The sequence below is a fragment of the Lampetra fluviatilis genome, chromosome 76, assembly GCF_964198595.1.
Source record: "Lampetra fluviatilis chromosome 76, kcLamFluv1.1, whole genome shotgun sequence".
Lineage (NCBI taxonomy): Eukaryota > Metazoa > Chordata > Hyperoartia > Petromyzontiformes > Petromyzontidae > Lampetra > Lampetra fluviatilis.
The window spans coordinates 2,623,529-2,695,617 of record NC_136350.1 but is presented as its reverse complement, the minus strand read 5'-3'; the positions used below and the strand labels follow the sequence as shown (position 1 = coordinate 2,695,617).

The following is a 72,089-nucleotide window of genomic DNA, read 5'->3' as shown; positions in this document are numbered from 1 at the left end:
GTGGAGACGCTGTGTGTGGAGACGCTGTGTGTGAGACGCTGTGTGTGGAGTCGCTGTGTGTGGAGACGCTGTGTGGAGACGCTGTGTGCGGAGACGCTGTGTGCGGAGACACTGTGTGTGGAGACTCTGTGTGCGGAGACGCTGTGTGTGAGATGCTGTGTGTGGAGACGCTGTGTGTGGAGACGCTGTGTGTGAGACGCTGTGTGTGGAGTCGCTGTGTGTGGAGACGCTGTGCGGAGACGCTGTGTGCGGAGACGCTGTGTGTGGAGACGCTGTGTGTGGAGACTCTGTGTGCGGAGACGCTGTGTGCAAGACACTGTGCGTGGAGTCGCTGTGTGTGGAGACACTGTGCGGAGACGCTGTGTGTGTGACGCTGTGTGTGTGACGCTATGTGCGGAGACGCTGTGTGTGAGACGCTGTCTGTGTAGACGCTAAGAGACGCTGTGTGTGGAGACGCTGTGTGTGAGACGCTGTGTGTGTGACGCTATGTGCGGAGACGCTGTGTGTGAGACGCTGTGTGGGTAGACGCTAAGAGACGCTGTGTGTGGAGACGCTGTGTGTGAGACGCTGTGTGCGGTGACGCTGTGTGTGAGACGCTGTGTGTGTAGACGCTAAGAGACGCTGTGTGTGAGACGCTGTGTGTGTGACGCTATGTGCTTAGACGCTGTGAGTGAGACGCTGTGTGTGTAGACGCTAAGAGACACTGTGTGTGGAGACGCTGTGTGTGAGACGCTGTGTGCGGTGACGCTGTGTGTGGAGACGCTGTGTGCGGTGACGCTGTGTGTGGAGCCGCTGTGTGTGGAGTCGCTGTGTGTGGAGACGCTGTGTGGAGACGCTGTGTGCGGAGACGCTGTGTGCGGAGACACTGTGTGTGAGACGCTGTGTGTGAAGACGCTGTGTGTGAGACGCTGTGTGTGGAGACGCTGTGTGTGGAGACGCTGTGTGTGAGACGCTGTGTGTGGAGTCGCTGTGTGTGGAGACGCTGTGTGGAGACGCTGTGTGCGGAGACGCTGTGTGCGGAGACACTGTGTGTGGAGACTCTGTGTGCGGAGACGCTGTGTGTGAGATGCTGTGTGTGGAGACGCTGTGTGTGGAGACGCTGTGTGTGAGACGCTGTGTGTGGAGTCGCTGTGTGTGGAGACGCTGTGCGGAGACGCTGTGTGCGGAGACGCTGTGTGTGGAGACGCTGTGTGTGGAGACTCTGTGTGCGGAGACGCTGTGTGCAAGACACTGTGCGTGGAGTCGCTGTGTGTGGAGACACTGTGCGGAGACGCTGTGTGTGTGACGCTGTGTGTGTGACGCTATGTGCGGAGACGCTGTGTGTGAGACGCTGTCTGTGTAGACGCTAAGAGACGCTGTGTGTGGAGACGCTGTGTGTGAGACGCTGTGTGTGTGACGCTATGTGCGGAGACGCTGTGTGTGAGACGCTGTGTGGGTAGACGCTAAGAGACGCTGTGTGTGGAGACGCTGTGTGTGAGACGCTGTGTGCGGTGACGCTGTGTGTGAGACGCTGTGTGTGTAGACGCTAAGAGACGCTGTGTGTGAGACGCTGTGTGTGTGACGCTATGTGCTTAGACGCTGTGAGTGAGACGCTGTGTGTGTAGACGCTAAGAGACACTGTGTGTGGAGACGCTGTGTGTGAGACGCTGTGTGCGGTGACGCTGTGTGTGGAGACGCTGTGTGCGGTGACGCTGTGTGTGGAGCCGCTGTGTGTGGAGTCACTGTGTGTGGAGACGCTGTGTGTGGAGACGCTGTGTGTGGAGTCGCTGTGTGTGGAGTCGCTGTGTGTGGAGTCACTGTGTGTGGAGACGCTGTGTGTGGAGATGCTGTGTGTGAGACGCTGTGTGCAGAGACGCTGTGTGTGGAGACGCTGTGTGTGAGATGCTGTGTGTGAGACCCTGTGTGTGAGATGCTGTGTGTGAGATGCTGTGTGTGGAGACGCTGTGTGTGGAGACGCTGTGTGTGAGACGCTGTGTGCGGAGACGCTGTGTGTGGAGACGCTGTGTGTGGAGACGCTGTGTGGAGATGATGTGTGTGGAGACGCTGTGTGTGAGACGCTGTGTGTGGAGACGCTGTTTGTGGAGACGCTGTGTGGAGATCCTGTGTGTGGAGACGCTGTGTGGAGATGCTGTGTGTGGAGACGCTGTGTGTGGAGACGCTGTGTGGAGATGCTGTGTGTGGAGACGCTGTGTGTGGAGACGCTGTGTGTGAGATGCTGTGTGTGAGACGCTGTGTGCGGAGACGCTGTGTGCGGAGTCGCTGTGTGCGGAGATGCTGTGTGTGAGACGCTGTGTGTGAGACGCTGTGTGTGGAGACGCTGTGTGTGAGACGCTGTGTGTGAGACGCTGTGTGTGGAGACGCTGTGTGGAGACGCTGTGTGTGGAGACGCTGTGTGTGAGACGCTGTGTGTGAGACGCTGTGTGGAGATGCTGTGTGTGGAGACGCTGTGTGTGAGATGCTGTGTGCGGAGACGCTGTGTGTGAGACGCTGTGTGCGGAGACGCTGTGTGCGGAGTCGCTGTATGTGGGGACGCTGTGTGTGAGACGCTGTGTGTGGAGACGCTGTGTGCGAGACGCTGTGCGTGGAGTCGCTGTGCGTGAGACGCTGTGTGTGAGACGCTGTGTGGAGACGCTGTGTGTGAGACGCTGTGTGTGGAGACGCTGTGTGCGGAGACGCTGTGTGCGGAGACGCTGTGTGTGGAGACGCTGTGTGTGGAGACTCTGTGTGCGGAGACGCTGTGTGCGAGACGCTGTGCGTGGAGTCGCTATGCGTGGAGACACTGTGTGCGGAGACGCTGTGTGTGTGACGCTGTGTGTGTGACGCTATGTGCGGAGACGCTGTGTGTGAGACGCTGTGTGTGTAGACGCTAAGAGACGCTGTGTGTGGAGAAGCTGTGTGTGAGACGCTGTGTGTGTGATGCTATGTGTTTAGACGCTGTGTGTGAGACGCTGTGTGTGTAGACGCTAAGAGACACTGTGTGTGGAGACGCTGTGTGTGAGACGCTGTGTGCGGTGACGCTGTGTGTGGAGACGCTGTGTGCGGTGACGCTGTGTGTGGAGTCGCTGTGTGTGGAGTCACTGTGTGTGGAGACGCTGTGTGTGGAGACTCTGTGTGTGGAGTCGCTGTGTGTGGAGTCGCTGTGTGTGGAGTCACTGTGTGTGGAGACGCTGTGTGTGGAGATGCTGTGTGTGAGACGCTGTGTGCGGAGACGCTGTGTGTGGAGACGCTGTGTGTGAGACGCTGTGTGTGAGACGCTGTGTGTGAGATGCTGTGTGTGAGATGCTGTGTGTGGAGACGCTGTGTGTGGAGACGCTGTGTGTGAGACGCTGTGTGTGGAGTCGCTGTGTGTGAAGACGCTGTGTGGAGACGCTGTGTGCAAAGACGCTGTGTGCGGAGACACTGTGTGTGAGACGCTGTGTGTGAAGACGCTGTGTGTGAGACGCTGTGTGTGGAGACGCTGTGTGTGGAGACGCTGTGTGTGAGACGCTGTGTGTGGAGTCGCTGTGTGTGGAGACGCTGTGTGGAGAGGCTGTGTGCGGAGACGCTGTGTGCGGAGACACTGTGTGTGGAGACTCTGTGTGCGGAGACGCTGTGTGTGAGACGCTGTGTGTGGAGACGCTGTGTGTGGAGACGCTGTGTGTGAGACGCTGTGTGTGGAGTCGCTGTGTGTGGAGACGCTGTGCGGAGACGCTGTGTGCGGAGACGCTGTGTGTGGAGACGCTGTGTGTGGAGACTCTGTGTGCGGAGACGCTGTGTGCAAGACACTGTGCGTGGAGTCGCTGTGTGTGGAGACACTGTGCGGAGACGCTGTGTGTGTGACGCTGTGTGTGTGACGCTATGTGCGGAGACGCTGTGTGTGAGACGCTGTCTGTGTAGACGCTAAGAGACGCTGTGTGTGGAGACGCTGTGTGTGAGACGCTGTGTGTGTGACGCTATGTGCGGAGACGCTGTGTGTGAGACGCTGTGTGGGTAGACGCTAAGAGACGCTGTGTGTGGAGACGCTGTGTGTGAGACGCTGTGTGCGGTGACGCTGTGTGTGAGACGCTGTGTGTGTAGACGCTAAGAGACGCTGTGTGTGAGACGCTGTGTGTGTGACGCTATGTGCTTAGACGCTGTGAGTGAGACGCTGTGTGTGTAGACGCTAAGAGACACTGTGTGTGGAGACGCTGTGTGTGAGACGCTGTGTGCGGTGACGCTGTGTGTGGAGACGCTGTGTGCGGTGACGCTGTGTGTGGAGCCGCTGTGTGTGGAGTCACTGTGTGTGGAGACGCTGTGTGTGGAGACGCTGTGTGTGGAGTCGCTGTGTGTGGAGTCGCTGTGTGTGGAGTCACTGTGTGTGGAGACGCTGTGTGTGGAGATGCTGTGTGTGAGACGCTGTGTGCAGAGACGCTGTGTGTGGAGACGCTGTGTGTGAGACGCTGTGTGTGAGACGCTGTGTGTGAGATGCTGTGTGTGAGATGCTGTGTGTGGAGACGCTGTGTGTGGAGACGCTGTGTGTGAGACGCTGTGTGCGGAGACGCTGTGTGTGGAGACGCTGTGTGTGGAGACGCTGTGTGGAGATGATGTGTGTGGAGACGCTGTGTGTGAGACGCTGTGTGTGGAGACGCTGTTTGTGGAGACGCTGTGTGGAGATGCTGTGTGTGGAGACGCTGTGTGGAGATGCTGTGTGTGGAGACGCTGTGTGTGGAGACGCTGTGTGGAGATGCTGTGTGTGGAGACGCTGTGTGTGGAGACGCTGTGTGTGAGATGCTGTGTGTGAGACGCTGTGTGCGGAGACGCTGTGTGCGGAGTCGCTGTGTGCGGAGATGCTGTGTGTGAGACGCTGTGTGTGAGACGCTGTGTGTGGAGACGCTGTGTGTGAGACGCTGTGTGTGAGACGCTGTGTGTGGAGACGCTGTGTGGAGACGCTGTGTGTGGAGACGCTGTGTGTGAGACGCTGTGTGTGAGACGCTGTGTGGAGACGCTGTGTGTGGAGACGCTGTGTGTGAGATGCTGTGTGCGGAGACGCTGTGTGTGAGATGCTGTGTGCGGAGACGCTGTGTGCGGAGTCGCTGTATGTGGGGACGCTGTGTGTGAGACGCTGTGTGTGGAGACGCTGTGTGCGAGACGCTGTGCGTGGAGTCGCTGTGCGTGAGACGCTGTGTGTGAGACGCTGTGTGGAGACGCTGTGTGTGAGACGCTGTGTGTGGAGACGCTGTGTGCGGAGACGCTGTGTGCGGAGACGCTGTGTGTGGAGACGCTGTGTGTGGAGACTCTGTGTGCGGAGACGCTGTGTGCGAGACGCTGTGCGTGGAGTCGCTATGCGTGGAGACACTGTGTGCGGAGACGCTGTGTGTGTGACGCTGTGTGTGTGACGCTATGTGTGGAGACGCTGTGTGTGAGACGCTGTGTGTGTAGACGCTAAGAGACGCTGTGTGTGGAGTAGCTGTGTGTGAGACACTGTGTGTGTGACGCTATGTGCGGAGACGCTGTGTGTGAGACGCTGTGTGTGTAGACGCTAAGAGACGCTGTGTGTGGAGACGCTGTGCGTGAGACACTGTGTGCGGTGACGCTGTGTGTGAGACGCTGTGTGTGTAGACGCTAAGAGACGCTGTGTGTGAGACGCTGTGTGTGTGACGCTATGTGCTTAGACGCTGTGTGTGAGACGCTCTGTGTGTAGACGCTAAGAGACACTGTGTGTGGAGACGCTGTGTGCGGAGACGCTGTGTGCGGAGACGCTGTGTGTGGAGACGCTGTGTGTGGAGACTCTGTGTGCGGAGACGCTGTGTGCGAGACACTGTGCGTGGAGTCGCTGTGCGTGGAGACACTGTGTGCGGAGACGCTGTGTGTGTGACGCTGTGTGTGTGACGCTATGTGCGGAGACGCTGTGTGTGAGACGCTGTGTGTGTAGACGCTATGAGACGCTGTGTGTGGAGACGCTGTGTGTGAGACGCTGTGTGTGTGACGCTATGTGCGGAGACGCTGTGTGTGAGACGCTGTGTGGGTAGACGCTAAGAGACGCTGTGTGTGGAGACGCTGTGTGTGAGACGCTGTGTGCGATGACGCTGTGTGTGAGACGCTGTGTGTGTAGAAGCTAAGAGACGCTGTGTGTGAGACGCTGTGTGTGTGACGCTATGTGCTTAGACGCTGTGTGTGAGACGCTGTGTGTGTAGACGCTAAGAGACACTGTGTGTGGAGACGCTGTGTGTGAGACGCTGTGTGCGGTGACGCTGTGTGTGGAGACGCTGTGTGCGGTGACGCTGTGTGTGGAGTCGCTGTGTGTGGAGTCACTGTGTGTGGAGACGCTGTGTGTGGAGACTCTGTGTGTGGAGTCGCTGTGTGTGGAGTCGCTGTGTGTGGAGTCACTGTGTGTGGAGACGCTGTGTGTGGAGATGCTGTGTGTGAGACGCTGTGTGCGGAGACGCTGTGTGTGGAGACGCTGTGTGTGAGACGCTGTGTGTGAGACGCTGTGTGTGAGATGCTGTGTGTGAGATGCTGTGTGTGGAGACGCTGTGTGTGGAGACGCTGTGTGTGAGACGCTGTGTGTGGAGTCGCTGTGTGTGGAGACGCTGTGTGGAGACGCTGTGTGCGGAGACGCTGTGTGCGGAGACACTGTGTGTGAGACGCTGTGTGTGAAGACGCTGTGTGTGAGACGCTGTGTGTGGAGACGCTGTGTGTGGAGACGCTGTGTGTGAGACGCTGTGTGTGGAGTCGCTGTGTGCGGAGACGCTGTGTGGAGACGCTGTGTGCGGAGACGCTGTGTGCGGAGACACTGTGTGTGGAGACGCTGTGTGTGGAGTCGCTGTGTGTGGAGATGCTGTGTGCAGAGACGCTGTGTGTGGAGATGCTGTGTACGGAGACGCTGTGTGCGAGACACTGTGCATGGAGTCGCTGTGCGTGGAGACACTGTGTGTGGAGTCGCTGTGTGTGGAGATGCTGTGTGTGGAGATGCTGTGCGTGGAGACGCTGTGTGTGGAGACGCTGTGTGTGGAGTCGCTGTGTGTGGAGACGCTGTGTGTGGAGATGCTGTGTGTGAAGTCGCTGTGTGTGGAGATGCTGTGTGTGGAGACGCTTTGTGTTGAATGGCTGTGTGCGGAGACGCTGTGTGCGGAGTCGCTGTGTGTGGATTCGCTGTGTGTGAGACGCTGTGTGTGAGACGCTGTGTGTGAGACGCTGTGTGTGTAGACGCTAAGAGACGCTGTGTGTGAGACGCTGTGTGTGTGACGCTATGTGCTTAGACGCTGTGTGTGAGACGCTGTGTGTGTAGACGCTAAGAGACACTGTGTGTGGAGACGCTGTGTGTGGAGATGCTGTGTGTGAGACGCTGTGTGTGTGACGCTATATGCGGAGACGCTGTGTGTGAGACGCTGTGTGGGTAGACGCTAAGAGACGCTGTGTGTGGAGACGCTGTGTGTGAGACGCTGTGTGTGGTGACGCTGTGTGTGAGACTCTGTGTGTGTAGACGTTAAGAGACGCTGTGTGTGAGACGCTGTGTGTGTAACGCTATGTGCTTAGACGCTGTGTGTGAGACGCTGTGTGTGTAGACGCTAAGAGACAATGTGTGTGGAGACGCTGTGTGTGAGACGCTGTGTGCGGTGACGCTGTGTGTGGAGACGCTCTGTGCGGTTACGCTGTGTGTGGAGTCGCTGTGTGTGGAGTCACTGTGTGTGGAGACGCTGTGTGTGGAGACGCTGTGTGTGGAGTCGCTGTGTGTGCAGTCGCTGTGTGTGGAGTCACTGTGTGTGGAGACGCTGTGTGTGGAGATGCTGTGTGTGAGACGCTGTGTGCGGAGACGCTGTGTGTGGAGACGCTGTGTGTGAGACGCTGTGTGTGAGACGCTGTGTGTGAGATGCTGTGTGTGAGATGCTGTGTGTGGAGACGCTGTGTGTGGAGACGCTGTGTGTGAGACGCTGTGTGCGGAGACGCTGTGTGTGGAGACGCTGTGTGTGGAGACGCTGTGTGGAGATGCTGTGTGTAGAGACGCTGTGTGTGAGACGCTGTGTGTGGAGACGCTGTGTGTGGAGACGCTGTGTGGAGATGCTGTGTGTGGAGACGCTGTGTGGAGATGCTGTGTGTGGAGACGCTGTGTGTGGAGACGCTGTGTGGAGATGCTGTGTGTGGAGACGCTGTGTGTGGAGACGCTGTGTGTGAGACGCTGTGTGCGGAGACGCTGTGTGCGGAGTCGCTGTGTGCGGAGATGCTGTGTGTGAGACGCTGTGTGTGAGACGCTGTGTGTGGAGACGCTGTGTGTGAGACGCTGTGTGTGAGACGCTGTGTGTGGAGACGCTGTGTGGAGACGCTGTGTGTGGAGACGCTGTGTGTGAGACGCTGTGTGTGAGACGCTGTGTGGAGACGCTGTGTGTGGAGACGCTGTGTGTGAGATGCTGTGTGCGGAGACGCTGTGTGTGAGACGCTGTGTGCGGAGACGCTGTGTGCGGAGTCGCTGTGTGTGGAGACGCTGTGTGTGAGACGCTGTGTGTGGAGACGCTGTGTGCGAGACGCTGTGCGTGGAGTCGCTGTGCGTGAGACGCTGTGTGTGAGACGCTGTGTGGAGACGCTGTGTGTGAGACGCTGTGTGTGGAGACGCTGTGTGCGGAGACGCTGTGTGCGGAGACGCTGTGTGTGGAGACGCTGTGTGTGGAGACTCTGTGTGTGGAGACGCTGTGTGCGAGACGCTGTGCGTGGAGTCGCTGTGCGTGGAGACACTGTGTGCGGAGACGCTGTGTGTGTGACGCTGTGTGTGTGACGCTATGTGCGGAGACGCTGTGTGTGAGACGCTGTGTGTGTAGACGCTAAGAGACGCTGTGTGTGGAGACGCTGTGTGTGAGACGCTGTGTGCGGTGACGCTGTGTGTGAGACGCTGTGTGTGTAGACGCTAAGAGACGCTGTGTGTGAGACGCTGTGTGTGTGACGCTATGTGCTTAGACGCTGTGTGTGAGACGCTGTGTGTGTAGACGCTAAGAGACACTGTGTGTGGAGACGCTGTGTGCGGAGACGCTGTGTGCGGAGACGCTGTGTGTGGAGACGCTGTGTGTGGAGACTCTTTGTGCGGAGACGCTGTGTGCGAGACACTGTGCGTGGAGTCGCTGTGTGTGGAGACGCTGAGTGTGTGAGACGCTGTGTGTGAGACGCTGTGTGCGGAGACGCTGTGTGTGGAGACGCTGTGTGTGAGATGCTGTGTGTGAGACGCTGTGTGTGAGACGCTGTGTGTGAGACGCTGTGTGCGGAGACGCTGTGTGTGAGACGCTGTGTGCGTAGTCGCTGTGTGCGGAGACGCTGTGTGTGAGATGCTGTGTGTGAGACGCTGTGTGCGGAGACGCTGTGTGTGGAGACGCTGTGTGTGGAGACGCTTTGTGGAGACGCTGTGTGTGGAGACGCTTTGTGGAGACGCTGTGTGTGGAGACGCTGTGTGTGAGACGCTGTGCGCGGAGACGCTGTGTGTGGAGTCGCTGTGTGCGGAGATGCTGTGTGTGAGACGCTGTGTGTGGAGACGCTGTGTGTGAGACGCTGTGTGCGGAGACGCTGTGTGCGGAGTCGCTGTGTGCGGAGATGCTGTGTGTGAGACGCTGTGTGTGAGACGCTGTGTGTGGAGACGCTGTGTGTGAGACGCTGTGTGTGAGACGCTGTGTGTGGAGACGCTGTGTGGAGACGCTGTGTGTGGAGACGCTGTGTGTGAGATGCTGTGTGTGAGACGCTGTGTGTGAGACGCTGTGTGTGAGACGCTGTGTGCGTAGTCGCTGTGTGCGGATACGCTGTGTGTGAGACGCTGTGTGTGAGACGCTGTGTGCAGAGACGCTGTGTGTGGAGACGCTGTGTGTGGAGACGCTTTGTGGAGACGCTGTGTGTGGAGACGCTTTGTGGATACGCTGTGTGTGGAGACGCTGTGTGTGAGACGCTGTGTGCGGAGACGCTGTGTGTAGAGTCGCTGTGTGCAGAGATGCTGTGTGTGAGACGCTGTGTGTGGAGACGCTGTGTGTGAGACGCTGTGTACGGAGACGCTGTGTGCGGAGTCGCTGTGTGCGGAGATGCTGTGTGTGAGACGCTGTGTGTGAGACGCTGTGTGTGGAGACGCTGTGTGTGAGACGCTGTGTGTGAGACGCTGTGTGTGGAGACGCTGTGTGGAGACGCTGTGTGTGGAGACGCTATGTGTGAGATGCTGTGTGTGAGACGCTGTGTGGAGACGCTGTGTGTGGAGACGCTGTGTGTGAGATGCTGTGTGTGGAGACGCTGTGTGTGAGACGCTGTGTCCGGAGACGCTGTGTGCGGAGTCGCTGTGTGTGGAGACGCTGTGTGTGGAGACGCTGTGTGTGAGACGCTGTGTGTGGAGACGCTGTGTGCGAGACGTTGTGCGTGGAGTCGCTGTGCGTGAGACGCTGTGTGTGAGACGCTGTGTGGAGACGCTGTGTGTGAGACGCTGTGTGTGGAGACGCTGTGTGCGGAGACGCTGTGTGTGGAGACGCTGTGTGTGGAGACTCTGTGTGCGGAGACGCTGTGTGCGAGACGCTGTGCGTGGAGTCGCTGTGCGTGGAGACACTGTGTGCGGAGACGCTGTGTGTGTGACGCTGTGTGTGTGACGCTATGTGCGGAGACGCTGTGTGTGAGACGCTGTGTGTGTAGACGCTAAGAGACGCTGTGTGTGGAGACGCTGTGTGTGAGACGCTGTGTGTGTGACACTGTGTGTGAGACGCTGTGTGCGGTGACGCTGTGTGTGGAGACGCTGTGTGCGGTGACGCTGTGTGTGGAGTCGCTGTGTGTGGAGTCACTGTGTGTGGAGACGCTGTGTGTGGAGACGCTGTGTGTGGAGTCGCTGTGTGTGGAGTCGCTGTGTGTGGAGTCACTGTGTGTGGAGACGCTGTGTGTGGAGATGCTGTGTGTGAGACGCTGTGTGCGGAGAGGCTGTGTGTGGAGACGCTGTGTGTGAGATGCTGTGTGTGAGACGCTGTGTGTGAGATGCTGTGTGTGAGATGCTGTGTGTGAGACGCTGTGTGTGAGACGATGTGTGTGGAGACGCTGTGTGTGGAGACGCTGTGTGTGAGACGCTGTGTGTGGAGACGCTGTGTGTGGAGACGCTGTGTGTGAGACGCTGTGTGCGGTGACGCTGTGTGTGGAGACGCTGTGTGCGGTGACGCTGTGTGTGGAGACGCTGTGTGTGAGACGCTGTGTGTGGAGACGCTGTGTGTGGAGACGCTGTGTGTGAGACGCTGTGTGTGGAGTCGCTGTGTGTGGAGACGCTGTGTGGAGACGCTGTGTGCGGAGACGCTGTGTGCGGAGATGCTGTGTGCGGAGACGCTGTGTGTGGATTCACTGTGTGTGGAGATGCTGTGTGTGGAGACGCTGTGTGTGGAGTCGCTGTGTGTGGAGACGCTGTGTGTGGAGATGCTGTGTGTGAAGTCCCTGTGTGTGGAGATGCTGTGTGTGGAGACGCTGTGTGTGGAGTGGCTGTGTGCGGAGACGCTGTGTGCGGAGTCGCTGTGTGTGGAGTCGCTGTGTGTGAGACGCTGTGTGTGAGACGCTGTGTGTGAGACGCTGTGTGTGAGACGCTGTGTTTGGAGTCGCTGTGTGTGTGACGCTGTGTGTGGAGACGCAGTGTGCGGAGACGCTGTGTGCGGAGTCGCTGTGTGTGGAGTCGCTGTGTGTGAGACGCTGTGTGTGAGACGCTGTGTGTGAGACGCTGTGTGTGTGAGACGCTGTGTGTGGAGACGCTGTGTGTGTGCGTCACGCTGTGTGCTGAGACGCTGTGTGTGGAGACTCTGTGTGTGAGACACTGTGTGGGGAGACGCTGTGTGTGGAGACGCTGTGTGTGTGAGACGCTGTGTGCGGAGACGCTGTGTGTGGAGTCGCTGTGTGTGTGAGACGCTGTGTGCGGAGACGCTGTGTGTGTGAGACGCTGTGTGGGGAGACTCTGTGTTTGGAGACGCTGTGTGTGTGAGACGCTGTTTGTGGAGTCGCTGTGTGTGGAGACACTGTGTGTGGAGACGCTGTGTGTGTGAGACGCTGTGTGTGTGAGACGCTGTGTGTGTGAGACGCTGTGTGGGGAGACGCTGTGTGTGAGACGCTGTGTGTGGAGACGCTGTGTGCGGAGAGACGCTGTGTGTGTAGAGACGCTGTGTTTGAGACGCTGTGTGGAGTTGCTGTGTGTGAGACGCTGTGTGTGTAGAGACGCTGTGTGTGAGACGCTGTGTGTGGAGACGCTGTGTGCGGAGACGCTGTGTGTGGAGACGCTGTGTGTGGAGACTCTGTGTGCGGAGACGCTGTGTGCGAGACGCTGTGCGTGGAGTCGCTGTGCGTGGAGACACTGTGTGCGGAGACGCTGTGTGTGTGACGCTGTGTGTGTGACGCTATGTGCGGAGACGCTGTGTGTGAGACGCTGTGTGTGTAGACGCTAAGAGAAGCTGTGTGTGGAGACGCTGTGTGTGAGACGCTGTGTGTGTGACACTGTGTGTGAGACACTGTGTGCGGTGACGCTGTGTGTGGAGACGCTGTGTGCGGTGACGCTGTGTGTGGAGTCGCTGTGTGTGGAGTCACTGTGTGTGGAGACGCTGTGTGTGGAGACGCTGTGTGTGGAGTCGCTGTGTGTGGAGTCGCTGTGTGTGGAGTCACTGTGTGTGGAGACGCTGTGTGTGGAGATGCTGTGTGTGAGACGCTGTGTGCGGAGAGGCTGTGTGTGGAGACGCTGTGTGTGAGATGCTGTGTGTGAGACGCTGTGTGTGAGATGCTGTGTGTGAGATGCTGTGTGTGAGACGCTGTGTGTGAGACGATGTGTGTGGAGACGCTGTGTGTGGAGACGCTGTGTGTGAGACGCTGTGTGTGGAGACGCTGTGTGTGGAGACGCTGTGTGTGAGACGCTGTGTGCGGTGACGCTGTGTGTGGAGACGCTGTGTGCGGTGACGCTGTGTGTGGAGACGCTGTGTGTGAGACGCTGTGTGTGGAGACGCTGTGTGTGGAGACGCTGTGTGTGAGACGCTGTGTGTGGAGTCGCTGTGTGTGGAGACGCTGTGTGGAGACGCTGTGTGCGGAGACGCTGTGTGCGGAGATGCTGTGTGCGGAGACGCTGTGTGTGGATTCACTGTGTGTGGAGATGCTGTGTGTGGAGACGCTGTGTGTGGAGTCGCTGTGTGTGGAGACGCTGTGTGTGGAGATGCTGTGTGTGAAGTCCCTGTGTGTGGAGATGCTGTGTGTGGAGACGCTGTGTGTGGAGTGGCTGTGTGCGGAGACGCTGTGTGCGGAGTCGCTGTGTGTGGAGTCGCTGTGTGTGAGACGCTGTGTGTGAGATGCTGTGTGTGAGACGCTGTGTGTGAGACGCTGTGTGTGGAGACGCTGTGTGTGAGACGCTGTGTGCGGTGACGCTGTGTGTGGAGACGCTTTGTGGAGACGCTGTGTGTGGAGACGCTTTGTGGATACGCTGTGTGTGGAGACGCTGTGTGTGAGACGCTGTGTGCGGAGACGCTGTGTGTAGAGTCGCTGTGTGCAGAGATGCTGTGTGTGAGACGCTGTGTGTGGAGACGCTGTGTGTGAGACGCTGTGTACGGAGACGCTGTGTGCGGAGTCGCTGTGTGCGGAGATGCTGTGTGTGAGACGCTGTGTGTGAGACGCTGTGTGTGGAGACGCTGTGTGTGAGACGCTGTGTGTGAGACGCTGTGTGTGGAGACGCTGTGTGGAGACGCTGTGTGTGGAGACGCTATGTGTGAGATGCTGTGTGTGAGACGCTGTGTGGAGACGCTGTGTGTGGAGACGCTGTGTGTGAGATGCTGTGTGTGGAGACGCTGTGTGTGAGACGCTGTGTCCGGAGACGCTGTGTGCGGAGTCGCTGTGTGTGGAGACGCTGTGTGTGGAGACGCTGTGTGTGAGACGCTGTGTGTGGAGACGCTGTGTGCGAGACGTTGTGCGTGGAGTCGCTGTGCGTGAGACGCTGTGTGTGAGACGCTGTGTGGAGACGCTGTGTGTGAGACGCTGTGTGTGGAGACGCTGTGTGCGGAGACGCTGTGTGTGGAGACGCTGTGTGTGGAGACTCTGTGTGCGGAGACGCTGTGTGCGAGACGCTGTGCGTGGAGTCGCTGTGCGTGGAGACACTGTGTGCGGAGACGCTGTGTGTGTGACGCTGTGTGTGTGACGCTATGTGCGGAGACGCTGTGTGTGAGACGCTGTGTGTGTAGACGCTAAGAGACGCTGTGTGTGGAGACGCTGTGTGTGAGACGCTGTGTGTGTGACACTGTGTGTGAGACGCTGTGTGCGGTGACGCTGTGTGTGGAGACGCTGTGTGCGGTGACGCTGTGTGTGGAGTCGCTGTGTGTGGAGTCACTGTGTGTGGAGACGCTGTGTGTGGAGACGCTGTGTGTGGAGTCGCTGTGTGTGGAGTCGCTGTGTGTGGAGTCACTGTGTGTGGAGACGCTGTGTGTGGAGATGCTGTGTGTGAGACGCTGTGTGCGGAGAGGCTGTGTGTGGAGACGCTGTGTGTGAGATGCTGTGTGTGAGACGCTGTGTGTGAGATGCTGTGTGTGAGATGCTGTGTGTGAGACGCTGTGTGTGAGACGATGTGTGTGGAGACGCTGTGTGTGGAGACGCTGTGTGTGAGACGCTGTGTGTGGAGACGCTGTGTGTGGAGACGCTGTGTGTGAGACGCTGTGTGCGGTGACGCTGTGTGTGGAGACGCTGTGTGCGGTGACGCTGTGTGTGGAGACGCTGTGTGTGAGACGCTGTGTGTGGAGACGCTGTGTGTGGAGACGCTGTGTGTGAGACGCTGTGTGTGGAGTCGCTGTGTGTGGAGACGCTGTGTGGAGACGCTGTGTGCGGAGACGCTGTGTGCGGAGATGCTGTGTGCGGAGACGCTGTGTGTGGATTCACTGTGTGTGGAGATGCTGTGTGTGGAGACGCTGTGTGTGGAGTCGCTGTGTGTGGAGACGCTGTGTGTGGAGATGCTGTGTGTGAAGTCCCTGTGTGTGGAGATGCTGTGTGTGGAGACGCTGTGTGTGGAGTGGCTGTGTGCGGAGACGCTGTGTGCGGAGTCGCTGTGTGTGGAGTCGCTGTGTGTGAGACGCTGTGTGTGAGACGCTGTGTGTGAGACGCTGTGTGTGAGACGCTGTGTTTGGAGTCGCTGTGTGTGTGACGCTGTGTGTGGAGACGCAGTGTGCGGAGACGCTGTGTGCGGAGTCGCTGTGTGTGGAGTCGCTGTGTGTGAGACGCTGTGTGTGAGACGCTGTGTGTGAGACGCTGTGTGTGTGAGACGCTGTGTGTGGAGACGCTGTGTGTGTGCGTCACGCTGTGTGCTGAGACGCTGTGTGTGGAGACTCTGTGTGTGAGACACTGTGTGGGGAGACGCTGTGTGTGGAGACGCTGTGTGTGTGAGACGCTGTGTGCGGAGACGCTGTGTGTGGAGTCGCTGTGTGTGTGAGACGCTGTGTGCGGAGACGCTGTGTGTGTGAGACGCTGTGTGGGGAGACTCTGTGTTTGGAGACGCTGTGTGTGTGAGACGCTGTTTGTGGAGTCGCTGTGTGTGGAGACACTGTGTGTGGAGACGCTGTGTGTGTGAGACGCTGTGTGTGTGAGACGCTGTGTGTGTGAGACGCTGTGTGGGGAGACGCTGTGTGTGAGACGCTGTGTGTGGAGACGCTGTGTGCGGAGAGACGCTGTGTGTGTAGAGACGCTGTGTTTGAGACGCTGTGTGGAGTTGCTGTGTGTGAGACGCTGTGTGTGTAGAGACGCTGTGTGTGAGACGCTGTGTGTGGAGACGCTGTGTGCGGAGACGCTGTGTGTGGAGACGCTGTGTGTGGAGACTCTGTGTGCGGAGACGCTGTGTGCGAGACGCTGTGCGTGGAGTCGCTGTGCGTGGAGACACTGTGTGCGGAGACGCTGTGTGTGTGACGCTGTGTGTGTGACGCTATGTGCGGAGACGCTGTGTGTGAGACGCTGTGTGTGTAGACGCTAAGAGAAGCTGTGTGTGGAGACGCTGTGTGTGAGACGCTGTGTGTGTGACACTGTGTGTGAGACACTGTGTGCGGTGACGCTGTGTGTGGAGACGCTGTGTGCGGTGACGCTGTGTGTGGAGTCGCTGTGTGTGGAGTCACTGTGTGTGGAGACGCTGTGTGTGGAGACGCTGTGTGTGGAGTCGCTGTGTGTGGAGTCGCTGTGTGTGGAGTCACTGTGTGTGGAGACGCTGTGTGTGGAGATGCTGTGTGTGAGACGCTGTGTGCGGAGAGGCTGTGTGTGGAGACGCTGTGTGTGAGATGCTGTGTGTGAGACGCTGTGTGTGAGATGCTGTGTGTGAGATGCTGTGTGTGAGACGCTGTGTGTGAGACGATGTGTGTGGAGACGCTGTGTGTGGAGACGCTGTGTGTGAGACGCTGTGTGTGGAGACGCTGTGTGTGGAGACGCTGTGTGTGAGACGCTGTGTGCGGTGACGCTGTGTGTGGAGACGCTGTGTGCGGTGACGCTGTGTGTGGAGACGCTGTGTGTGAGACGCTGTGTGTGGAGACGCTGTGTGTGGAGACGCTGTGTGTGAGACGCTGTGTGTGGAGTCGCTGTGTGTGGAGACGCTGTGTGGAGACGCTGTGTGCGGAGACGCTGTGTGCGGAGATGCTGTGTGCGGAGACGCTGTGTGTGGATTCACTGTGTGTGGAGATGCTGTGTGTGGAGACGCTGTGTGTGGAGTCGCTGTGTGTGGAGACGCTGTGTGTGGAGATGCTGTGTGTGAAGTCCCTGTGTGTGGAGATGCTGTGTGTGGAGACGCTGTGTGTGGAGTGGCTGTGTGCGGAGACGCTGTGTGCGGAGTCGCTGTGTGTGGAGACGCTGTGTGTGAGACGCTGTGTGCGGTGACGCTGTGTGTGGAGACGCTTTGTGGAGACGCTGTGTGTGGAGACGCTTTGTGGATACGCTGTGTGTGGAGACGCTGTGTGTGAGACGCTGTGTGCGGAGACGCTGTGTGTAGAGTCGCTGTGTGCAGAGATGCTGTGTGTGAGACGCTGTGTGTGGAGACGCTGTGTGTGAGACGCTGTGTACGGAGACGCTGTGTGCGGAGTCGCTGTGTGCGGAGATGCTGTGTGTGAGACGCTGTGTGTGAGACGCTGTGTGTGGAGACGCTGTGTGTGAGACGCTGTGTGTGAGACGCTGTGTGTGGAGACGCTGTGTGGAGACGCTGTGTGTGGAGACGCTATGTGTGAGATGCTGTGTGTGAGACGCTGTGTGGAGACGCTGTGTGTGGAGACGCTGTGTGTGAGATGCTGTGTGTGGAGACGCTGTGTGTGAGACGCTGTGTCCGGAGACGCTGTGTGCGGAGTCGCTGTGTGTGGAGACGCTGTGTGTGGAGACGCTGTGTGTGAGACGCTGTGTGTGGAGACGCTGTGTGCGAGACGTTGTGCGTGGAGTCGCTGTGCGTGAGACGCTGTGTGTGAGACGCTGTGTGGAGACGCTGTGTGTGAGACGCTGTGTGTGGAGACGCTGTGTGCGGAGACGCTGTGTGTGGAGACGCTGTGTGTGGAGACTCTGTGTGCGGAGACGCTGTGTGCGAGACGCTGTGCGTGGAGTCGCTGTGCGTGGAGACACTGTGTGCGGAGACGCTGTGTGTGTGACGCTGTGTGTGTGACGCTATGTGCGGAGACGCTGTGTGTGAGACGCTGTGTGTGTAGACGCTAAGAGACGCTGTGTGTGGAGACGCTGTGTGTGAGACGCTGTGTGTGTGACACTGTGTGTGAGACGCTGTGTGCGGTGACGCTGTGTGTGGAGACGCTGTGTGCGGTGACGCTGTGTGTGGAGTCGCTGTGTGTGGAGTCACTGTGTGTGGAGACGCTGTGTGTGGAGACGCTGTGTGTGGAGTCGCTGTGTGTGGAGTCGCTGTGTGTGGAGTCACTGTGTGTGGAGACGCTGTGTGTGGAGATGCTGTGTGTGAGACGCTGTGTGCGGAGAGGCTGTGTGTGGAGACGCTGTGTGTGAGATGCTGTGTGTGAGACGCTGTGTGTGAGATGCTGTGTGTGAGATGCTGTGTGTGAGACGCTGTGTGTGAGACGATGTGTGTGGAGACGCTGTGTGTGGAGACGCTGTGTGTGAGACGCTGTGTGTGGAGACGCTGTGTGTGGAGACGCTGTGTGTGAGACGCTGTGTGCGGTGACGCTGTGTGTGGAGACGCTGTGTGCGGTGACGCTGTGTGTGGAGACGCTGTGTGTGAGACGCTGTGTGTGGAGACGCTGTGTGTGGAGACGCTGTGTGTGAGACGCTGTGTGTGGAGTCGCTGTGTGTGGAGACGCTGTGTGGAGACGCTGTGTGCGGAGACGCTGTGTGCGGAGATGCTGTGTGCGGAGACGCTGTGTGTGGATTCACTGTGTGTGGAGATGCTGTGTGTGGAGACGCTGTGTGTGGAGTCGCTGTGTGTGGAGACGCTGTGTGTGGAGATGCTGTGTGTGAAGTCCCTGTGTGTGGAGATGCTGTGTGTGGAGACGCTGTGTGTGGAGTGGCTGTGTGCGGAGACGCTGTGTGCGGAGTCGCTGTGTGTGGAGTCGCTGTGTGTGAGACGCTGTGTGTGAGACGCTGTGTGTGAGACGCTGTGTGTGAGACGCTGTGTTTGGAGTCGCTGTGTGTGTGACGCTGTGTGTGGAGACGCAGTGTGCGGAGACGCTGTGTGCGGAGTCGCTGTGTGTGGAGTCGCTGTGTGTGAGACGCTGTGTGTGAGACGCTGTGTGTGAGACGCTGTGTGTGTGAGACGCTGTGTGTGGAGACGCTGTGTGTGTGCGTCACGCTGTGTGCTGAGACGCTGTGTGTGGAGACTCTGTGTGTGAGACACTGTGTGGGGAGACGCTGTGTGTGGAGACGCTGTGTGTGTGAGACGCTGTGTGCGGAGACGCTGTGTGTGGAGTCGCTGTGTGTGTGAGACGCTGTGTGCGGAGACGCTGTGTGTGTGAGACGCTGTGTGGGGAGACTCTGTGTTTGGAGACGCTGTGTGTGTGAGACGCTGTTTGTGGAGTCGCTGTGTGTGGAGACACTGTGTGTGGAGACGCTGTGTGTGTGAGACGCTGTGTGTGTGAGACGCTGTGTGTGTGAGACGCTGTGTGGGGAGACGCTGTGTGTGAGACGCTGTGTGTGGAGACGCTGTGTGCGGAGAGACGCTGTGTGTGTAGAGACGCTGTGTTTGAGACGCTGTGTGGAGTTGCTGTGTGTGAGACGCTGTGTGTGTAGAGACGCTGTGTGTGAGACGCTGTGTGTGGAGACGCTGTGTGCGGAGACGCTGTGTGTGGAGACGCTGTGTGTGGAGACTCTGTGTGCGGAGACGCTGTGTGCGAGACGCTGTGCGTGGAGTCGCTGTGCGTGGAGACACTGTGTGCGGAGACGCTGTGTGTGTGACGCTGTGTGTGTGACGCTATGTGCGGAGACGCTGTGTGTGAGACGCTGTGTGTGTAGACGCTAAGAGAAGCTGTGTGTGGAGACGCTGTGTGTGAGACGCTGTGTGTGTGACACTGTGTGTGAGACACTGTGTGCGGTGACGCTGTGTGTGGAGACGCTGTGTGCGGTGACGCTGTGTGTGGAGTCGCTGTGTGTGGAGTCACTGTGTGTGGAGACGCTGTGTGTGGAGACGCTGTGTGTGGAGTCGCTGTGTGTGGAGTCGCTGTGTGTGGAGTCACTGTGTGTGGAGACGCTGTGTGTGGAGATGCTGTGTGTGAGACGCTGTGTGCGGAGAGGCTGTGTGTGGAGACGCTGTGTGTGAGATGCTGTGTGTGAGACGCTGTGTGTGAGATGCTGTGTGTGAGATGCTGTGTGTGAGACGCTGTGTGTGAGACGATGTGTGTGGAGACGCTGTGTGTGGAGACGCTGTGTGTGAGACGCTGTGTGTGGAGACGCTGTGTGTGGAGACGCTGTGTGTGAGACGCTGTGTGCGGTGACGCTGTGTGTGGAGACGCTGTGTGCGGTGACGCTGTGTGTGGAGACGCTGTGTGTGAGACGCTGTGTGTGGAGACGCTGTGTGTGGAGACGCTGTGTGTGAGACGCTGTGTGTGGAGTCGCTGTGTGTGGAGACGCTGTGTGGAGACGCTGTGTGCGGAGACGCTGTGTGCGGAGATGCTGTGTGCGGAGACGCTGTGTGTGGATTCACTGTGTGTGGAGATGCTGTGTGTGGAGACGCTGTGTGTGGAGTCGCTGTGTGTGGAGACGCTGTGTGTGGAGATGCTGTGTGTGAAGTCCCTGTGTGTGGAGATGCTGTGTGTGGAGACGCTGTGTGTGGAGTGGCTGTGTGCGGAGACGCTGTGTGCGGAGTCGCTGTGTGTGGAGTCGCTGTGTGTGAGACGCTGTGTGTGAGATGCTGTGTGTGAGACGCTGTGTGTGAGACGCTGTGTTTGGAGTCGCTGTGTGTGTGACGCTGTGTGTGGAGACGCAGTGTGCGGAGACGCTGTGTGCGGAGTCGCTGTGTGTGGAGTCGCTGTGTGTGAGACGCTGTGTGTGAGACGCTGTGTGTGAGACGCTGTGTGTGTGAGACGCTGTGTGTGGAGACGCTGTGTGTGTGCGTCACGCTGTGTGCTGAGACGCTGTGTGTGGAGACTCTGTGTGTGAGACACTGTGTGGGGAGACGCTGTGTGTGGAGACGCTGTGTGTGTGAGACGCTGTGTGCGGAGACGCTGTGTGTGGAGTCGCTGTGTGTGTGAGACGCTGTGTGCGGAGACGCTGTGTGTGTGAGACGCTGTGTGGGGAGACTCTGTGTTTGGAGACGCTGTGTGTGTGAGACGCTGTTTGTGGAGTCGCTGTGTGTGGAGACACTGTGTGTGGAGACGCTGTGTGTGTGAGACGCTGTGTGTGTGAGACGCTGTGTGTGTGAGACGCTGTGTGGGGAGACGCTGTGTGTGAGACGCTGTGTGTGGAGACGCTGTGTGCGGAGAGACGCTGTGTGTGTAGAGACGCTGTGTTTGAGACGCTGTGTGGAGTTGCTGTGTGTGAGACGCTGAGAGACACTGTGTGTGAGACGCTCTGTGTGGAGACGCTGTGTGTGGAGACGCTGTGTGTGAGACGCTGTGTGTGGAGACGCTGTGTGTGGAGACGCTGTGTGTGAGACGCTGTGTGTGGAGACGCTATGTGTGTAGACGCTGTGTGTGAGACGCTGTGTGTGAGATGCTGTGTGTGGAGACGCTGTGTGTGAGACGCTGTGTGTGAGATGCTGTGTGAAGACACTGTGTGTGAGACGCTGTGTGTGGAGACGCTGTGTGTGAGATGCTGTGTGAAGACGCTGTGTGTGAGACGCTGTGTGTGGAGACGCTGTGTGTGAGACGCTGTGTGCGGAGACGCTGTGTGTGGAGACGCTGTGTGCGGAGACGCTGTGTGTGAGACGCTGTGTGTGAGACGCTGTGTGTGTGAGACGCTGTGTGTGGAGACGCTGTGTGTGTGTGACGCTGTGTGCGGAGACGCTGTGTGTGGAGACTCTGTGTGAGACGCTGTGTGGGGAGACGCTGTGTGTGGAGACGCTGTGTGTGTGAGACGCTGTGTGCGGAGACGCTGTGTGTGGAGTCGCTGTGTGTGTGAGACGCTGTGTGCGGAGACGCTGTGTGTGTGAGACGCTGTGTGGGGAGACTCTGTGTTTGGAGACGCTGTGTGTGTGAGACGCTGTGTGTGGAGTCGCTGTGTGTGGAGACACTGTGTGTGGAGACGCTGTGTGTGTGAGACGCTGTGTGTGTGAGACGCTGTGTGTGTGAGACGCTGTGTGGGGAGACGCTGTGTGTGTGAGACGCTGTGTGTGAGACGCTGTGTGCGGAGACGCTGTGTGTGGAGACGCTGTGTGCGGAGACGCTGTGTGTGAGACGCTGTGTGTGGAGACGCTGTGTGCGGAGAGACGCTGTGTGTGTAGAGACGCTGTGTTTGAGACGCTGTGTGGAGTTGCTGTGTGTGAGACGCTGAGAGACACTGTGTGTGAGACGCTCTGTGTGGAGACGCTGTGTGTGGAGACGCTGTGTGTGAGACGCTGTGTGTGGAGACGCTGTGTGTGGAGACGCTGTGTGTGAGACGCTGTGTGTGGAAACGCTACGTGTGAAGACGCTGTGTGTGAGACGCTGTGTGTGAGATGCTGTGTGTGGAGACGCTGTGTGTTAGACGCTGTGTGTGAGATGCTGTGTGAAGACGCTGTGTGTGAGACGCTGTGTGTGGAGACGCTGTGTGTGAGATGCTGTGTGAAGACGCTGTGTGTGAGACGCTGTGTGTGGAGACGCTGTGTGCGGAGACGCTGTGTGTGAGACGCTGTGTGTGAGACGCTGTGTGTGTGAGACGCTGTGTGTGGAGACGCTGTGTGTGTGTGACGCTGTGTGCGGAGACGCTGTGTGTGGAGACTCTGTGTGTGAGACGCTGTGTGGGGAGACGCTGTGTGTGGAGACGCTGTGTGTGTGAGACGCTGTGTGCGGAGACGCTGTGTGTGGAGTCGCTGTGTGTGTGAGACGCTGTGTGCGGAGACGCTGTGTGTGTGAGACGCTGTGTGGGGAGACTCTGTGTTTGGAGACGCTGTGTGTGTGAGACGCTGTGTGTGGAGTCGCTGTGTGTGGAGACACTGTGTGTGGAGACGCTGTGTGTGTGAGACGCTGTGTGTGTGAGACGCTGTGTGTGTGAGACGCTGTGTGGGGAGACGCTGTGTGTGTGAGACGCTGTGTGTGAGACGCTGTGTGCGGAGACGCTGTGTGTGGAGACGCTGTGTGCGGAGACGCTGTGTGTGAGACGCTGTGTGTGGAGACGCTGTGTGCGGAGAGACGCTGTGTGTGTAGAGACGCTGTGTTTGAGACGCTGTGTGGAGTTGCTGTGTGTGAGACGCTGAGAGACACTGTGTGTGAGACGCTCTGTGTGGAGACGCTGTGTGTGGAGACGCTGTGTGTGAGACGCTGTGTGTGGAGACGCTGTGTGTGGAGACGCTGTGTGTGAGACGCTGTGTGTGGAAACGCTACGTGTGAAGACGCTGTGTGTGAGACGCTGTGTGTGAGATGCTGTGTGTGGAGACGCTGTGTGTTATACGCTGTGTGTGAGATGCTGTGTGAAGACGCTGTGTGTGAGACGCTGTGTGTGGAGACGCTGTGTGTGAGATGCTGTGTGAAGACGCTGTGTGTGAGACGCTGTGTTTGGAGACGCTGTGTGTGAGACGCAGTGTGCGGAGACGCTGTGTGTGGAGACGCTGTGTGCGGAGACGCTGTGTGTGGAATCACTGTGTGTGACGCTGTGTGCGGAGACGCTGTGTGTGAGACGCTGTGTGTGAGACGCTGTGTGTGGAGACGCTGTGTGCGGAGAGACGCTGTGTGTGTAGAGACGCTGTGTTTGAGACGCTGTGTGGAGTTGCTGTGTGTGAGACGCTGAGAGACACTGTGTGTGAGACGCTGTGTGTGGAGACGCTGTGTGTGGAGATGCTGTGTGTGGAGACGCTGTGTGTGGAGACGCTGTGTGTGGAGACGCTGTGTGTGGAGACGCTGTGTGTGAGACGCTGTGTGTGGAGACGCTGTGTGTGGAGACGCTGTGTGTAGAGACGCTGTGTGTGGAGACGCTGTGTGTGAGACGCTGTGTGTGAGACGCTGTGTGTGGAGACGCTGTGTGTGAGACGCTGTGTGTGAGATTCTGTGTGAAGACGCTGTGTGTGAGACGCTGTGTGTGGAGACGCTGTGTGTATAGATGCTGAGAGACGCTGTGTGCGGAGACGCTGTGTGTGGAGACGCTGTGTGTGGAGACGCTGTGTGTGGAGACGCTGTGTGTGGAGACGCTGTGTGTGAGACGCTGTGTGTGGAGACTTTGAAACCCCCCGCCCACCTCCTACGCATTTCCCATAAATATGCTAAATTCCTCTTGATATGCAATTTATTTTGTCAAGGCGCTCTTCTTCACCGTCCAACCCAGCTTAAATATACGCTCCATGCTTGGTGGTGTTTCATTCTTCACCTGAGGACAGCTGCTTGCGTTGTAACCGAAACGTCGTGAGAATTATTTTATTATGTTTTATTTCCCTTCTACGTGACTTTACCGAAAGAACCAAGAAGATGAATCCCTGCAGTCACGAAAGCTTTAAATCGAAAGATCCTATTCACTTAATCATCGCATAGTTACAGCTCCGCTGAACACACCACGCACAAACAGGACCCATGTGCACATACCTGAAAATCACGCACACGCAACGTTGTTGCGAAATTGTCATCGTTCCTGTGCGTTTTTTTTCTTCCAGAAGTTGATTTTATTTCTATGAAACTTGCCACCTGACAGGTTGTCCTGCATATTACGTGAATGAATGGTTCACACGCGCATCCTGTTTCATAAACAATAGATATATATATACTCTTAGGTTTTTTCGGCAAAGTCACGTAGGTAAAAATAATAAAAACAATAGAAATATTAATAGTAGAAATAAAATAATAAATCAGTGATCTTACCGAAAAAACCTAAGAGTATGAATCCTTGCAGTCACGAAAGCTTCAAATCTAGATATATATATATATCCTATGGCCGCATTTTTAAATCCTTTATATTAAGTTCGCTTGCTTGCTTGCGTGCTTGCTTGCTTGCGTGCTTGCTTACGACCGTGCAAATCTTTCGGTCGTTTTTTAACCCACTTCCCGTGATCCAATCGAGCTGACATTTTCCACACAGACTCGTTGTGCATGACGATTAATTTTCGTGAAAAATTTTTTCCAAAATTTTACACTGTTTAGGGAAATTTTTTAAAATATTTAATTACCAATTGCTTAATGCTGCCAGACAATCATCTGACCCATAGGTGGCAGCCATCTCAAGCCAGAGGACGAGAGGACTCTAGCCGCCACGCATATAAAGGATTTATAGTGAAAAACTTTGTTTTTACGGGTTAATTTTATTCATGAATATTTAGTATTTTTCCGTCAACAGGTTTTGACGGTGTAACCAGGTTCCGATTGAAAATTTGCATAAGTGGGCGGGACTAGGGATGGAATGTGCAAGTACGTCAATGTAATCGCAGATAGGGTAGGGGTGAGTGGAGGGGGAGGGGGGAGCCGTCGCAACGGGCGAGAGGGTGGGGGTGACATACGTGACTTTACTGCAAGAACCAAAGAATAAGAAAACCTAAAACCTAGCATTGAGAAAACAACGCAATCATACATTGAAAAAGGGTCTGTCGTGGCCCTTGACAATTTAAAGGGCCGTAGTAAGATTATGTTGAGTCGGCAAGAGGAGGGGAGATGCGGGGAAGATCCGGCTGCGTGAAAAAATACATTGTTATAAGGTCATCGCACTCACACTATGAGATCTATTTTACCAGTGGCAAAATATAATAGTAGGTTTTTACCCTTTTAAACTGGTACAAAACTGACACCTTTATACAAGGCATCATGTTTGCAATAACCACAACACTTGTGGTGTGGTTATTGCAAACATTATATTTTGCCACTGGTAAAAGAGATCTCATAGTGTAAATGCTTACCCGAGCTCTCAATACTCTGATATTGCACTGTGTTTGAGTTGTACGCCTTCTGGTGTCATCTGGTCCAACACCAATGGAGACTAGGCTCTAAAGAAAGCCGTCTCGGGTGTGGACCAATCAACTTCAAGGACAGTGCATATTATTATCATTATCAGAGTTGCTTCTTTTTGTTTGCATTTTTGACTACTTGTGTTGTGGTTATTGCAAACATGATGCCTTGAATAAAGGTGTCAGTTTTGTACCAGTTTAAAAGGGTAAAAACCTACTATTACTGTCATCGCACTCATTACACACACAAAGTGCTTGCCACAGATGAACCACAATTACCTTGCTGATCTTGTTAAGGAGAATAAACCATCATCACACAAACTCCGGTCATTCTTGCTGCAGCGGCTTGTGGCTGATAGCCATCGAACAAAGACGGTCACAGCATCGCGCGGCGATTTCAGAAGCGCTTCTGCGGCCGTCTGGAATGATCTTCCTTCTGATATGAGGAAGCCACTGGAGGTTATGCTGCACTTTTACATTTAGATTGACAAACTCTTTTCTTGATAACTGTCTTTTGTGTTTAGTTTGTTGTCCTTCCCCCGCACCTCCGATTAGCGCAGTTGGCTAAGTACAGTGCGAAATAAAATGTAAATAGATGACGCGGTCGCTCTCTAGGAGATGAAACGAGACAATGTCTCGAGAATTGTAAGTCTTCATAACATGTCATAGCACTGCACTGGTACCGCTGAGATCTTGGGATTGAATCTGGTTATAGTTGCCAATATTCAACCGTGTTCTCAAGTGTAGCAATGTAATATACAGTTGTAATAAAGGTCGTGGAAGCGACTTCTGGAATCCGGTCTTTATTTGTCTTTCTTTACAACACTCCTTCACGCTGCTGACAGACAGCGTGAGAGGGAGAGAGACACGCACAGCCACGTGGCAGCCTGGACCCCCGCTCGTTCCAGATCTGACCACGTGTTGTTCGTCTCCACTCCTATTTAACACCCGGGTCACGTGGTACCTTTCCACCAATCCTGGTTAGCCTCTATGGAATCTTCCAGACTCCCTCGTAGGCTCCCGGGACCACGCCCCTGACCCGTCCCCCCATTGGCTGTGGCCAAAGCCAGCAGAACCAATCCCCATAGATGTCACCTTTCCATCACGTCAGGACCACGCCCCTGACTCGTCTCCCCATTGGCTGTGGCTAAAGCCAGCAGAACCAATCCTCTACTTGCAGCTGTCATCTTCCCATTACGTCAGGGCCACGCCCCTAGGCTTCCCCCCATTGGCTATGGACCAGGACCGGCAGAGCCAATCATCGTGACGAGTTGTGATCCGCCAGCGACCCGGATATATCCTCACATTACACAGTTATGGGCTTTCCTGGTTACCAGAGAATGAAAAACCATCACATTTTTGGCTCGGTTCAGATCTGAGATTTAAATGGACGTTTTTGATTAATAAAACCGACCACATTCATAGTTGACAACAAAATGTCACTCAACAACACTAACCTTAAAATAAATAAAATATATAAGGGCCATTGTCCGAATATGCTGAAGTAGTGCACATCATAGTAGTGTATTGTATAGTGTAGTGTATAGTGTACTGTATAGTAATGGATAGTATAGTGTATAGCGTAGTGTTTAATAGTGTAGTGTATAATATTTCAGTGTATAGTGTAGTGTATCATCAGCATCACGATCCATTGGCAGATAGCCCGTAGCAGGTGTTCATTGCATATGTTGTCATTTGTTTCCACTTTCCTCTGTCTTGCGCCAAAATGCTCAAGTCGTGCACAGCATAGTTGTGTATTGCATAGGAGCTTGTATAGATCAGTATATAATACTGGTAGGAACCACCTGGTTCCACCAGCCCACAGGGGATTATTGTGTCCGTCCGTCCGTCGTGCATCCAAAAATGGGAGGGGTGGGGCTGGGTGGAGAGGGGAGGGTGGGGAGGGGCTGGGTGGGGAGGGGCTGGGTGGGGAGGGGCTGGTCACCTCGTGGTGCCCTTATAAAACTCAACGTTTCACCTACTCACGCCGGCTTGTGCCCGCCCTCACAGTCGGGCATATTTGCGGAATACACCACGCTGCCGTTGACCCTGCAGGCCATTGACTGAGCAACCCAACGTTCCTACCAGCTCCCTCCGCAGGAATGTGTTAATATAGTGTATAGTAATTGAGTGTATAGTGCAGTGTATAGTGTAGTGTGTTGTGTAGCGTGTAGTGTATAGTGTCGTGTATAGTAGTGTAGTATATGGTCGTGTATAGTGTAGTGTATAGTAGTGTATAGTATAGTGTATAGCGTAGTGTTTAATAGTGTAGTGTATTAATCTTGATTTGAAGCTTTCGTGACTGCAAAAGTCCATACTCTTTGGTTCTTTCGGTAAAGTCACGTAGGAAGAAAAAAAAATAGATCACGACTTTTCGATCGCAACGCAAGCAATCGTCATCAGGCGGAAAATGATGATTGCTGGCGTTGGAAACGTCGTGATCTATTATTTTGTCTACCTATGTGACTTTACCGAAAGAACCAAACATTATAGTGAAGTGTATGATAATGTAGTGTATAATACTGTAGTGATACACTCAGACACTAGGAATAGGAGGCACTCTATTTAAACAGGTAGGAACAACAGTTCCACACTGCCCACTAGGGATGATTTGTCTGTCGTGAATAGCCCCTCCCAAACATGTACACTCCCGGATTGGTTGAAGTGCATCACGTGACCGCGAGCTTTCTGTCGTGCACGAATGCGCTGTCCAACCAAGTTCCTATATAGATTTGAAGCTTTCGTGACTGCAAGGATTCATACTTTTAGTTATTTCGGTAAAGTCACGTAGGTAAAAAATGAAATTAAAATTAATAAAAAAAAACAATAAAATTACGACGTTTCGGAGGCAACACAAGCTACAGATATTTTGCTGTGAGTTTCACCTGAAGACGGAAGCTTGTGTTGCCTCCGAAACGTGATTTTTTTTTATTAATTTTCATTTCATTTGTTACCTACGTGACTTTACCGAAAGAACTAAGAGTAAGTTCCTACCTGCCCACTCCGAAGGAACATGTTTACAGCCTTCACAGGGTACACGGGGTAACCACACTTCAGTCAGGACAGCTAACAGACTGCCTGACTGACAACGCCGAGAAGGTGAAGACGGTGACGAAGACTCCAGCAGCACGACGGGATTCCACTCCAAGCAACAGCCCAGAACCTTCGCTCGGGGTCTCCTTTTATCCTCCGGGCTGACCTCACATGCCCCCTCTATCACCTTTGCCCCTCATCCCTCTCTCCACTTATCACGTGACCTGCTGACAGACAGGGCTGCGGCAACCGCCGATCCCTTTCTCTGCCAGAAGCCAGCGCTATGCTGCATAGTGACCCATTCCATGTCACTACAATAGTGTAGTGTTTCGTTTAGTGGATCATCATCATCACGATCCATGGGCAGATAGCCCGTAGTAGGTCTCCACTACACATTTCGTAATTCGTTGTTTCCCCATTAATTTGTCTTGTAGTGCTGCCAATATGCTCAAGTAGTAGTGGCCACATCTTTCTGCCACAAACCGTCAACCCAGATCCTTTGTTGCATATTCTTAGGTTTTTTCGGTAAAGTCACGTAGGTAAAAAATGTAAATTAATAAAAGTAAAATAAAAATAAAATAAAAATCACGACGTTTCGGAGGCAACACAAGCTTCCGTCTTCAGGTGGAACCGTCACAGCACGATAGCTGTATCAAGTGAGCACGATAGCTGTATCAAGTGAGAGAAATTCCAAGAACACAGTATTTGTATATATACTGGTATATATACAAATACTGTGTTCTTGGAATTCTTGGAATTTCTCTCCCTTGATACAGCTATCGTGCTGTGACGGTTCCACCTGAAGACGGAAGCTTGTGTTGCCTCCGAAACGTCGTGATTTTTTATTTTATTTTCATTTAACTTTTATGAATAAAAAAAAATTACCGACGTGACTTTACCGAAAAAACCTAAGAATATGAATCCTTGCAGTCACGAAAGCTTCAAATCTAGAATACTTTGTTACAGTCTTCCTCTCTTTCCGGTTCCTTACATATTTCCGAACATCAACAACTACTCACTTTTAATTTACCCCGTTGATGTCCAGCCTACTCCATATGTGTCCAAATAGTGCCAGTTTCCTTCTCATCACTTTCCTGCACCATCATCATCAGTTTATCGTTTTCTTCTATGGTGCAACATTTGCCTTGCTTCTACGTTGGGTCACTCTTTGGGGTCCAGCTTAGATGCAGCAGTATCGTTCTGTAGCAATATATTTGGAGTACCAATATATACGTGTTTATTTGAAAGCATTGTTTTTCAAAAGTTTTTGAGTTGTTTAACTTTGCCTGTGGACCACTATCAACGCAGTATCATCACGTAATTTGTTTTTTTTTATCATCCTGTCCCGTGCTGCTGTGTAAATGAAAATAACGTCGCTTGTATCTTTTCATACTACAGTAGAACTCTCTATTATCCATGCTAATGACAGGGAGGATGGCCGTGGATACTTCAAAATCGGAGATAATCCAAAAATATAACAATTTTCCACGGATCTCTCTATGCCACAAACACCCCACTGACGTAGGTATAAATTATGTTTAAGATAAGAAAATTTAATTTAGTCAATAAACAAAACTAACATTGGTAGTAAGTTAAAACATTTGATATTGCGCACTTTTATGAGTCCAGTCCATCACGAATGCGCATTGATCACACGTTGACGTAGGCTCTCTGAAACAACTTTTCAGGGAACTCATGAGAACATCTGCTGTACGTTTGAATGACTGTCAATGTGACGTGGAAGCGATACAGTTGCACTTTAGGGATACCTTGACCGCACCCCTGGTTAGCACGGCTGGCTACGTACGGTGTGAAGGAAGTTCGTACATACACACACGCAGAGATCCGTAGACTCACACAGAGACCCAAAGACTCACAAAAGACTCGTAGACTCACACATAGGAGGCCCATTGTTGTCCTTCCACCCATCTCCAATTAGCATGGTTGGCTACGTACGGTACGAACGAAGTTCAACATGCATATATAGACTCACACAGATATTCATAGACTCACACAGATATTCATAGACTCACACAGAGATCCATAGACTCACACAGAGACCCATAGACTCACACAAAGACCCATACACCCACACAGACTCAAAGACTCACAGAGAGACCCGTTGACTCAGATAGAGACCCATAGACTCACACATAGACCCATAGACTCACATAGAGATCCGTTGACTCACACAAAGACCCATAGACCCACACAGAGAGACATAGACTCACACACAGACCCATAGACTCACACAGAGTCCCATAGGCTCACACAAAGACCTACAGACTCACACAGAGACCCCGAGACCCACACAGAGAGCCATCGACACAGAGAGCCATAGACGCACACAGAGACCCATAGACTCACACAGAGGCCCATAGACTCACACAGAGACCCATAGACTCACACAGAGACCCATAGACTCACACAGAGTCCCATAGACTCACACAGAGACCCATAGACTCACACAGAGAGCCATCGACAGAGAGCCATAGACTCACACACAGACCCATAGACTCACACAGAGACCCATCCACTCACACAGAGAGCCATAGACTCACACAGAGACCCATAGACTCACACAAAAACCTACAGACTCACACAGAGACCCGCACAGAGAGCCATCGACACAGAGACCCATCTACTCACACAGAGACCCATAGACTCACACAGACACCCATAGACTCACACAGAGGCCCATAGACTCACACAGAGACCCATAGACTCACACAGAGACCCATAGGCTCACACACAAACCCATAGTCTCACACAGAGACCCATAGACTCACACAGAGACCCATAGAATCACACAGAGACCCATAGACTCACACAGAGACCTACAGACTCACACAGAGACCCAAAAACTCACACAGAGACCCATAGACTCACACAGAGACCTACAGACTCACACAGAGACCCGTAGACTCACACAGAGACCCATAGACTCACACAGAGACCAATAGACTCACACAGAGACCCATAGACTCACACAGAGACCCATAGGCTCACACACAGACCCATAGACTCACACAGAGACCCATAGACTCACACAGAGACCCATAGACTCACACAGAGACCCATAGACTCACACAGAGACCTACAGACTCACACAGAGACCCATAAACTCACACAGAGACCCATAGACTCACACAAATACCTACAGACTCACACAAAGACCCATAGACCCACACAGAGAGCCATAGTCTCACACAGAGACCCATAGACTCACACAGAGACCCATAGAATCACACAGAGACCCATAGACTCACACAGAGACCTACAGACTCACACAGAGACCCAAAAACTCACACAGAGACCCATAGACTCACACAGAGACCTACAGACTCACACAGAGACCCGTAGACTCACACAGAGACCCATAGACTCACACAGAGACCCATAGACTCACACAGAGACCCATAGACTCACACAGAGACCCATAGGCTCACACACAGACCCATAGACTCACACAGAGACCCATAGACTCACACAGAGACCCATAGACTCACACAGAGACCCATAGACTCACACAGAGACCTACAGACTCACACAGAGACCCATAAACTCACACAGAGACCCATAGACTCACACAAATACCTACAGACTCACACAAAGACCCATAGACCCACACAGAGAGCCATAGACTCACACAGAGACCCATAGACTCACACAAAGACCCATAGACTCACACAGAGACCCATAGACTCACACAGAGACCTACAGACTCACACAGAGACCCAAAAACTCACACAGAGACCCATAGACTCACACAAATACCTACAGACGCACACAAAGACCCATAGACCCACACAGAGAGCCATAGACTCACACAAAGACCTACAGACTCACACAGAGACCCATAGACTCACACAGAGACCTACAGACTCACACAGAGACCCGTAGTTTGTTGTCCTTCCCCCCTTCGTATTGTCGTTGTTGTCGGCCCTTTTGAGAAGTTGTCAGGCCGCGTGCGACCACGTGGTCACAGGTCGGTGCTAAGCAACGCCCGCGGCCATTAGGTGCCCCACTTGGAGGCAGTCATCCAAACTTGCATAATCGTCATCGTCACGCGAAGTTCCTCGTCACTATCATAATTTGCATGCTCAGCTACCGGGGTATTTTTTTCCCTCAGTGGTTAAGGGGCCGTCAGGAACAAAACTTTTCTAAAATACGGTCAAACTCTCGATCTGTGTGAGTTTACGGTTCATCTGATTTGTGGATTAACTGCACGCACCTGATATTTTGACTTGGATTAATAACTCCTGGATTTTTTTCCTTCCTTAAGCCCAAATCTTGATTTTGAAGCTTTCGTGACTACAGGAATCCATACTCTTTGGTTTTTTTAGTAAAGTCACGTAGGTGAAAAATAAAAGAAATCACGACGTTTCGGGCGCAACACAAGCTTCCGTCAAAATGCGCAACTTTAAATAAATATAGACAACACGTTTTACTTAATAAAATAGATAAATATTTTCTCCTACAACATCGGAGTGTAGCGCCACATTAAATACGCACTGCAATGACAATAGTTGAAAGCGATTTGAAGCATATTTTTGTTTAAAAAAAATTTGGGGGGGGGGGTCAAAAATCGTCCAAACTCGCGTGACGTCATTTATGGACGGCCCCTAAGCCAATCCGAATCCAACTATTGAAACACCCCACAGGGGAGGGTGGTGGTGGTGGTGGGGGTGTTTCGTTAACGTCTTATTGTTAATTTTCACCACCCCCTCTATGCGTCGAACGTTCTTTTTTTTTGCATGTCTATGCGGTGAGAAATTTTGCTTAAAATAGCGATGGTGCAAGGTGGCTCATGGCAGTCCCCAAGACGCGTCGTCTCAGCTTGCGTGCGTGCAAGTGGCGCTTCCATTCGACTTCTCTCCGCGTGTTCATTAGAAGCGAGTTGGAGTTGAAATTTCCCACCACCACCACCACCACCGTCCACAAGATTGGAAGAACTTCGAGAACCATGGCGACTCAAGCTGCATCAATGGTCCTGATGATCTTCGTCGCTGGAGGTTAGTGACATTCCCTCCTCCTCCTCCTGTGAAAATTTCATCACAGTTCCTGTGATGATGATGATGATGATAGAGACGCAAACTCCAAATATACAGCAGCAGCAGGCATCATGGTTGGGATGGAACTCACGGCCTGCTGTATACCAGGCGAGGTAGTTAACATCTCCTAGCCACTGTGATTATGATGATGATAGAGACGCAAACTCCAAATATACAGCAGTAGGCATCATGGTTGGGATGGAACTCACGGCCTGCTGTATACCAGGCGAGGTAGTTAACATCTCCTAGCCACTGTGATTATGATGATGATAGAGACGCAAACTCCAAATATACAGCAGTAGGCATCATGGTTGGGATGGAACTCACGGCCTGCTGTATACCAGGCGAGGTAGTTAACATCTCCTAGCCACTGTGATTATGATGATGATAGAGACGCAAACTCCAAATATACAGCAGCAGCAGGCATCATGGTTGGGATGGAACTCACGACCTGCTGTATACCAGGCGAGGTAGTTAACATCTCCTAGCCACTGTGATTATGATGATGATAGAGACGCAAACTCCAAATATACAGCAGCAGCAGGCATCATGGTTGGGATGGAACTCACGACCTGCTGTATACCAGGCGAGGTAGTTAACATCTACGAGCCAACATGGCGCCCCAACAGCAATGGTGTAAGACATTGCACAGAAGTGATCGGGCCATCACAAATGATAGCTGCTAAACAAAGTGGCTCGTCATCATCATCACTTGGGCATTTATAGTAGCAGCCAAACACTCATCGATTCTGAATGTGGAATGAGAAAACCGGAGGACCCGGAGAACAATCCACGCGACCATGGGCAGCAAGGCATTGTCAGGGTCGGGATCGAACCCACTACCTCGTGTACACCAGGCGAAGTAGTCAACATCTCCTAGCCACCGTGATGATGAGAGAGAGACACACACAGACTCCAAATATACAGCAGCAGGCATCGTCAGGGTCGGGGTCAAACCCACGACCTTCTGTATACCAGGCGAGGTAGTCAACATCTCCTAGCCACCGTGATGATGTTGAGAGAGAGAGAAACGCAAACTCCAAATATACAGCAGCAGGCATCGTCAGGGTCGGGATCAAACCCACGACCTCCTGTATACCAGGCGAGGTAGTTAACATCTCCTAGCCACTGTGGTGATGAGAGAGAGACGCAAACTCCAAATATACAGCAGCAGGCATCGTCAGGGTCGGGATCGAATCCATAACCTCGTGTACATGTATACATGTTGTTTGCGTCGTTTATTGTGAAAATTCGGTCACAGTTCCTATGATCACTGTTTCATTGCTTTCATGGCTTTATTTTAGTGATTTCGAAAAGTGTATTGGTTTAGCCATGTTCGTTTGTTGTAGTACAGAGTTAGACTGATGGCCTTAATCTAAGTTGTCTTGTGGTTGTTGTTGTTTGACTTGCATCCCACTGGGATTTTTGCACACAGCGTTGGTGTACGGTGTTTTGTCTGCAATATTTTGCTGTCTTTTCTTGGATTTTCGGTTTGCACTCAGTCACATATTCACTTTAAGATTTTTTTTTGTTCATGTTTTTTGCTTGTTGCGGTTGCACCCGATTCAAGAGCCGAATGGCTCACAGGGCTACATCTAATAAATGAACTTGAACTCCTCCTCCTCTCTCTGTATCTCTCTTTGTCTCTGTCTCTATATGTTCGGGCCGCATTCCGCTCTCGCGTCCACTCACAGTGCCTGACACGTTTCAACTATTTTGTTTTGCCATTGGGTAAGCTCTCCCCAGTTGAGCTGTGTAGTAGCTTTTTGTTATTCTTTCAGAAGTGACCTGGTCATCACAAATGATAGCTCAACGAAGTGGCTTATCATCGGCACCATCGTCTTGTGGAAATGTATAGCGGTGACATACTTTGAGCGCGTGTTTGAACTAAATTATTTAATATTTGTTTGACCAGGTAAGGCCCACTGAGCTCTTTCAGAAGCATCTCAAATGATAGCAGCTCAACGAAGTTGGCTGATATCGTCAGCATCAGCATCACCATGTGCAAATGTATAGCAACAGCCAAACACTCAAAAACGCGTGACCGTTGATTCTAAACATGGAGGGAAAACCCGGAGGACCAGGAGAATACTACACACGACTACGGGGCAAGTGAGAAAGACGCAAACTCTAAATATACAGCAGGCGTCGTCAGGATCGGGACAGCTTTCCTTAGAGCCAGTCCAGCATGGTGTTGGACCAGATTACGCCAAAAGGCGCACAACTCAAGAACAATGCACCATCAGAGTATGAGAGCTCGGGGTAAGCATTTACATTATTGGAACCTCAATTGCCAGTAAAAAATATAATTGGTTTTTTACCCTTTTATCTGGAAACAAAACTGACACCTTTTTTACAAGGAGTCATGTTTGCATAAACCACAATACCTGCAGTCATAACTAAAAAAAAAACATAACTCTGATAATGTATGCACTGTCCTTAAAGTTGATTGTTTGCATTGTGGTCTATGCAAACATGACTCCTTGTAAAAAAAAGTGTCAGTTTTGTTGCCAGATAAAAGGGTAAAACACCAATTATCATATTTTTTACTGGCGAATGAGGTTCCAATGGTGTAAATCTTAACTCCTGTTTTGTTGTCAGAAAAAAGGTGGGAAAACCTAGTATCAAACCGTTACTGATTGTAAATGTTGTAGTGGGATTACTCTCCAACACACACACCGGTTGATGCAAAGCTAAGTAACTAATTGGCACGTTTTCTTTATGTGACAACCCCTTACTGATTGTCTGTGTCAGATAGTGGCGGGATTAACGACACCTTTATATTTACACGATTTAACCCAACAACCTTTATTATGGATATAAACTAGCACGAACTTGCGGAACTTCCGCGAGGATTTGGACAGTCCCCGATTTACAAAGTGGGTTTGTTCCGAAGACATACACACACTGATTTTCGCACGCGCACACAAATACAAAGATCCCCCGTATAACCTTAACATATTATTGGCGCAAGTGCTGTTAGCGAGCAGCACATTTGAACACTCGAACGGCACACGAGGGGGTGAGTGGCCAGCACCATTCCCGGCAGCCTTTGTCTCCCCAGTGGCGTTGTTAACACACCGCAGCAGGTCGGCATTTGAGGCTAAGTATACCTAGGTGATAATCGTCACAGCTGTTAAGGCACACATATTCACTTTCACACGCTTACAGACAAAGATCCCTCATATAGCCTTAATAGACTGTTGGGGCAAGTGCTATTAGCAAGTAGCACCTAATGAAGGTCTGCATGGCACACAAGAGAGTGGGTGGCTAGCAGCACGCCTGACCGCCTTTGTCTGCCCAACAGCGATGTTCATACATCGCACAAGGTACTTATTTGAGGCTGAGTCGACCTAGGGGAGACCCAGGAGTGGTTCGGATAATCGTGACTGGTGGTGGCCCTGTGCAGCAATGGAACTCACCTTAACGCAGTGTCGCGTTAACCACTACACTACCTAAAGCTTTCGTGACTGCAGGGATTCATCTTCTTGGTTCTTTCGGTAAAGTCACGTAGAATGGAAATAATAAAATAATACAAATAAAACATCATAAAATAATTCTCACGACGTTTCGGCCACAACGCAAGTAGCCGTCCTCAGGTGGAGAACAGGTCTGTCGAGGAGACAGAGTCTGAATGACAAGCCCCAGGCTTGGAGCGACCATTTAAGCTGGGATGGAGGGGCGAAGAGTGCCTTGACAAAATAATTTGCATATCAAGAGGAATTTAGCATATTTATGATGTTTTATTTTTTTATTTCCATTCTACGTGACTTTACCGAAAGAACCAAGAAGACACTACACTACCGTTCCTGACACAAACAAAAACCAAATATCTCCCTGTAGTCTTAACAGACTATTGGGGAAAGTTGCAGTTATGAAGGCCGACATGGCACACAGGAGGTTGGGTGGCCAGCACCACGCCCGACCGCCTTTGTTTCCCTAGTTGGCGATGTTTACACACCACACGGGGCAATCATTTTAAGCTGAGTCGACCTTAGAGAGGCCCAGGACCGGTTTAGATAATGGTCACTGAGGTTGAGCGTGAGGGGGAATCGAACTCGGCGGTCCGGGTTCGTAGCGCAGCATAGCGCTAACTGCTACGCTACCGCTCCTGACATACATGGATAGGGTGTCTCACCTTTAATAAGTTTGTATCATCACGTTTGCAGGGCACGTATACGTGCCGTAACGCTTGGCAAGCAGCCAGCCAGCCTGTGCGACGGTGCCAAAAGTGTAAAATTATGATTTAAAGCTTTTGCGACTGCAGGAATTCATACTCCTGGGTCATTCGTTCAAGCAATCGTCTTGAGACGTCTTGAGACGATTGCTTGCGTTGCGATCGAAACATCGAGATCTATTATTTTTTATTCACGTGACTTGACTGACAGACCCAAGAGTATGCAACATTATGTTAATGAGCCCCCATCGCACACGCCGATTGGTTGCAGTGGATGACGTCACCGCCACCAAGCAGCCAACCAGAGGGGCAGAATGTTTCTTCTTATATATAAACGTAATTTTTTGTCTGTCTGTCCGTCTGTCTGTCTGCGTACGCGCGCTTGCAAAGGATTTGACTCGCGAACCGTGGGGTCTACGTTTAAAAAACGTAGCCGGGTACCACGCTAGTAGCCCCGTGGTGAGCCAGCGCTATTCTGTTTTCCCATCCGTGAACTTTAAAGTAGTTAAATTAACAATTTAGTGCGATTTATCTTCATTTAATTATTTTCCCGCGACACTAAAGCTGCCCGGGGTTGCACCTAGCAATGCACGCGTGTAATCGGTTGAGGGTGGGGTGGGATTTCTGATTCGCGTTCAAAATGTGAAAAAAAAAATACACGCAACGCTGAGGTAAATTCCTCAAAGTGTCATGTCCTCTTCTCTCCCCCCCCACCCCAATGTGTGCACTTACTACTATAGGGTCGGTAGATACTAATATTATAGCGCTAAAATAGTATTATTGTAGCGCGGGTAGGGGGGTGGTGGGGGGCGGGGGTATCGGCCCAGACCCCAGCCTGGCAATGTGTCACCTCCTGCTGGGAAATCTAGGCGAGGCCGCGGGCTCTGCACGGGACTAGGCCTCACCACGGCAATGTAAAGTACAATTTTATTGAATCTTTCGCTAACAGCTCAGGTTCATTGTTTACTATTACTATCCCGTGTGTTTGAACTGAATAAATGTGTTGCCTCCAAAGTCTACTATACAGTCAATGGGGACTATACATTCAGTAGATACTACTATATTCATTAGATACTACTGCAGAGTCAGTATTTACTACTATAGAGTTGGTTGATATTACTATCGAGTCGGCAGATACTACTATAGGGTCAGTAGATGCTACTACAGTCAGTAAACACCACTACGGTCAGTATATATTACTATAGAGTCAGTAGATACTACTATAGTCAGTAGATAATACTACAAGTCAGTAGATACCACTATAGTCAATATATACTGCTGCAGAATCGGTAGATATGACTATAGTGTCAGTATATACTGCCATAGTCAGCAGATACTGCTATAAAGTCTACAGATACTGCTATAGAGTCTGTATATACTACTATAGAGTCAGCAGATACTACTATGGAGTTAGTAGTTACTACTATAGTCAGTAGATAATACTATAGAGCCAGCAGATACTACTATTCAGTTAGTAGTTACTATTGTAGAGTCGGTAGATACTACTGTAGGGTCAGTAGATACTACCAGAGGTGGGACAAAGTCATTGTTATGCAAGTCCAAGTCGAGTCGCAAGTCATCAAATTCATGACTCGAGTCTGACTCGAGTCCAAGTCACATGACTCGAGTCCACATCTCATAGGTGGGACAAAGTCATTGTTATGCAAGTCCAAGTCGAGTCGCAAGTCATCAAATTCATGACTCGAGTCTGACTCGAGTCCAAGTCACATGACTCGAGTCCACACCTCTGGATACTACTATGGTCAGTAGTTACTACTACAGTCAGTAGATAGTACTATACAGTCAGTAGCTACTACTGGGCTCAGTAGATTCTACTGTACAGTCAGTAGATACAACTACAGAGTCATCTTCTTGGTTATTTCGGTACAGTCACGTAGAAGGGAAATAATAAAAATAAAACATAATAAAATACAATTCTCACGACGTTTCGGCCACAATGCAAGCAGCCGTCCTGCTGCTGCTTGCGTTGAGGACGGCTGCTTGCGTTGTGGCCGAAACGTCGTGAGAATTGTATTTTATTATGTTTTATTTTTATTATTTTATTATTTCCCTACTACGTGACTTTACCGAAAGAACCAAGAAGATACATCCCTGCAGTCACGAAAGCTTTAAATCGATAGATACTACTCACTCTATTGTATGTAGGGTGTGTAGGTATATATGCCTACGCGGGGGTAAAAATATTTTTTTATGGGGGGGAGGTCGACAATTTTCGGAAACCTTTTAGATCAACTATTTACCCCCCACTTTCTATAACATTTTGGACTTCTGCAAGCCTCTTATAATTTTGTTGCCGGACAAATGGACAGACAAACAGAACGCCGGGCTTTCACAATAGCTTAGTATTTGTGTATGTATATGTTATGTTTTTAAGAGAAGTTTTTTTTATTTATTTTCCCCCCAGGCAACGCCGGGTACTTCCCGCTAGTTATTCTATAAGAAGATATGATGAGTCTTCAATGCAGTTGTAACGTGTGCTTAAGATTCCGGTCATATGGGCACGGCCACTCATCGTATTCAGTGCCATCGATTGAAACTCCAACATGTTTAAGTGTCTTTAAATTTCGATTTAAAGCATTCGTGACTGCAGGGATTCATCTTCTTGGTTCTTTCGGTAAAGTCACGTAGAATGGAAATAATAAAACAATAAAAATAAAACATAATAAAATACAATTCTCACGACGTTTTGGCCACAATGCAAGCAGCCGTCCTCAGGTGAAGAATAGGCCTGTCGAGAAGACTAGGTCTGTCGAGAAGACAGACCTGTTCTTCACCTGAGGACGGCTGCTTGCGTTGTGGCCGAAACGTCGTGAGAATTGTTTTATTATGTTTCATTATTATTATTATTTCCATTCTACGTGACTTCACCGAAAGAACCAATAAGATGTTCAAGTGTCGTTATAGGTCGGCGGGCGGGCTCCCCTGAAGCCAAACCGTGACATGCGGAGAGACCGGTTGGTCCTGAGCCGCTAGCTTAGGCACTCCCCGCGTTGATTTCAGACACGGGACGGCACCTCTCCCCGAACCCAAGACGTTGCTCCGGGCGAGAGGGAGGGGACTCACGAAACACGCTGCTGTGCATTCGGTATGCCTCGGGTTACCCGCTGTTGCAGTACTTGACTAATTTTCAGAGGGGGTGCTGCTGTGGATGAGACATCATCATCATCAGGCGTGAGGGCACCGGCACGAATCCCTCCCTGTGGAGGGCTTCTCAAGTTCAAGTTCATGTATTAGGTGTAGCCCTGTGAGCCATTCGGCTCTTGAATCGGGTGCAACCGCAACAAAACAAAAAACAAAAACATGAACAAGAAAACATCTTAAAGTGACTATGTGCAAACAGATAATCCAAGAAAGGACAGCAAAATATTGCAGAAAAATCACCCTACACCAACACTGTGTGCAAAAATCCCAGTGGGATGCAGGTCAAACAACAACAACAACAACCACAAGACAACTTAGATTAAGGCCATCAGTCTAACTCTGTACTAGAACAAACAAACATGGCCAAACCAAAAAACTTTTCGAAAATCACCAAAATAAAACCGAATTTTCACAATAAACGACGTGAACAACATGTACTACGCCTGTTGCCCCCCACTGATGTCTGCTTCTCTCCCCACCCAATGTGTGCAGATACTAACTGCCTACAAAATTATTTTTTGGGTGGGGGGGGGGAGTGATTTTTTCTTTGGGAGGGGTCGACAATTTTCGGAAACCTGTTGGATCAACTTTTTATCCCCACATCTGGGAGGGGCTGGTCATCTGAAAAAGTCTCTTATAATTTAGTTGACGGATAAACGGACAACGCCAGGCTTTTATAATAGATTGGGAGGGGGGTTGGGCGGTTCGACAGCACAACGATGATGGGGTGTGTGATTCTCAGGTAATATGTACACATGGGTGCATGCTGATTGTGTGTACGCACTATGTAGGTATGTATGTGCGTGGTGTGGGGGAGCGGTGGCGTAGCAGTTAGCGTATCGGTGAGCGCTACGCCACGCTATGAACACGGCCACCCGAGTTCTCATGGCCAACACCGATGACGAGTATCTGAACCGGTCCTGGGCCTCCCCTAGGTCGACTCAGCCTCAAATTAATACTTGAGTACTAGGGAGACAAAGGCGGGCGTGGTGCTGGCCAATTCATACTCTTTGGTTCTTTCAGTAAAGTCACATAGATAGAAAATGAATAGATCACGACGTTTCGATCGCAATACAAGCGACCGTCTTCAGGTTGAGAGAGAGATTGCTACTGAAACAAGGTCTTATATACAGTAGGCCTGAGATGGGTGCAGCCTCAGGGTAAGAAGGCGGGGCTAGAGATGGTCTCCCTGAGGCTGTGCAAGTGGCTATTGTATTGTGAGAGATTAGCATACTCGTAGGTTTTTTTCGGTAAAGTCACGTAGGTAAAAAATAAAAGAAAAAAATAATAAAAGTAATAATAGAAATAAAAGATTATTATTGTAGTAGTAGGTTTTTACCCTTTTAAACTGGTACAAAACTGACACCTTTATTCAAGGCATCATGTTTGCAATAACCACAACACAAGTAGTCAAAAAAGCAAACAAAAAGAAGCAACTCTGATAATGATAATAATATGCACTGTCCTATTATTATCATTATCAGAGTTGCTTCTTTGTTTTGCTTTTTTGACTGCTTGTGTTGTGGTTATTGCAAACATGATGCCTTGAATAAAGGTGTCAGTTTTGTACCAGTTTAAAAGGGTAAAAACCTACTACTATATTTTGCCACTGGTAAATCTGAGATCTCATAGTGAAAATATTATTACTTTTAGTAATTTTTTATTTGATTTTTTACCTACGTGACTTTACCGAAAAAACCTAAGAGCTTTCGTGCAGTCACGAAAGCTTCAAATCTAGAGATTAGCATGTCAATGCACGAGCCTAGTATGTCGCAGCATCGGTGGCTGAGTGAGAAGGACATCCTACGTGACTTTACCGAAAAAACCTAAGAGCTTTCGTGCAGTCACGAAAGCTTCAAATCTAGAGATTAGCATGTCAATGCACGAGCCTAGTATGTCGCAGCATCGGTGGCTGAGTGAGAAGGACATCCAGCCCGTCAATACAAAGACATCCAACCTAATAATGCAACTCAGAGAGTCAGCTAAAATCGCAGGAAGGAAGGAAACATCACAGCAGGTTAAGACTTGACCTGGTCAATCACGTCCTTCCAAAGATTGCTCAATTTGTACCCATCTTCTCGGTTGAAGTTGTGTCTGTGTTTATATATCTGGATGGCTTCATGAACAAATCTCTGATGATAGCCAGTGGGTTTGCAGAGTACCTTCGTCTTGGAAAAATCTATTTCGTGTGAGCCCACAGCATTAAAACAATGATCAGCAACGCCAGAGGTATTGGTCCTAGCGTTCTTCAGATCTGCCTTGTGTTCGCGAACACGGTCCGAGTTATGTCGTTTCGTTTCCCCAATGTAACTGCAGCCGCAGCCACAACTTAGTTTGTAGACACCAGGATATTGCATGTCAGGAATGCTTTACAAATGGGATCAAATCACTGATTCGTTTGTGCTGTGTTGAAACGAACCTGCATCTTGTGTTTGTTTAAGATTTTGGAAGTATTTTTGGTAACCCCTGCTATGTATGGCAAGGTGATGGTTTTGATTTGGTTCTCAGATGGTTGTCTCCCCATGGATGGGGAGACAGCTTTGCGGATTGTACGGTCAGAATATCCATTCATCCTGAGGACTTTGTGTACGTGCTCCAGCTCACTAGATATGTAGCGTTTTGTTGAGGGAATTCTTCTGGGCTGGATGGTGGTGGGAGTCAGGCTTTAGATAGGCATCCGTGTGGGTCGCTTTCCTGTAGACATAATGTCCCAACGAGCCATCAGGTCTCTTCTCGATCAAAACATCCAGGAATGGTAACTTGCCATCCTTTTACACTTCCATGGTGAATTTGATGGCTGGGTGTATGGAATTCATGTGGTTGAAGAATTGGTTTAGTGCTGGCTGGCCATGTAGCCAGATGACGAACGTGTCATCTATGTATCTCTTCCACAAGGAAGGACGTAGGGTAGATGTCTGGATGGGATCTGTCTCAAATTTCTCCATGAAAACATGCGCGACCACTGGCGATAAGGGAGAACCCATTTGGGCACCCTCCTCTTGTTTGTAGAATGTACCATTCCAGGTGAAGTAAGGATTGGTAAGGCAGTGCCTCACCAAAGTTGGCACATCAGAATTCAGTCCCTGTTGGACCAAGTCTTCAATGATTGCAAAGGTGTCAGGCACAGGTACCTTGGTGAACATAGAGACTACATCGAAACTGACAAGCAAATCATCTGGAGACAGTGACATGTCTTTGATTAGAGAAACCAAGTGAGCTGAGTTAGGTACAGCTGAGGTGGTCTTGCCAGTGAATGGAAGCAGGATCTCAGACAGAAATCGTGGCAGTTTGTAGGTGGGTGAGTTAATGGTGGAGACGATGGGACGGAGCACTGTACCTTCTTTGTGGATTTTTGGAAAGCCATAAAATCTGAGTGGTCTAGCAAGCAGAAGGTTTTAGAGAGAGCAGCTTGGTTGGTTCGATTAGAGAAGTCGAGTTAGTGATGACATTTTTGGTTTTCGTAACAAAGCGATTGGTAGGATCTCTATTGATTTTGGAATAGCTACCATCCATAATAAGGTCATGCATTTTGTTGTTGTATGTGGATTTATCCATGATGACAGTGGCATTGCCCTTGTTGGCTGAGAGGATAACAATATCATCTCTCTTTTTCAATTGAACGAGTTCAAAACGCTCGTCCTTGCTGATGTTGCTAACGGGGTTCTTAGCGTTTTTGAGATAGCAGCTATTTCAGATCTTGCTATGTCTACCAGGATGTGTCCTAAGCCTTTGAGGGCTATGTCGACCTGGGCAATGATATCATCCACTGGGGTGTGTTTAGGGGTGACTGCGAAATTCAACCCTTTAGCTAATACCGATTTTAGGCTGTCGGAAATTGGGCTGTTACTCTGATTGATAACAATCTTGTTAACATCTAACTTTTTAACATGTGGATCTGGCTTCTTTTTAGACAGGAAGTTGGATTTAGCAATCAGGTTAACTTTACATTTGGCTGACATTGAAGCGGCAGAATAATCAGATGTGGACATTTTTTCTGTCAATGCTAAGTGAGATTGTTAAAGCTATATGGGGGATCTTTGTCTTTGTGGTGTGTATGTGTTGATGGGAACTGTTACCATGCAATGGATAAGTGAATATGATCTATTCCAATGGTAGGGAATTGCTAGTTATTGAGTCGGCGGTGACGAGATGTAACTACCTCGCCTGGTATACAAGAGGTCGTCGGTTCGATTCCGACCCTGATGATACCTGCTATATATTTGGAGTTTGTGTTTCTCTCTTACTCCCCGTGGTCAAGTGGATTTTCATCCGGGTCCTCTGGTTTTCCTCTCCACATTTATAATCAACATCACGCGTTTAGAGTAATTTATCTGCTGTACATTTCCACACGGTGATGATAATGATAAGCCACTTCGTTGAGCTATCATTTGTGATTGCCAGGTCGCTTCCTGAAAAAGAGCTGCTACATAGCAGCTCAGTGGTGGCCTTACCTAGTAAAATAAAATAGTTTCATTTTTAAATCCTTTATATTAAGTTCGCTTGCTTGCTTGCTTGCGTGCTTGCGTGCTTGCTTGCTTGCTTACGACCGTGCAAATCTTTCGGTCGTTTTTTAACACACTTCCCGTGATCCAATCGAGCTGACATTTTGCACACAGACTCGTTGTGCGTGACAATTAATTTTCGTGAAATTTATTTTCTCCAAAATTTTACACTGTTTAGGGAAATTTTTTTAAATATTTAATTACCAATTGTTTAATGCTGGCAGACAATCATCTGACCCATAGGTGGCAGCCATCTCAAGCCAGAGGACGAGAGGACTCTAGCCGCCACGCATATAAAGGATTTAGAGTGAAAAACTTAGTTTTTACGGGTTAATTTTTTAAGTGCCGAGCACAAGACGCTCGAGGCTGTGGATGGCTGGGTGAGGCTGGGCGCTGTGACTGTGCCCTGCTCGAAGTGAACACTTTATTTTACATTGCATTAAAAAAACTCGACATTTTAAACAATGGAAGGTGACACTCTGCTGGACAACCAACAGCGGCGTTCTTCATTGCAAGGCCCCGCGGGCCACTGGCGGTCCCTGGTGACCTTCATTATAATTGTTTGCTAGTGGGTAAGGCCCCACTGAGCTATGTAGTTATTCTTCAAGCGACCTGGCCACCACAAATTATAGCTCAACGAAGTTGGCTTATCGTCTGGTGGAAATGTATAGCAGTAGCCAAATGCTCTGAATGCGTGACGTTGATTCTAAATGTGGAGGGCAAACACCAGAGGACCAGGGGGAAAAATCCACGCGACCACGGGGATAGAGAGAAACACGCAAACTGCAAATGTACAGCAGACATCAGGGTCAGGATCGAACCCACGAGCCTCCTGTATACCATATCGCCACCGTGTGAGATGTGAGCTGGAGCCTACTCTGGCATGTTCATCCAGACGTGACACGGTATACTACGCGTATTCAGGTAAGAAGCGGTCACCAATATCGTCAAAGACCGCATATGAGGCGTCAAGCACTCGGGCGTGCTAGGGAATCACTTATTGCACGGACTTCAGAGTCATTGAGTGTGAGCTCAGCTCTGCGCTGTCGAGAGCTCAATAAGCTTCAGCCCTATCCAGTCTGAAAACTGAGTTCCCCATTCCGCTGAGACCACGGTCGTGGCTATTTGTAAATTACCTCTTGGCAGCTTTAGACTTTTTTAAATCCTTGATATTAAGTTCGCTTGCTTTCTTATGACCGTGCAAATCTTTCGGTCGTTTTTTAACCCACTTCCCGTGATCCAATCGAGCTGACATTTTCCACACAGACTCATTGTGCGTGACAATTAATGTTCTTGAAATTTTTTTCCAAAATTTTACACCTTTTAGGACAAAAATATTATATTTAATTACCAATTGCTTAATGGTGCAATGCAATCATCTGACCCATAGGTGGCAGCCATCTCAAGCCAGAGGACGAGAGGACTCTAGCCGCCACGCATATAAAGGATTTATAGTGAAAAACTTTGTTTTTACGGGTTATACTTGTTTTGTGGTAAGCACTCGGTCGTTGCTTGTCAATGATCAGCCGCTTTAGACATCATCGATACACTGTGTCTTCATGTACTGCCTGCAGACACACTTCGGCATCGCCGATGATGCCCTTTTGCTGGTTGGACTCTTAATTGACTGGCCGTCCTAAGTCCATCAATCATTGACAATATACAGTATATATATGGGACCTTTTTTGACATTATCCAAGATGATGAAAAAATTATAATAGGTTTAACCCTTTTTGGCAATAAAACCAGTGTTAATATGTTCAAACAACAACTTTTTCCAAGGCATCAAGTCTGCATTAACCAAACACACTTGGGGCAAAACATGCTCTGATAATTACGTATGCATTGTGTTTGAAACTGATTGGTGTGCACCAGCTTTCTTTATGCCCTTATCTCACTATCCGTGTTAAGCCAGAGAATGCCGAAAGGTGAACAGCACAAAGAGAATGCAAGTATCAGTGCACTTAAAATAAAAAAAAAACCCTTTTCTTAATGTTATCGATTTTTGCAAATCTAAGTCGAGTTAATTTTTTTGTACGAATCGTAGAGACGCCCAAGTAAATTGGGCAACAGCGAAACTCTGCAATGCTGCTTGCAACGTCCCCCCCCCCTCCCCATTGTGACATCACAGGCGAAGTTTGTGACGTCATATGCAGGCGGGCAGGGGTGTTCGCTTTGTCCCTCACATTAGGAATAACCACGTGGTGCATGTAATTAATTAAATTATGATCATGATTGTAAACTACTGAACAGGACCCTGCGGGGTGGGCTGGTAGGAATAATACTTAGTACCGGTACAGGGATATCGACCGGGTATAGAGGAGTTAAAGAATAAATTAGTGTATTCTAGTGTAACATTAATTAAAAGTGTTTGTTTTGACAAGAAACGCTGTGAGATTTAAAGACTCGTAGTCTTTCATTTCCAAACGATCACATCTGAGATTAATTGACCACCACCTTCTGCACTAGGCCTCGCGAAGCCTCCCGCACTAGGCCTCGCGAAGCCTGCCGCACTAGGCCTCGCGAAGCCTTCTCTGCAATAGACTTAGCGAAGCCTTCTGCACTAGGCCTCGCGAAGCCTCTGCAGTAGGCCTCGCGAAGCCTTCTCTGCAGTAGGCCTCGCGATGCCTTTTCTGCAGTAGGCCTCGCAAAGCCTGCCGCACTAGGCCTCGCGAAGCCTGCCGTACTAGGCCTCGTAAAGCCTTCTCTGCAGTAGACTTAGCGAAGCTTTCTGCACTAGGCCTCGCGAAGCATTCTCTGCAGTAGGCGTCGCGAAGCCTTCTCTGCAGTAGGCCTCGCGATGCCTTTTCTGCAGTAGGCCTTGCAAAGCCTGCCGCACTAGGCCTCGCGAAGCCTGCCGCACTAGGCCTCGCGCCGTGCTTTTCGTGCACAAATAAGGCGATTAAATGTATCTCGTCTCTGTGTTAATAAATGTATCTTGTCTCTGTGTTAAAAAAACGTGCTGCGTTTCAGTAAAGTAAATTTGAAGCGAAATTTAAAGTTTCGCCGTGAGGCGCCGGAAGCGACGGCCATCTTGTTTAGTTCACAGATCGCAGGGGGAGCGGGCGGCCATCTTGTCGGACAGACGGACAGACGGATGGACGGACGGACGGACACATTAATCTATTGGTGGTCTGGTCCACTTCGTTCCTACCAGTATAATAACTTAATAAAGGTGTCCCGTTTGGGCGGGCATTTCACCCCCCGCCCTCCCCGTGCCCCCCACCCCCGCAACCTCCACCCATGCGGCTTGTGTGTGTGTCTGCGTTTGTTTGGTGGGGAGCGGTAGTATAGCAGTTAGTGCTACGCTGCGCGACGAACCCGGCTACGACCCAAGTTCGATTCCCGTTCACGGCCACCAACTCCAGTGAAGATCATCTTAACCAGTTCTGGGCCTCCCCTAGGTCGACTCGGCCTCAAATGAGTACCTGGCGCAATGTGTAAGCATTGCCATGCCGGCCTTCATAGGTGCTAGTCGCTAACGAAACTTGCCCCGACAGTCTGTTCAGGCTATATGGTGGAACTTTGTCTTTGTTTGTCTGCATGCCGCAGCATACATCTCGGCCGTCCAAGGGACCCCTGTCGCACCCAGGGGCCGCATTGTGAATGGTCAGGAGGCCACTCCACATGCGTGGCCATGGCAGGTAAGCGGCGTCACGGATTCATACTCGTAGTTCTTTCGGTAAAGTCACCATGTAGGTAAACAAATGAAATAAAAATGAATAAAAATAAAATAATAAAATCACGACGTTTCGGAGGCAACACAAGTCTCCGTCATCAGGTGGGACCGTCACAGCCAGATTTGAGTGTAGATATACACTACTATATACTACTATTATATACTAGGGGTTGTTCGCGAGCGCTTGTGGCAACTGTGGCGTCCCCAAACAACCCCAACGTTTATAGTTTTGAATTAAGCAAGAACATCGTTGAATCACTTAACCTAAATTTCGATTTAAAGCTTTCGTGACTGCAGGGATTCATCTTCTTGGTTCTTTCGGTAAAGTCACGTAGAATGGAAATAATAAAATAATAAAAATAAAACATAATCAAATAATTCTCACGACGTTTCGGCCACAACGCAAGCAGCCGTCCTCAGGTGGAGAGCAGGTCTGTCGAGAAGACAGAGTCTGAATGACTCTGACGGCTGCTTGCGTTGTGGCCGAAACGTCGTGAGAATGATTTTATTATGTTTTATTTTTATTATTTTATTATTTACATTCTACGTGACTTTACCGAAAGAACCAAGAAGATCACTTAACCTACTTTCGCACCCCCTGTAGATTACAAGAAATGTGACGAAAGTTGACATCTTTCTCTGCACACCCCCCCCCTCCTTCCATGCCTGCCTCTGGCCGTGTGTGAATGCAGGTGTCTGTGCTGTTCTTCTCCGTGAATTCTTGGTATCACAAGTGCGGGGGATCGCTCATAGATGCGCAGTGGGTGATGACGGCCGCGCACTGCTACAGGTTCGGTTGTCAGAATTATAATCTGAATATTTAATGTATATATATTTAAAAAAATAACTTTTTCTTAATAAACAGTAGAACCTCGGAGATCGAACGCACCAGGACTCGAACAAATCGGTGTTCGAACGATATTTCCGAACATTTTTTGCCCCGGAAACCGAACGAAATTCGGAGGTCGAACGGGCAATCGCGACTTGAAAGAACCTGTACGGCTGAGACGCGTATGACCAGCGTGCATGACGCTTGCCCAGACAAAGGTTTTACCGTATGAGAGGCTCAGTTAACGAGTAGCTCTCACCTAGTGCAGACCCGCAAAACATTGTTCCTTAACTTTTCTGGGTGGGGCTGGGCTGGGCTGGTCACCCAATAGTGTCCTTAAACGTTCAACCTACTCACGCCGGCTTGTGCCCGCCCTCAGAGTCGGCCATATTTGCGGAATACACCACACTGCCGTTGACCCTGGCCATTGACCGAGCAACCCAATGTTCCTACCAGCTCCCTCCGCAGGAATGTGTTCCCGACAAAGCAGCCTACAACACCCGGCCTACGCCTGACCATGCGACGTCGCGTTTAGGTGCGGGGACATTCAGCCAATGATGTTCACCATTCAAGAGCCGACTGTGTCCCCCCTCCCCAACCACCGAATCCTGTCTCTCAACTCACCTTGACTGAAATGACTATGGTTGTGTTTAACCTCCGTACATAATACAATGTTAGGATATACACTACTAGCTTTCCTACCCAGCTTCGCCCGAGACTTGGATTCACCACGCCCGGCCGCCTTTGTCTCCCCAGTGGCGATGTTCACACACCACACCAGTTACTCGTTTGAGGCTGAGTCGACCTAGGGGAGGCCCAGGACCGGTTCAAATATTCGTCACCGGTGGTGGCCGTGAGCGGGAATCAAATTCGAGTCGCCGGGTTCGTAGCGCAGTGAGCTGACCGCTACACTACCGCTCCCCACATACACACATACCCCCACACACCCACAAATATACCCAAAACCATAGTTGTGCTCCTGTATTTCTAATGATGTTCACCATTCACACCCTCTCTATACCTCCAATGATGTTCACCAATCACAACCTCTCTCTATGTATATCCAATGGTCAGTTTGACACGTCGGCTTTAGCGACGAATATTGCTCATAACAATGTTTTTTTTGGGTTAGATCGCGTAAATATAAATGTGCAATTAACGCGCCACCACCCGACAATTCTGGAAAAATTGCCCGATGATGCTGGATTTGATTACCAGCGAAATGTCACGATACTCGAATTGTAAATGTTGCTTTGGGTTTACTCTCCAACACACAACCAGTGTGCTGAACTAGTAACGAATTGGCACATATTGTTTACCTGACAAACCTTACTAATTGGCTGTGTCGGGTGGTGGCGGGTTCAACGACACATTTATACTTACGCGACCTAACCCAAAAAACCATTATGATGAATATTGCGAATGATGTTTCACCATCTTCTTGGTTCTTTCGGTAAAGTCACGTAGAATGGAAATAATAAAATAAAAAAATAAAAACATAATAAAATAATATAATATTTTATTATTTCCATTCTATGTGACTTTACCGAAAGAACCAAGAAGATGAATCCCTGCAGTCACGAAAGCTTTAAATCGAGATGTTTCACCATTCACACACACTCTTGCTATCTCCAATGAATGATGTTCACCCCCCCCTCTCGCTATTTTCTCCCATGCTTCAAGTAACAACACGATAAACAAGGTGTGGCTGGGAAAGCAGAATTTGGCAACACATGAAGTTGGAGAAATCGTTTCCTCCATCAGCCTTTTCATCATACACCCCTCATGGAATCCAGACTTCCCAGAACACGGGTAAGTACTGTCACGCTCAGAGGTGGTCGGGTGAAGATCCTGGATTTAATTATTGGGTTTCAACCGGTGATTAAACGTGATAAAAATTAACCCGTAAAAACAAAGTTTTTCACTATAAATCCTTTATATGCGTGGCATCGGGGCGGCTAGAGTCCTCTCGTCCTCTGGCTTGAGATGGCTGTCACCTATGGGTCAGATGTTTGTCTGGCAGCATTAAACAATTGGTAATTAAATATTTTAAAAAATTTCCCTAAACAGTGTAAAATTTTGGAAATTCTTTTTCACGAAAATGCATTGTCACGCACAACGAGTCTGTGTGCAAAATGTCAGATCGATTGGATCACGGGAAGTGGGTTAAAAAACGACCGAAAGATTTGCACGGTCCTAAGCAAGCAAGCGAACTTAATATAAAGGATAAAAAAACATCTGGTGATGGGAGGGGTCTCAGCTTTTGTCACCAGTGATTGTATACACACACACTTAATTTTCTCAAGTTTAGGATTGCACTTAATTTGGATTATTCCAGACCTGAGATTTGAAAAAAGAACTGAACATTAATCCAAATGCAGAGTGGTGTCGCTACTTGTGTTGTGATATCTGAATCGATAAACAAAAAAAACAATTATTTTTATTTACCAGATAACGCCCACTGACCAAGGTAGCTATATTTTATGCAGTGACCTATCACAAATGATAGTTGAACAAAGTGTCTTATGAGTTGTACGCCTTCTGGTGTCATCTGGTCCAACACCAATGGGGACTAGGCTCTAAAGAAAGCCGTCTCGGGTGTGGACCAATCAACTTCAAGGACAGTGCACATTATTATCATTATCAGAGTTGCTTCTTTTTGTTTGCTTTTTTGACTACTTGTGTTGTGGTTATTGCAAACATGATGCCTTGAATAAAGGTGTCGTCAGTTTTGTACCAGTTTAAAAGGGTAAAAACCGACTACTAAAGTGTCTTATCATCATCATCGTGTGGAAATTAATATCAGCCAGATACTCTCAACGCATGAAGTTGATTCTAAATGTGGAGGGAAAAACTGGAGAACCCCGGATAAAAATCCACGCGACCACGCGGAGAGAGACACGCAATCTCCACATATACAGCAGACGTCAGGGTCAGGATCGAACCCACGATCTCCTGTGTACCAGGCGAGAAATTTTTACATCTCGCCACCGTGGCATCCCTCAGCAATTTACAAACGAGAATGTTTGCTCTGAAAATACTGAAAGCATACTTAACAATTGGGATACAATTGGGGGGGGGGGGGGAAATACAAGAAAGAAAATATGCATGGATTATGGAATACTTTCCTATATTCATTATTGATATTGTGGGTCACATGGTGTGTGCATACAACGTTTGTCGTATACAATCTCACCGATCAAACACAGCGAAGTAATTAAGCTGTTACGTGAGCAAACGTGCCCATCTTTACTGCTTCAGCGCACTGGTATTCTGGAGAGCCATCCACGACATTTGACCATTGGTTCCGGCATCCTGCTACGAGAAATAAACAGCATCATCAGGCAGCATTTAGTTTGTTGTCCTTCCCCCCGCACCTACGATTAGCACGGCTGGATGCGTATGGTGTGAAAGAAGTTCAACATACATCGACTCACACAGAGACCCATAGACTCACACAGAGACCCATAGACTCACACACATAGACTCACAGAGAGAGCCATAGACTCACACAGAGACCCATAGACTCACGCAGCAGAGACCCGTAGACTCACACAGAGACCCATAGACTCACACAGAGACCCATAGACTCACACAGAGACCCATAGACTCACACAGAGACCCATAGACTCACGCAGCAGATACCCATAGACTCACACAGCAGATACCCATAGACTCACACAGAGAACCATAGACTCACATAGCAGAGACTCATAGACTGACGCAGCAGAGACCCACAGACTCGCACAAATACCCACGGTTGGTTACGTACGGGGCAAAAAAGTACATACATAGATACATCCCAATTGTGTAATTGCATGGCATGCCACCGCATTGACTATTTTGCAGGTTTGACATCGCGTTGATAAAGCTCGCTGCCCCAGTGTCATTGAGCAACACTGTACAGGTGGCTGCACTGCCCGGTGCTGACTGGGTCCTGCAGAGTTGGCAGTCTTGCTACGCTACCGGTTGGGGGAGGCTTTACAGTGAGTGCGGGAAAACATCATCACACCCTACAAACTGCAGTGTCCATCCGGTAAATGGTGGTAACATCAGCAGGGCCAAAGGGGAGGGGGTGGTGTGGAGAAGGCAGAGGTTGCAAACGGGTTTTGATTCCTTACCCGTACCCGTACCCGGCCGCACCAGGGTCGCAAACGGGTACCCATACCCAGCCGGGTACGGGTAGCCGGGTATCGGGTAGGGTACGGGTATCGGGTACCCGGTTGCGACCTCTGGGAGAAGGCTTTCTCTCATGAGATGTGATCAAGAGGTTATTGCGGGGCCATGTGTTGACTCAGTTGTCCCATTGCAGCTGTTCAGACCGAGAGTTGTAAGTTCAACTGCCGGGAAATAGATGGCGGTTGTGGCATCTACTTCTGCAAAACATGAAGAACCAGTGGCATCTGCATCTGCAGAATGGGAAGAAACAGTGGCATCTACGTCTACAGGAGATTAGACAACTTTTAAAGCCATTCGCCGTTATTAGTGTACATCCCATACAGCGTGTTTGGAATCAACAAGAGTAAAGTTGAAATTACAAACAAATTGACTAACGAACAGACCTCTAGAACCTTACTCGTTTGTAAGTAGGGGTGTTCCTGTACCTCAATTTAGCACGTCGACATGAGTCGACGCATTATTTTCTTGAATAAAATGTGTTATCTTCTTGGTTCTTTCGGTAAAGTCCCGTAGAATGAAAAGAATAAAATAATAAAATAAAAAAATAATTCTCACGACGTTTCGGCCACAACGCAAGCAGCCGCCCTCAGGTGGAGAACATGTCTGTCGAGAAGACAGAGTCTGAATGACACACCCCAGGCTTGGAGCGTCTATTTAAGCTGGGATGGAGGGGGGAAGAGCGCCTTGACATAATTTGCATATCAAGGAGAATTTAGCATATTTATGGGAAATTGCAGATATGCGATTAGTACTACTTGTGAAATGCGTAGGAGGTTTGGCGGGGGGTTTAAAGTCATATTATGCCCGTGCATTATGCAGGATTATCAGCATAAAAGGGAGGGGATAGGGGTAACATTAATAAAGGGAAGGAATGTTAATAGTATGTAGCTGCAGTAACTAAACCACCACGTAAACAACTAAAGTATAAACTACATAGTATCATCAGTATACTAAATATACTCAATATGGGTTAGCCAGTTTACCACTCAGTCGGGGCTTTTGCGACCAATTTTATCCATAATAGAGGGTTTTTTCGGGTTACATCGCGTAAATATGAACGTTTCATTAAACCCGCCACCATCCTACACAGCCAACTAGCAAGGTATTGTCACGTTAACAAAACGTGCCAATTAAATTTCGATTTAAAGCTTTCGTGACTGCAGGGATTCATCTTCTTGGTTCTTTTCTGTAAAGTCACGTAGAAGGGAAGTAATAAAAGACCTGGTTTCACCTGAGGACGGCTGCTTGCGTTGTGGCCGAAACGTCATGAGAATTATTTTATAATGTTTCTATTTTTATTATTTTATTACTTCCCTTCTACGTGACTTTACCGAAAGAACCAAGAAGATGTGCCAATTAGTTACTATATTAGCACACCGGTTGTGTGTTGGAGAGTAAACCCACAGCAACATTTACAACCACAGCGATAACAACCAGCTTCATCGGGTGATTTTGCTAGAATTGTGAGGAAGTCTTCCTGTTTCCGGGCTTAAGTAGCCCAAAGGTGATGTCATCGCTGTGAGCCTATCAGGGCTACCCCACTTTAGTAAACTCCAAACTTGAATCACACGAGCGTGGTATACGCTGGCGGTGTATTTAAAACTACTTTGGGACAATATGTGAGCTATTAAAACTATTCAACTGTTTTGTTTATATTTAACCAGTTGAGGCCCACTGAGCTATGTAGCTCTTTTTCAGAAACGACCTGGCCTCAAATGATAGCTCAACAGAGTGGCTCATCACGTGGACATTTATATCAGCCAGATACTCTAAACGCATTATTCTAAATGTGGGAGGAAAAACCGTAGGACCCGGAGAAAAACCCACGCGACCACGGGGAGAGAGAGACATGCAAACTATAAATATGCACCAGGCGTCAGTGTCAGAATCGAACCCATGACCTCCTGCATAGTGGTCGAGGTAGTTAACATCTCCTAGCCACCGTGGCGCTAAAGTTTGAAAAAGTGTTACCACTATGAGATCTCTTTTTACCAGTGGCAAAATATAGTAGTAGGTTTTTACCCTTTTAAACTGGTACAAAAACTGACACCTTTATACAAGGCATCATGTTTGCAATAACCACAACACAAGCAGTCAAAAAAGCAAAACAAAGAAGCAACTCTGATAATGATAATAATAGGACAGTGCATATTATTATCATTATCAGAGTTGCTTCTTTTTGTTTGCTTTTTTGACTACTAGTGTTGTGGTTATTGCAAACATGATGCCTTGAATAAAGGTGTCAGTTTTGTACCAGTTTAAAAGGGTAAAAACCTACTTATATAAAGTGTTACCAATTAAGATGCTTACAATGGATGGACGAATGTGTTTTTACTGGGCCCTTTCAAATTGGCATCCTTCATGTGGCCTGCAAGTCACGTGACGTTAAGTGGCTGGCCCTATCCAGCCCAAGGTGTGTAGATTCCCCACCGCTGTTATGGAGTTGCATATACCACGACACATCTGATTGTCTGCCCTCCCACCCCCCCACTGTGTCTTTCTCAGCGAACGGCATGCTCCCATGGGTTCTGCAGGAGGTCGCTCTGCCCGTCCTCAGTTATGACACCTGTAGCAGGAAACAATGGTGGGGCTCTCTCGTGACGGAAAGCATGGTGTGTGCCGGCGATGCTCAGCACTCAACCTGCCAGGTGCGTGAGCGTGCATACAAGTGTAATGCGAGCGTAAACGGCCTCGCGGTTATGGCGTAACAGGGGGGAGGAGTTGGGTCACGTGGGGAGAAGGGAGAGCTCTTAAGGGCGGGAACCGGAAGAGACGAGAGGAGAGTGTAAGAATAAAGACAGGAGGAGGCCACGCAGGGCAGGGGGTGGAAAGTGGCGTGATCGCCACAGGACGGGACTCGGCACCGTTGGCCAGCGGTGTCCGGGGCACGGGGGAGACGGAGAGCAGCCGAGAGGCTGCAGATCGGGCGGAGAGGCTGAGAGGAAAGCCAGCAGCGGAGCTGCATCGGGAGCCAGCAGAAAAGGCTACATGAGCGACGGCAGCAGAAGGGCTGCCGATCAGGAGGTGGAGAAGGCTCTGAGCGAGGCGCCGTGCGGGGCGAAGTTGTACGAACCCAAATAAAGGACAACGGAGACAGACAGTGAAAGAGTCCTTTATTACACATGCATGCATGCGGTATCACGGTAACACAGAGCCCTGCAATTGTAACGCTTCCTGTGCGGTGATGGTAAAACCGTCTAACGTAAAAGTGCACGCAAGTTGGAAACGCAAATGTGAGAAATAATTAAACTGCATGCGGAATTTTTTTCAGACAGGACAAGGTGAGATTGTGATAGTAGGAATGGACCTCCCATTGTGCCTCGCATCGCACATGCTATAATGCAAATGCACATCTGAACCTTCTTTATAACACGGCCACTATTAAGACTATTTATTTAATCTTTTTAAAAAATTCCAGGTGCACTGCTTACACGGTGTGGTGATATGCGTCCTACACAGCGTGCTAAGTGCACCAATCTTGTGTACACAACGCCACATTTTGGTGTCTATAAATAACATATTTCCCACACCGCTTCCGCGCACCTCCAATTAGCATGGCTGGCTACGTACGGCACAAAAAAAGCGCAACATATTTCACCCTTTGAATGCTACAACGGGAAGTTATTTTTCCCATTGTAGAATTGACATCGATCCTTAGATGCTGAGAATGAATCACCGAGATCATTTTCTACTTTCCTTCCCAGACTAAAGGAACTCTCAGATACCTCTACAATCATGCGGGGGAACAATGAAATCGCTTAACCACAAGACCCACACGAAGAATCACATACTCGCTTCGACACCTACTGTATACCTGCTTCCCCCATTTAAATTAAATGTGCTTACTCATAACAACTTTTTGTGTGGGTCAGATCCCGTACATATAAATGCGTCTTTAAACATGCCACCACCCCGACACACAGCCCAATTAGGAAGGGGTTGTCACTTGATCCAAAACGTATCGCTTGGTTACTTCTTCAGCACACCAGTTGTGTGTTGGAGAGTAAATCGACAACATTTACAATTCGGGTACCGCGACGTTTCTCTGGTGATTGCAACAACTATAACCAGCCTCGTCATGCGATTTTTGCCAGAATTATAAAGACGTCTTCCTGTCTTTAGGTCTTAAATAGAGGAGTAAAGGTGATGTCATCACAGGTGCGAAGACCACCCGATAGATTTCGATTTAAAACTTTCGTGACTGCAGGGATTAATTTTTTTGGATCTTTCGGTAAAGTCACGTAGAAGGGAAATAATAAAGTAATGAAAATTAAACATAATAAAATACAATTCTCACGACGTTTCGGCCACAACACAAGCAGCCGTCCTCAGTTGAAGAAGAGGGCTGTCGGAAAGACAGCGTCTGAATGAACACCACCAAGCTTGGCAGCGTATATTTAAGCTGGGTTAGAGGGGGAATGGTGCCTTGACAAATTGATTTGCATATCAACAGATAAATTTAGCATATTTATGGAAAATGCAGATATGGGATTAGTCACTACTTGTGGAATGCGTAGGAGGTGAGGGGGGTCTCAAAGTCATATTATGCCAGTGCATTATGTAGGATTAGCAGCAACAAAGGGAGGAAGTATGGTTAACAGTAATAAAGGGAAGGAATTTTAATAGTAAGGAGCTGCAGCAGCCATAATATGAATTTGAGACCCCCCCCCACCTCCTACGCATTCCACAAGTAGTGACTAATCCCATATCTGCATTTTCATAAATATGCTAAATTCCTCTGTTGATATTTAAATTCCTTTGTAAAGGCGCCCTTCCTCCTCTAACCCAGCTTAAATATACGCTGCCAAGCTTCGTGGTGTTCATTCAGACGCTGTCTTTCTGACAGACCTGTTCTTCACCTGAGGACGGCTGCTTGCGTTGTGGCCGAAACGTCGTGAGAATTGTATTTTATTATGTTTTATTTTTTATTATTTTATTATTTTCCTTCTACGTGACTTTACCGAAAGAATCAAACAAGACCACCCGATAGGTCTACGTGTTAATATGCATGCTGTGTGCTGGAGTGCCGTTACACTTTGCTGGTTTGTAATTTTCGCATTGGATCGCAAATCACATCGCAGCATTTAATGTCAGCATACCATCCTTTCGACTTGTTCTCAAACACACGTGTCTGAGTGCAAAATTTCGGACGATAAAAAAGAAAGAAATGACCTGACACAATCCCGTGTGCCTAAATCGTTACATCCATCCAGGGCGACTCGGGAGGGCCGCTCAACTGTCGGACAGACACGAAGTGGATGGTCTACGGCATCACCAGCTTCGGCCCGGAAATCTGTAACACCTCGATGAAGCCGTCCGTGTTCACGCGCGTATCTGCATTCAAGCGCTGGATCTCCGCCACGACTGACATCCAGTTTCCCAACGACGTGAGCAACATCGCGTTGCGCACGGACACCACATGTCCGGCACGTTCCGAGGCCGATGGTAGTCTCCCCACACAAAAGTGCATGCGACAACTGATTATGCATAGCTCTTAGACTAAAAACTATTTTTAAAAATATATTTTTTTATTTTACCAGGTAAGGCCCCACTGAACTATGTAGCTTTTTTTCAGAAGCGACCTTGCCATCACGAATGATAGTTCAACGAAGTGGTGGCTTATCACGCAGACATTTAAAGCAGACAAATACTCTAAACACGTAAAGTTCATTTTGACGCATGAGCCGAAATTTTCCTTAAGGCTTTGCCTTGCAAAAGTGTAGTTCACATTGCCAGGATTTTTTTTTTATATTTCTATTAATAATATGAATATGAAACTATTCCAATATGTCAACTCACAGATATAGTGAATAGGGAAGAAACTGGATAAATATCTCAAAACGCAAAAGTTGTTGTGGTATTCCAAAATGGTTACAGATTGCTTGTATTTACTTTCCATATAGTTTTGGTGATCTAAGCCTCTGTAAACGCTGTGTGTAATGCTGGCTCGGCTTAGTGGATTCTCGCGTATCGGCAACAATACAAGCTGTAAATGGGCCACATTTGGCCGTATTGAAAATAACGGAAGATTTTTTGTTCATAAGAAAACATACTGTGGAACCCCACTACTGAAATAGCCAGATTTTTTTAGGATACGCTGTGGTGGGAGAAATTACATTGCATTGTGACATGTAAAGTGGTTACCTACTGGAGCCCTTCGTACCGAGCATAGTTCTGTTCAGTTGTGGTCGGTGCCTGAGGTACGAAAGTGACGGGCTGACCTTGCATTAGGCAGCATCCAAGCCTGCTTTTGGTTGAGTGATTCAGTATGGTGATGGGCTTTGTGTGATTCTATGGGTCTCTGTGTGAGTCTATGTGCCGGTGTGAGTCTATGTACGTATGAATATTGGACTTCTTTCGTACCGTACTTAGCCAACTCCGCTAATCGGAGGTGCGGGAAAAGAACAAACTAAGCGCAAAAAGCAGTTCTCAAGACGTGAATTTTCAATCTAGATGATGATTTAAAAGTGCATAGCTCCCAGTGGCTTCATAATATGGGAAGGAAGAGCGTTTCAGACGGCCGCAGAAGGGCATCTATATATGTATGTAACATACAAAATGTCCCCCCGATATATTGCTATAAAATAGATTTCTGTTGATATGATTGTGGTTATGGTTGTACTTTATTAATCCCTAATCTCTGCCATTACATACAATGAAATAAGAAAAGGTAAAAAAGAAAAAACTGAGCAATGTAATATTATTGTAAAAAATAAATAAAAAGTCAATCCCACGTGTTAGTGAACTTTTTTTATTTTTTAATCAGGAAATTCGTTTCAAATTTATATTTTTTTCTGGGGGGGGGACCCCAGACCCGCTGTAAGATTTGGTCCCCCCCAATATTGACTCCATGGCTACGGCCTTGGTAACATATATTTATATCTAACGCTGGAAGAGGGCCTCGCCATGCCTTATGGGTCATGGGAGTTAGTTGACTACCCTTCACCACGCTGGTCAGTGCCGGTTGATGAAGGTAGGGAGCATAGACATTCAACCATAATACAGTACAACAGTGGCTCTTGTTGTCGATCCCGCTCTGTGTGGTGTGGCACAAATAAGAAATGATGATTCTCATGAGTATGTTTTTTTTCTCTTTCAGATAACAACCACAACAGTTACGCCGGTGAGTAGACATCGCATGCTTCAACTCACCCTGTGATTAGTTACTGAGTTCAGCACTAACCGGTGTCTGTGTGTGTTGGAGAGTAAACCCACTACAACATTCACAATCAGTAAGGGGTTGCCACGTAAACAAAATGTGCCAATTAGTTACTTAGTTCAGCACTAACTGGTGTGTGTGTGTTGGAGAGGAAACCCGCTATTTTCGTGACTCTGGTGTGCCCCTGGTATGCCTCCAGCTCACCAGTGCCACGAAAATACAGTGGAACCTCGGAATACGTTCCAGAAGGTAGGACTTATACCGAAAATGACGTATACCAAACGAATTTTTCCCATAAGAAATAAAGGGAAAGGAAATAATCCGTTCCAGAGGAAAATAAATGATATTTTATATGGTATAAAACAATTTAGACACTAATTACTAAAATGCATACAGAAGCCACGTGACCAGCGCTGCTGCCAGCTGCGCTGGTCACGTGGCGTGCCTCAACCCCGCACGTCGCGCGCGCCTCGACCCGGGGCTCCCCGCCCCTTCCTTCCCACGCGCCCCGCCCCTCTCCTCCACGTCCCTCGCCCCTCTCCCCCACGTCCCTCGCCCCTCTCCCCCACCCCTCTCCCCCACGTCCCCCGCCCCTCTCCCCCACGCCACCCCGCCCCTCTCGCTTTGTTTCAGTCGCGAACGGGGCATACGAGGGTATTGTACGCGTTGACTCATCCCGACCCAGAACCGGCCCTAGACCTTTGGGGGCCCTAAGCAAAATTTGGTTGGAGGCCGCTTTGATGTATGATTTTTTTCACCCACTCGCTAGCAGTGACTCTAGGGGGCCCTTTGCTGGCCACGGGGCCCTTTGCAATTGCAAGGGTCGCTTAGTGGCTGAGCCGGCTCTGTACCGACCCTTATAAGTTCTAGCAAACGCGTCGTATCCCAAGCAAGACGTCGTATCCCAAGACATATTTTTTATCGAAAAAATACGACGTATACCAAATTCGACATTCCAAGGCGTTCGTATACCGAGGTTCCACTGTTCAATGCAATGGCACTGCTATGCTCGGAGCAAACACAGTTGCATTTATAACCAACACGAGGGCCTACCCTAAAAAAAGAAATGTGGATCAATGCAAGACGGTGATGGTTATCTTGGTTGTTCGCTGTTTTCACATTGCGGCAGGCACACCACGTGACATGCTGTCCGAGTTTAGTGCAGCAGTCCCTCGGTTAATGGTTACATCGGTTAACAATTTTTTTTCCGGTTAACATTTCGCATCCCATAGGACCCCCATGGTTTCGACTTAACGTTACAAATTTTGATGGACGGTGACGCTGTCAGTGGCGGCTCCTGCAAAATCTCTCAGGGGGGGCACATGTCTGGATGATTTATAGGGATAAGGTCCACCCATGCAATGGATAAATTAACAGCTTAAGCATGTAAAGGCAACTTCACTTCTTTAATATTAATGAAAAATAAAGTGACTCTTACAATACATCTTGTTTGTTTCTATCTCACTATTATTACAATCCACTTAGTTTCTTTTATTAAAGATTCCACTAGGTGGCGAAAAATAACATTGTTGACTGAAACGTGCTTATGTATGATGACGTAAGCACGTTAGTGCGAGCCCTCCCGGAAGCCATAGAGAATGCATTGCAGCGCCCCCGTTCGAAAAAAAACATCTTTGAATGTAAGTCTATGGGGCCACTCGGGGCGATTCTCAGCCGGAGTGAAATCGCCCAAAAAGAGGCGGTGCTCCACAGAACGTGACATGACGCTGAGTGGACTATATCCAGAGGCACAGTAACGGCTGAGATTGGTGGTGCGTCGCCCAATCGCCCTAATGAAGGAACCGCCCCTGGACGCTGTGTTTCCGTTATGCACGCGGAACGCCAATTTAGACCAATCCAAGCGCTTGTTAAGTGGTGCTGAGCCACGCGCCATTTTGTGAGCGTTGAGACTTAGACTGGCTTCGGTCACAAACCGGTCTCTGTTGTAGGGCGGTGGAAAATAGCTCTCTCAATCGTACTCGGGGATTTTTTAAAACGTATTTTTCAACTCATAAGTGAATTATATTTAAACAGTTATTTCGTTCCACTGTCGTTTTTCATGAAACGGATTAAACGACTGTAAACCAGAGGGACTGCTGTATTGGAATGCGCAACGATTATTGTGCCCGTGAATTGCGTGTTCCAGAATTTGCTTCGTATTTTTTGCGTTGTCTCGATTGCCTCGCGTATCGGCAACAATACAAGCTGTAAATGGGCCACATTTGGCCGTATTGCAAATAACGGAAAAAAATTGTTCATAAGAAAACATACTGCGAAACCCCACTACTGAAATAGCTTTTTTCAGGATACGCTGTGGTGGGAGAAATTACATTGCATTGTGACGTGTAAAGTGGTTACCTACTGGAGCCCTTCGTACCGAGCATAGTTCTGTTCAGTTGTGGTCGGTGCCTGAGGTACGAAAGTGACTGGCTGACCTTTATTGCATTAGGCAGCATCCAATCCCGCTTTTGGTTGAGTGATTCAGTATGGTGATGGACTTTGTAACGACGCAGTACCCTTAACACCAATGGTGAAAGGTGGCAGACAGACTGACTCCGAGTATAAAAATGGGTTTTACCCGAAAACCTATCCAGAATGGGTAAAACCTATTCTAATACTAGGAGTCTGTCTGTTAATGGGAAAAGCCATTCCGATTGACAATTCGTCTGTATGTCAATGAGAAAAGCCATTCCGATTGGCATTTCGTCTGTCGGTTAATGAGAAAAGCCACTGACAAAAGGGAACCCATTGCAAATGCGGATCAGAAATCTAAAACCCCAAAAAGGGATTTTGTGGAATAGCACACAAGTGTGTCTGGTGATTCGTGAAGTGCACCGTAATTTTTTGTGTTGTGGGTGAAACAATTTCAGAATTGAATTGTGGAGATATTGTCTTCATTCCCAGCAATTGATCTGTCACCATCTGATGTGAAATTGTCATTCATTCTGCAGCGATGACGGCTTCCCAATAATTCCTGCTATTTCCTATCGCGGTCAATAAGTCACAAGGACAAGGTTTTGAGTACTACGTTGGACTTTATCTCAACAAACGAACCTGGTTTTATTTCCATGGACAACTTTATTATTATTACCATGCTGCTTTGTCAAGATGCAAAAAATTCCAACCAACATCAAAGTGCCGATTCAACAAAATTCATCTCAAGGAAAACTGTTTCGGAGATGATCGTCCATTTACACCAAATAAAAAATATATACAGAAACGTTTGCTTAAATAAATTCAATACTACATTTAAATTTTCGTCATTATTATTATGCTGCTTTGTTAAGATGCAAAAAATTCCAACCAACATCACAGTGCCAATTCAACAAAATTCATCTCAAGGAAAACTTTTTCGGAGATGATCGTCCATTTAAACCAAATAAAAAATATATACAGAAACGTTTGCTTAAATAAATTCAATACTACGTTAAATTTTTCGTCATTTTCATTAAATACAATTTTTATGAACCCATCATATGATGGGCAATTACATTCGTTATTATATTATTAGAGGTTATACTCGTCATAAATAGCTCATCAAATATAGCTTCCTTGGTTTGTTCTGGCAAGAGGGAGCCCAACTCGATTGTGAATGACAATAATGATTCGAGTCGTGCAAATAACACTGGTCAACACACCTTTTCTGGCATAAGGTATTCCAACGGTTCTAAGGTGATTTTGGGGTGCTGATTCCAAATCTGGCATTAGTTTTTGTCTATCACATAAGCTTTTTGAGATATCAAATATTGCATTTTCAATAAAAACTGCAGAAGAAAAATATTAAATAAATGTGGATATCTACATAAAATTCTATTATAAACACACTATCCTAAAAATACAGCACCATGTTTTAACACTAAAGCAGTCACTGACTCGCAACAACTTGCAATCATAAGTGACAGAGTTAATTTCGGGTAAAATCAATGAAAATGGGGTATGCCGATAGCATAAAAATGAGATATGATAGAGCAAATTTGAGATCAGAATTGGAATCGGCACCCTGAAATTAGTCTAAAACAGCTGCAAAAGTCCAGGCCAGAAAAAAATGTTTTTTTTGTTGACCAGTGTAATAAATGATGATTCTCATGAGTATGTTTTTTTCTTTCTCTCCCAGATAACAACCAAAACAGTTACGCCGGTGAGTAAACGTCACATGCTTCAAGTCACCCTGTGATTAGTTACTGAGTTCAGCACTAACCGGTGTGTGTGTGTTGGAGAGTAAACCCACTACAACATTTACAATTTTTAAGAGTTTGTCACCTAAACTAAACGTGTCAATTAGTTACTGAGTTCAGCACTAACTGCTGTGTGTGTGGTGTTGGAGAGTAAACCCACTACAACATTTACAATTTTTAAGAGTTTGTCACCTAAACAAAACGTGTCAATTAGTTACTGAGTTCAGCACTAACTGCTGTGTGTGTGGTGTTGGAGAGTAAACCCACTACAACGTTTACAATTCGAGTACCCTGACATTTCGCCGGTAATTATAACAACCAGCTTCATCAGGCAACAACCTTGGTATTACATTGCATTTTCGTGAAAATTTAATTTTCGTGGTACTAGTGAGCCCCTGGTGTGCCCGCAGCTCACCAGTGCCACGAAAATACAATGTAATGGCACTGCTATGCTCGAAGCAAACACAGTTGCATATATTTCGTTTGTTTGTTAATGGGAAAAGCCATTCCGATTGACAATTCGTCTTTATATCAATGGGAAAAGCCATTCAGATTCACAATTCGTCTGTCTGTCAATCGGGAAAAGCTATTCTGATTGACATTGTGTATGTCTTTCAATGGAAAAAGCCATTGCGATTGACATTTAGTTCTTACGTGTCCGCCATGAAGAACGCATCCCTTTCGTAATTAATAATTTTAAATTCTAAGGCGTCCTTAAACAGTCGTTTCTCAGGCCGCTAAATTAGTAAGGTTTGTCATGTAATCAAATGAAGGGATACACCCGTAATAAGCGATGATTCTGATGGGTTTTGTTTATTTCTCAGAAAACAACCACAACAGTTCGACCGGTGACTAACGTTGCACGGTTCAGCTGGCCCTGTGTCTTTCTGTGCTGCTATAATCCGCGCATTGTACATTCGGTGCATGACACGACACGTTACATACATGATAACGTGAATCATCCACGTGGTTATGCAATCACAATCTTAGGGTGGCGGCGGTGTGTGGTGTCCTACCCGTGTGCTGTCGATTGCCTTTTACATCGACAATACTACAAGGCGTGGCCAAATTTGGCCTTCTTGGAAATAAGGGATGTTTATTAAGAAGAAAACATATTATAATTTTTTTTTACCAGGTTAGGCTACCTGGGCTACATAACTCTATATCAGAAGCGACCAGCCTATCATAAATTATAGGTAAAGTGGCTTATCATGTGGAAATGTATTGCAGCCAAATACTCAGTAATCTAAATCCATGTTTCCAAATGTGGAGGGCAAAACGGGAGGACCCATAAAAAATCCATGCGACCACGGCAAGAGAGACATGATAAAACTCCATATATACAGGCATCAGGGTCGGGATCGAACCTATGACCTCCCGTATACCAGGCAAGGTAGTTAACATCTTGCCATACTGAGGACTCCCCCATTGCTGATATAACCAGATATTTAGAGGACGTGTTGAAATTACATTGCACGTATTGTGACATGTTACATGATTTTCTACTGGAGTCCTTTGCACTGCGGTTGAGTCATGAATGGTGAAGGGTGACAGATAAGACTCCTGATTGCATTTTCAAATAATTCAGATGCCAGCTATCAAGAACACGCCATCGGTATGTTGTTACCATCTCTTCAAGCATCTTTAGCATCACAGCGGGTCACTCGGGAACTGACATCTGAGAAAGCTTTGAGGGGTGATCAGGATCAGTTCAAATGTACATGCCCGTACAAGTGTATTCCTTTCATGTGTGGTGTATTATTGCTGCCATTGGTGATGTATGTGTAGTGCTGAACTTTACGCGGACAACTTCTTATTTTTTTGTCGTCACTTTATTTTATCAAACTCAGCACATTTCGCCACCACTCGTTCTCCGCTCGCTCGCCGCGCTCCGCCGGCCTCGCTCGCTCCGTTCCTCCCTCTCTCTCTCCGTCTCTCTCTCTCTCCCTACTCTCCTCTCTGCTTCGCCCGTCTCGGCTCACTCCAGCCGTCGCTCTTTCTCGGCTTCTCCGTCTCACTCCGACTGTCTCTCTCGTTCCCGTTCCACTGCTAGCCTATCCATCTTCTCATCTCCCCTTCTTCCCTGGCTCCACCTATCTCTCATATCCTCCTTGTCTCTACTGCTACCCTATACTTCATCTTTTACTCCACTGCTACCCTATACTTCTTCTTCTACTCCACTGCTACCCTATACTTCTTCTCACATCTTCTTCTTCTGCTCCGACCATCTCCGTCCAGCTCCCAGCACAACTCCACGTCTTACTCTGAATCTCCCGTATTTATCCCCGTCCCTATTAATTTCCAATTAATTAACTGGCGTCCCCCCAACGCCCCGCGCCCCCAGCCCCCGCCGCCACCTGTTCCCATTCCCAGACTTACAGGCGCCACCTTGTCCCTGACAACAACAACCGGTCAATCACTGCCCAGCATCCCATAATTGCCTAACGGGCCGTCTCCGTCCAGCCATTACCCCCCAGCTACACCAGCATGTCCCGATACGACCCCACTGTCCCCAACCCGCACGTGTTTACAATTACCCCCCCTTGGTGCGCGTTAAACCACTACATATGTATGCTGAACTACTTTCGCACCGTACGAAGCCGACCATGCTAATTGGAGGTGGTAAAGCTGCTTATTTTGACGTAGCGGCATAGAATCTATAGCTACCTCTCTTCTCCCGTGTTGTCTGACCTGAATCTCGACGTCTGTAAAGTACAACGCAGTGCGTCCGTTGGGTGCGTCTCTGAGGTTCTTATTTTCAGTGCCCATCACATGCATCCCTGTCAACCCATACGGTTTACCCATATTCTTGTGCAGGAAATTGAGTAAAACATGTTTTTGTCTATTTGTTTGTGTTTCTCCCTTGTCATGGGACTGGTTAGGATGAACGTTGATATGTATAAGGGCACGGGGTGACCAATAAGGTCTGAATTGCTCTGTAATATGTCGGCACTGATAAGGGGTGTACAGGTATGCAAATGGCACGGCATGGCTTTTAACGAGCTTTGGTGCATGAAATGACACATGGGGGACGCCTTGTTAAATTTACACCCCTCTTTGTAAAACTCAGCTCTTGGGCTCCTCTGGCCTACAATCCCCAGTGCAGTCGTGCTGCCTGCACACTTGATAGCTGGAATCTGCCATCAGTGGGAATGCAACGGCTGGTGCTGGTGGCGGTGATCCAAGCGCCATGTATTACGCAGAAGCTGTGGATGACGGAGCTGATGAAGGTGACGAGCGTTATGATGATAGTTTACCCCCCCCCCCGCCCCATGGTGTGTTCTGTTTATCCACAGAAGTTGTCGTCTGCGCCGACCTCCTACGTGTCACTGCCCATGCAGCTGCTGGTGGTGGTGGGGGTGGGGCTTCTCCTTGCGTAGGCACTCACGGAGTGATGAAGGGAATCGAGAGAGATTTGCGCAGGGGCGGTTTCTTCATTAGGGCGATTGGGCGACGCACCACCAATGTCATTCAACCACAGAGTTACGCTAGCCGTCATTGTGCCTCTGGATATAGTCCAATCAGCGTCATGCTACGTTCTGTGGAGTACCGCCTCTTTTTGGGCGATTTCACTCCGGCTGAAAATCGCCCAGAGTGTTCCCATAGACTTACATTCAAAGATGTTTTTTTTCGAACGGGGGGCGCTGCAATGCATTCTCTATGGCTTCCGGGAGGGCTCGCACTAACGTGCTTACGTCATCATACGTAAGCACGTTTCAGTCAACAATTTTATTTGTCGCCACCTAGTGGAATCTTTAATAAAAGAAACTTGAGTGGATTGTATTAATAGTGAGTATAGAAACAAACAAGATGTATTGTTAGAGTCACTTTATTTTTCATTAATATTAAAGAAGTGAAGTTGCCTTTACATACTTAAGCTGTTAATTTATCCTTTGCATGAGTGGACCTTATCCTTATAAATCATCCAGACATTTGCCCCCCCTGAGAGATTTTGCAGGAGCCGCCACTGGATTTGCGATAGAACTTCAAAATAACCAGAACAATTTTTCCACGTGCTTATTTCGCCATAAGCTTTATTAATAACCGTTATTCGAGATGGACCTTTTCAAGAGGGTATTGCAGCAAAATCCATTGTACTGTACTCTGCTCAAAAATATAAGCTCCCTGCCTTCACAAACCATCACTGACCAGCGTCATTTTTGTCTTTAGTTTGTTGTCCCCCTCCACACTTCCGTTAACAGCATGGTTGGCTATGTACGATGCGAAATAATTCAAAATACATACATATGTAGACTTACACAGAGACCCATAGACTCACACAGAGACCCATATACTCACACAGAGACCCACAGACTCACAAAGAGGAGACCCATAGACTCACACAGAGACCCATAGACGCACACAGAGACCCATAGACTCGCACAGAGACGCATAGACTCACAGAGACCCATAGACTCACACAGAGGAGACCCACAGACTCACACAGAGGAGACCCACAGACTCACACAGAGACCCACAGACTCACACAGAGGAGACCCACAGACTCACACAGAGGAGACGCATAGACGCACACAGAGACCAATAGGATCACACAGAGATGCATAGACTCACACAGAGACCCATAGACTCCCACAGAAACCCACAGACTCACACAGAGGAGACCCATAGACGCACACAGAGGAGACGCATAGACGCACACAGAGACCCATAGACTCACACAGAGACCCATAGACTCACACAGAGACGCATAGACTCACACAGAGACCTATAGACTCACAAAGAGACCCATAGACTCACACAGAGGAGACCCACAGACTCACACAGAGGAGACCCACAGACTCACACAGAGGAGACCCATAGACTCACACAGAGACCCATAGACGCACACAGAGACCCATATACTCATACAGAGGAGACGCATAGACGCACACAGAGACCAATAGACTCACACAGAGACCCATAAACTCACACAGAGAGACATAGACTCACACAGAGACCCATAGACTCACACAGAGAGACATAGACTCACACAGAGACCCATATACTCACACAGAGAGACATAGACTCACACAGAGACCCATAGACTCACACAGAGACGCATAGACTCACACAGAGACCCATAGACTCACACATAGAGACATAGACTCACACAGAGACCCATAGACTCACACAGAGACGCATAGACTCACACAGAGACCCATAGACTCCCACAGAGACCCATAGTTTGTTGTCCTTTCCCCGCACCTCCGATGAGCATGGTTGGCTATGTATGGTGCGAAACAAGTTTAACATACATTTCTAGATATGTGATGTAATATGGTGAAATCAATCATATTATCCAAACGGTATGCGAGGCTGCATTTTAAATAGTAGATTCATAAAAAAAACTGTTCACGTTTATAGATTATACATCCGAGATGAAGATTGTGATGTCGCGTTCAGTTCATATGTTGGCCATTTGACAGAAAAAAAGTATACAAATACGTTCAATGTAATCTGCCTTGTCTGTCAACAGCGCCATACACCATGAACCAGAACCTAACTCCCTATCTTGCTAGAGTCGGTGGCTCCAGGGCATTTTGCTGAGACCGTGACATTGTCGAGGTACTTTAACACTCTTGACACGTTGTTTTACTTACAGCCTTGTCAATCTACGGCTGGCTGAAGGGCTCCTCATCCCATGTTGGCGATGGGAGTTGTGTTTTTTACTATATTTCGCCACGATGGTCAGTGCAAGTTTGTGAAGGGAACCCAGGCCTGGTTAAGTTATTACTCACCACTGATGTTACTTGTGGATGGGAATCGAACCCAGGTCACTGAGTGCACAGTGCCGTGCAGGAAGCCACTGCACTGCCTCATGACCACCATGGTGTACGGTAATTTTTCTGTAATATTTTGCTGTCTTTTCTTGGATTTTCTGTTTGCACATAGTCACTTTAAGATGTTGTCTTGTTCATGTTTTTGTTTTTTGTTTGTTACGGTTGCACCCGATTTAAGAGCCGAATGGCTCACAGGGCTATACCTAATACATGAACTTGAACTTGATCTTAAGTACAAATATGTTAAATATCCATCTTGAATCTTGTTTTTTTCATGATTCACATTTTTTAATGAAACTGTAATAAATCCGCTCCGGACGATATCGTGTCTTTTGTCTTTTCTTTATTCGTTCTTCATTACACGGCTCCCTCACATGCCGGGTTCCCTTTCCCCCCGTTACTCTCGTTCCCCGAGCGTGGCACTCCCTCACACCGCTGGTTGACGGTGTGTGGGAGACAGCCTCTGGCCTGCCACGTGGCCGCTGGCGGCACAGACGTGGTCCCTCTTCAGCCCCTCTCCACACTGACCCTGAGCTGTCTCTCCCCATCCCTTAAAACACCTGGCCCACGTGACACCACGCAGCCAATCATCAGCCTCGCCCCCTGGAACCTTCCAGATGTTGCTATGCAACCACAGGCCACGCCCCTGGCTCGACGTCCCATTGGCTGCGGGCTGAGGCCGGCAGAGCCTATCACCATGGCCCAGTTACCCCCCGGGTGCATCTTCATATTACATAACCATATTTTTCTAACATGATTATGATTGATAATTGGTTTTTTACCCTTCTATCTGGCAAGAAAACTGACACCTTTTTACAAGGAGTCATGTTTGCATAGACCGCAATACCTGCAGTCATAATACAAACAAAAGAACATAACTCTGATAATGTGCACTGTCCTTGAAGTTGATTGGTCCACACCCGAGACAGCTTTCCTTAGAGCCTAGTCTCACATGGGTTGGACC

At 49.2% G+C, this 72,089-nt stretch overlaps 1 protein-coding gene across 1 annotated transcript; it reads left to right on the top strand.

Annotated features, from left to right (window-relative positions):
* Positions 1–47,242: 47,242 nt before the first annotated feature.
* Positions 47,243–68,725, top strand: LOC144953420 (chymotrypsin-like elastase family member 2A). The gene is made up of 11 exons (XM_078883996.1): positions 47,243–47,252; positions 48,877–48,968; positions 49,696–49,793; positions 51,516–51,644; positions 53,682–53,818; positions 56,517–56,659; positions 59,225–59,398; positions 61,111–61,134; positions 65,285–65,308; positions 66,170–66,193; positions 68,642–68,725. The coding sequence occupies exons 1-11, from the start codon at positions 47,243–47,245 to the stop codon at positions 68,723–68,725; spliced, it is 939 nt and encodes a 312-aa protein (XP_078740122.1).
* Positions 68,726–72,089: the final 3,364 nt, after the last annotated feature.

Excerpts from the sequence above, each read along its gene's own strand:
- LOC144953420 (XM_078883996.1), top strand. Across the intron at positions 51,645-53,681 it reads CCAGACTTCCCAGAACACGG|GTTTGACATCGCGTTGATAA; the intron begins GTAAGTACTGTC and ends ACTATTTTGCAG. Across the intron at positions 59,399-61,110 it reads ACATCCAGTTTCCCAACGAC|ATAACAACCACAACAGTTAC; the intron begins GTGAGCAACATC and ends TTTCTCTTTCAG.